The following is a 72,089-nucleotide window of genomic DNA, read 5'->3' on the forward strand; positions in this document are numbered from 1 at the left end:
TGGACATGGCTTCTCAGCATCTCTTTTTATTTTTTAATTGGAGCTGAGGGATTATGCTTGAGGAAGCTCAATTAAGACAACTTTGGCTTGCATAATTGCCTCAGCAGGTTAGTGACTCAGTGCCAAGCTCCATGAAAGTTTAAAAACACTTGGGATTTAATGGTAGAAATTGTCAATACAAAAGGTTTCACTGTACCACTTTCCTTTCAGGTTTTCTCAAAGCTGTGGGTGTCAAGGAGTCATTTAAAAAATAGAAATAAAGAATCCCAAGGAGTGTGTCTTGCTGTGTGTTGCAGAGCAAGGTTTTAGTATGGTCCAAGCACTTATAGAATGACTCAGCTTAGTCACTATATACTAGAAGCTTAAATACCCCAGTATTTTATATATTGTTACTGTGATTCTTTCTAATGAAATTAACCTCAAAGTTTCCTGTTCAAGAAGGCAGTGGCTCCATAACTGACAGATAGTGGTAAAATCCCATAATGTTATTACTAAAGCTTGTGCAGATTGAAATATGGATGTTGTTGCACATCTCTGAAACAGATTCAAACAAGTTTAATGATTCTGGATGTGTCTGTAGAATCTCTGTTTGACAAAGTCATATGCTCACATAAGCTAAATATTTTTTTTAGGGATAAACGTTTTTGGCAACACAGAAAATGTAAATACATATCCTAATATGAAGGAGTTGACTTGTAGGCTGAACGTAACACATGTCAGAGCTAGTAAATACGTGCCTGCCTGCTCTCAAGAGGCATGTATAATTTCACATGAATGTTACCACTTCCAATAACCAAACTACTTCCAATAACCAAAGTACTTTGTAGATACCTTCATGTTACTGCTTGCACTGTCCACGATAGCCATAACTTAAAACATTTTATGGACATGTAGTTATTCTCCCATTTCCTTGGGCATATTCTTCTGACTATAAACAATAATACCTCATGAATTGCTTATCTGTTGCTCTGAGAATTGGTACTTTCGTTTACTTCCTATCACCTTCAGGCAGGCTCTCCTGTATCTCGGCTCCATGTGTAAGCATGCCCATGTGGGTTGTGTAAGTAGACCCTTTATAGTACTTGGTAGGATGTAGATTTCTCATTTAGATTCTTGATTACAGCAGTTTGTCTTTGCACTGCTGTCCCCTGTACACCTGGCTGTTTTCACTTGTTAGAAGAAATTATTTTCCAGGTTAAGTCAACTCAGGTTACAGCTGTATTTCACAGTATGCTGTCTGACACTCTCTGTGCTGGAGGGAGAGAGTGGCTGAGGAATTGGGAGGGAAAGGATGATGAACAAAGCAAACAACTGAGCGGAGGAAGTGTCACATTACCTCTGCGGGATTTTCTAGAGGTAAAACCACAATGTTCCAGGGAAGTACAGAGGTATTTTCTAGAGGTAAAACCACAACTTTTGTTCTAGTAATGCTAGCTGGAGATGCAATTTTTGCCCAATCTTTAAATAAAAATCTGAGCAGTTGGATTCCTGGAAAAAGCAGAAACAATTTAAAAAACCCCGATTCTTATATTGTTCTACAATACAAACTGATGGAGTTGGTTTGTAAGAATCTTGAGATTTGTGGTAGCAGCCATGGTCCCCTGTTGTTGCAGGGCAGCATGCCCGAGGCAAGCCTAAACCAGTCCAGGAGCTCCTTACCGCTGTGTACCTCCCTCGCACATCCTTCGGGGTAGCCATGACAACCACCGCCTGGTCCTGGTGATCTTGTTAACTGCTCCGTGCATCTCCTCCGCTCAGCTGGTGGTCACTGCTTTCATTTTGGAAGGAGAGTTGTCTTGATTTTCTAAATCATTATTACTAGTTGTGCAGCCCCTCCCTCTTTGATATTATATAGTTTGATCTGATTGCCAAGAACAAATCATCTGGAGGAAAGCTGCCTCTGGCAATTGTCATGTTTACTAACTGGCAAAGCAGTAGTAGCTGAGTTTCACCAAACTTGTATCCTTTCATAATTAATCTGTCACAAACTTGATACAGTTTTGGTTGGGTTTGAGGGGAAGGAGGAAGCTCCCAGCTCCTACCTAGGTACAGAAATAGTAGGTTTTTTTCCTCTGACCAGCAAGACTTGTTCCCTAAGTAAATTCATCTATCACTTTATAAAATTGTTCTGCCAGACTTATGTCTGTTCCTGCAGATGTTCTTCTTTACGGGAGAGAATGTAATCAGTCCTGTTACCACACTTGCTTTACTTTCATACACTGATCAGAAGGAATCAGCAGTTTTTCTTGTTTGTGCTTCCCACACCTTTGGTGTTTAGCTTGCATGTAGCCAAGAGCAATCTTTAAGGCAACTAATCTTAGTTTAGTCTCAGTGTGCTGAGGTACTAAGGCAATATATTGTAGCTTTATTTTGTAGCTTTTTAAAACCATAAATGAGTTTCTTCATAAAACCCACAGTCTGTAAAGGTGTAAAAGACAAGGAAATTATAACCCCCTTTTTCAACCTGTCTGGCATGCACAAGGTACTAAAATGCAACCCTTAATTGAAATTTTTGGCACTTTCCTACACTGAGTCCAATTCTTGCTGTTTCAGAATTCACGGTACTTCATGTCTGTGAACTCAGTTTGAGTTTGTTGATATGATATCTCTCAAAGTATCTTGGTTTACAGAGGATGCTTGCCCCTTTTGCATTTTTCTGAAAGCATATGTAATGAACTGAATAGTTCAGAGTTTGTGGGTGTGAGGGGGAGATGTTGTTCTACTTCCTCTTAGTCATTCCAGCCTTATGCTTGGCGAAAGGCAAGAGCTGTAGTTAATCGGTCCTGTATTCTAGCCTAGGAATGTTTTGCTTCAAATGTTATTAACACTGGTGTTCCTTCTGCCCATGTACAGGAGTACATCTGTGCTGGCCACAGGGCAAACAAACAGGAATGCTGCCCTTAGACTGAGTTGCTTGTGACCTGTTATAGAAATGTGGTAGGCTGAATTTCAGGACTGATGAAATCTTTGCAGAAGGTTTTTGACATTTTAAATGAAAAAGTTTCCTGGGAATTGAACTAGTCATGACCTCAATGCAAGTACCTACTGAATGACATATAGCTGGAATCTTTTTTTTTTTAAGTGATGTGCAAAGAACTGACAAAAATAAGAAAAAATCAGAGGGAGGAGTGCCTTTCATTTAAGTTGTCTTCAAGAAACTCTCAAACCCTGTATAGAACAGCGTCCACAGGCAAAGGAAACCACCAGACAAAACATTTGTATCTGTGTACCCAGAGCAGAAACACCAGGAGAGTCACGTAGGAATGTCAAACCGAGTGGAGTTGGTGAAATAAGAAGCGTGTGTGTTAGAGAAGCCGATTTGCATTGAAATTGTGGTATAAGTCACCAAATAACACCTGCATGGGTATAACCATGCAATCATCTCTCATCTGGACGTACAGGTGTTTCTCGGGTTTTTGAAGCAATACTGCATTCTTTAGTGTTCTGTCACTGCTTTTTTCCCTGAGAAGAGTTGCAAGCAATAACAAAACTAATGCTCTGACAAAACTCTGTAGCAGACGATGATTTGTGATACACAGTTGTTTTTTCAGAGAGGCTATTGCAAGGAGAGTGTTTGCCTAGTTGCACTGATTCTTTGATTGCATGGTAGGAGAGGGTGGTGTTCATGCATCAATTAAGATAAAATAAAACTTAGATTCTGTCTGAGACTGGCCTTAAAGGAGAAATTAATATCTTTGGTCTTAACATCTGTGTGATTGAGGATTGAAAGTAATTTTAACAGCTTTTTTTTCATTCATATAGGTAGTGGATAAATTCAAAATATGTACACTTATATATAAAACTGATGGTTCTTTACTTTTAAGCATTGCTTAATGTGAACTTTGCTTCCTTTTCAGCTGCTACAGTATTATTTAACTAGATTTTGTTGATGCAGAACAGCAGTGACAGACTGTACAACTGATGACTCTGAGGAAGAGTCTAAAAAAAAATGACTAAAGTTTGAGATAGTCAAGGGAATTGTTTAACTTTCTGGACATACATTACATAATGTTCAGCTTCATTTCCTTGACTTTGAGTATGTTTGTGGATAGGGTAGAGTCAATTTTAAAAACGTTCTCCATACTGCTGTGGGAACAGAACAAGAGTGCCCTCGACCCTTACTGAAGAGGGATGCTGAGAACACGCTGCACTGTAAGAAGTGCTCAGCTGTTCGTTGGATCAAGACCTGCATGAAGAGTCATGAGGAAGCATAAAACCAAAAGTAATATAGCCTAAAGTAAGGCAGAATCAGAGAAGCAGTAACTGTTATGACTGGAATGATAATTAAGAGCTGGATTCCCAGTTGTCAGTAGAACAGTGTATGCTTGTACCAGAAGCACAAGAAGAATTGGTCTGAAGTATTCACCACAGATGTCTCGGATTAGATGGATAAGGATTGATTAGATATCTGTTCTGTTTTACAGCCTTCCCCCCACTGCCCATCACCCACAGATCTTCAGCTTGTTTTCAAACATCTTCCCTTACATTGCACTCTTATTCATACATTATGAGAGCCATAGTTTTGCAGATAACTTGAGAGCACTGCCAGCAAAAGAGCTGGTCACATCCTCTGCCCATTCCTGGGTGCTCATTCCTGCCTCCCTGGCTCTCTCCCTTTCCCCTGGATGTGTGTTTGGGAACTTCACTGTGAACTCTATTAGAAAACCTCTCTAGACTAAAAGTGATGTGGAAGGAGCAGGAGTGAAATCTAAATTGTTAGACTAATTCACACCTGCTGGGAACTTTAATTTTGCACAGTTTAACCTCTCACATTGCCATCAGTGGGGTTTAAGTATGTATTTGAAAACTAAGTTTAAGTTTGGTGCTTTGTTTTGTAAAAGCATTTCAGTATAAATTGTCTTTGTTCCCATCTATGTACTTACTCTATTTTCTGTCCAACTAAATAATTAAAAATATTATCACTTGATTATGAGGAGCTATTCCGGAGTGGTCAGGAAGAAAGACTTTGATTTGTATATAATTTGGTTTTATAGCATTGTCTGATAGCAGTAATTTCAATAGCATTCAAATAGTCTAACCTACATGTCAAGCACTTTAAGGTGTATAAATTTCCCTCTTCCTTTCCCCCTGAAATTATTTAAGCCTGTCTGGCAATAGCATGTATGACAAAGATCAGTGATGGACTGCTGAATAGCTGCCTTGGCAACTAAAAGGCTGGGGAAATTTCTTTTTTTTTGAAACTGAAGATTATCTTATGTCTTGTTATAACCTTGTCAGGTCTTGAGTGAGCTCAAACAGTTCTTGATACGGGAGGTGGGGGCGGGGAGAAGCTGAACTACCTGCATAACTGCATCTGCACTGAGCAACACAGTTCATTTACTTAGATTAGGATGTGAGATTTCCCAGATTTGCAGGTCAGTTTAAAAGCAACGATGATGTTTTGGGTTCATCCCCAACAAAAGGAAGATGAGCTTCTGCTTATTTTTTGAGTGCTGTTTTTGACAGTGCCACAGACCTCCTGCATGATGTGTTTATAAGCCTTTCTTTCCTTGTACGGCTTTTAGGATGAGAGACTAATACCTGGGCTCAGTCTAGCCCAGGGATGTGCTGAATCGAGTCTGATGTTATGTAACACTGGAAGAGAAGTGTGCTCTGTTTTTTTTTTAAATAAAATCTAGAATGCCCACTATCACAAGGAACACAGAGTTGTTTTCTATAACAGAAGCCTTAATATCCTTAAGTCAGTACTTAATAAATTATTAATTTAAATTTAAAAACAAATGGGCAGGTTAAAAAGAAATACTATTAAGAAAAACGGTTATTGGGGAAATTGGGTGGTATGTTGATAATATTTTGGACCATAGAAAGACTCTCTCAGTCTTTATGAAATAAATAGCAGTGGCCATGGCTCAGAGTGGAGTGTTTTCCATTGGGCAGCAGTTGAAGTGCTGGATGGTTTTATAAGTGTACTGGAATACGTAGTCATCAAGTAATAAGCACAATATGAAGCTGGTGCTTTAGGCTTATATGACTTATTCTGTGCCATTCTTAAATAAGATGAGAGTCTTTGGTGGAGGTTTTTGATATCTTGCTAAGAACTGGAGAAAGATCGATCAGGTAGGCCAGAGAGGTGAGGGGATGCCAGCATAGAGGAGGGCTTACCAGAAACTGAGAAATGAGGCATGTTTCTTAAATATAGGGAAACAATCATTAGAAAGGAGACATGGGGCAGGGGAGGAGCAAGGCTTTACCTACCGTATCACACTAAGAGCCTGTCTTCTTCCCCTGAAGCGTGTGTGATTGCTGCACTGGTTCATCTATTTAATTTTCTCAGTGCAAAAATAAACAAAAGGCTGATCTGTGGCTAGGGGACGGGAAGGATCTTAACTAGTGACTGCATCAGTTGCTGCCAAGGCACGTACATGTACCCTGTTGCTTTTTATATTTCCTCAGCTAGAAAATGTGAGTAATAATGCTTAAATTATGGATCGTTCAGTGTTGTGCGAGTTAATTAGATAATGCTACATAGTGCTTTGAAGATGAAATGCATAATATAAATGTTGTATAAAGCTCACTAAGGGTCTCTGTGTCAGGTATATAGAAACCCATGGTAACTGCAGACACAGGAGAGCTGGGAAGCATAAGGCAGAAGCACTTGGGCTGGCTGCATGCAAATTGACTTCAGTCGAGCAACAGAATAAATAGCACATTCACACAAATTTGTCCCATGCTGACAAGCCCTGCAGACTGGCACAACAACATGAAAACGCTTCTGGACTAAAGCTTTTAGTCTTGTGCTGTCTAACTTGCTGCTTCAGGAATCTTTGCTTTGTTACGTGTTAAGAGAGATTGCAAGCGGCAAAGAGAAGGAATAGTAATGGGGGGTCTGTTGTATTTCTGACCCAAGCCACTTGGCAGCAGTGGGTCAGATGCCAAGGTAGCATGAACTTTAAAGGAAAAAATGAGAGGATGGAGACAGACATACACTGCTCCAGGAGCTAAAATTTTAATACCGGTGGTTGTGTGATGAGCTAAACTGGGACAGAGTGAGAACTGTTGCTTACTGAAGCATTTTAGCAAAGCTTGGAGAGCGGATTAGTCAAAAGCATTAGTGCTAACCCTTTTTTCTGTTTAGTTTTACTCTCGTTTCCCCTGTTGGATCTTTCTCACTGGTGCGTACAGTAACTTTACCCTCTCAAGATCTCTGAGCAGGTGGTGTCTCTTAGCTAGCATAAGTACCCACCTTTTCACCATTATTTACTAACAAAAGGGATTTCATTTGGTAACTAAGGCATGATTTATTTTTCTTTCAAAGAATTTTTGGCTGCTTGCCATGTGTTTTGCAACTGAGCAACATCATGGTCCGTTTCGTTTGTTACCAGTGTCAGCAAAGCTCTCTTACAGTGCTTGAAATAGTTTTACCAGTTTGGGGCTTAGAATGACTTAGATAAGCTGCATCTTACTGGAAGGTCAGATGAAAGAAATGCGGATTTATGGGTCTCCTTGGTGAAAAAGTACAGAAATACAGACCAATTCCAGATCAGCATTGCTTAACAACGACAACAGCAAAATTAAAGTAAAAGTAGGAGAGGTGTTGCTATGTCTTTGAGGTCTTTTTCTGTAGAAACCATGTTTTGTTAATCTGTGGTTGAAAGATTTCAAAAATGGGTAGTTACATAATGAAGTAGGTTATTTTTTTTTTTTTAAATAGATCATTACTTCATTTGGAACAGTATACGTACTAGTGTCTCCTGCAAATAACTGAGTTGTGCGTTGAACTCTGACTAGTTTTTTTCCACACAGAATTAAGACTGAATAGTTTACTATTCCTTTTTTCTCTCAAGTTGAATCTTTTATTACTTAAACAAGGTTAACTTATTTTCTCTAAAATTTATCTTGCAGATCTTAGAATCTCAAGACATGTATTTCCTTGGACTGTTGTCTTTGCTTGTTTTGCAAAGCAAAGCCTTCAAGACAAATTTTCCTGATGAAACCATTGCTGAGCTTTCTGTGAATGTTTACAATCAGCTGCGAGCTGTGAGAGAAGATGAGAATATTCTTTTCTCTCCTCTGAGCATCGTGATAGCCATGGGAATGGTAGAGCTTGGAGCCCATGGAACCACTTTGAAAGAAATTCGACACTCCTTGGGTTTTGACAGCTTAAAAAATGGTAAGACTGTCTAGTTGTGTTTTACTATGGGGGGTTTTGTCTTAAAGAAACAGATGGCAATGCCTGAACGATGGAAGTGGCCCAGTCCTGTCCCTGGGTTATTAACCAGTAGGCTCCTTGGCACCCCGTTGCGTGGGGTGAAGCATGGTGGGCATATTCTGCGTGAGCTGAGGGATGCCAACGTACAATTCTGGCTCGGGCAGCTGAATCTGAAGCAATTGCAGTTAACTGCAGATCTTGGTTTCAGTCTGCAAAATAATCTTGCCTTTGCCTCTAGAGTTATAGGAAGACTTTTAGGAACATTCTTTTTAGGGATTATAATGAAACCTGAAAAGGAAAGCAGTAGTTTTTTTGCTTATAAGAAAGTATGAAAATCTTAGTAATTTAACTGGAAATGGTCTCTTTGACACAACTTGCTTGGTTCTTTCAGGTAGAACCTGTAGGTTCTTCACCCTAATTCTGTGGCATTAATGTTCTGTCAGCATTGCCTCATGTCACAGATATACAAGCTAATTTAGGAAATACACACATCTTGGCTGTTTCAGCCTGATACACCATGTGTTCCCATCAGCCCTTCTGAGAACAGGATTCATTCCTTTAGCAGAGAACAGCTCTGCCACACTGTCCTGTTGTAGGGTGGGATGAGCAAAGTCAAGCATCCGGCTGTAGTGCTGTGCTGGGGAGTGCAAGCACACCCTGCTAGTGCCAGCAGCTGTACCATGGCTGCGAACAGAGGGGATGAATGAATGGCAAAAAATTACTTTGAAGAGGCAATCTCTATGAATTTTGATATCAGAGTAATTTGTTTGACACCTGAATGAAATTTGTTACTTGTACAACATACTTAAGTCTTCAGTGAAAGGATTTTGGGAAGGAATTCCTGAATAGAGTGTTGAAGATGTGCGTAACAGACTACAGCATGTATTTAGTTCTACAGTTTGTCTCTTAAACATTGATAAATTATCCCTTAGCTGTAATTGAAGAACTTAAACAGTTGATTTGAGCTGGGCCATTCACTGTTCTTGCATATGAGTGGTAGTCAGTGAAAGTACTCCAGTGATTTCTGCTTGGAGTATATCACTGCATTCAATTTTTCAGTTGCTTTTTTAAAAAAAATTAGAAATTGCAGCTTCAGGTAAATGATGCAACAGTACAAGCTTCCTATCTTAAAGCAGACTACTTTAATCCTACTCAGGATTCCTCATTACCTAAGCAAATGATTCTATACTACCCCATGCAGGATCCTGGGGAATTCTAGGCCTGTTTTTTGAAGAGAGAAGTCTGCAGGGAAGCCCTTAACTTTAAAACTTGAAGGTCTTATTTCCTTAAACAGCTGGCTTTTGGGATGTATCGAAAATTCTGTTAAGGATTTGTGGTGGCAAGTTATACAAGTGTGACTAGTAAGAATAATTTTTTTTAATTACTCTTTTGATGTTGAAAAGATTAACATTGATAGCTTTGTGATGGGATCCAAATGTCTCGTTAATTATGCTAATTATAGATAGTAGGAAAAAATAAGCTCTAAATAATATGCTCAGCCTTACAGATTGTTCTTTCAAATCTAAAGGTGTATGTGTAGGTTTAGAAACAAGTTTATTTAAAAATTATAATTTTTTTGCATAAAATGTCTTTGTGAATTTGCAGCAGGAAAAGAACTTCGAATAACTTTTCTGAAACACTAAAGTTGTTTTTCTTTCAATAGGTGAAGAATTTACCTTCTTGAAGGACCTTTCTGATATGGCAACTACTGAGGAAAGCCATTATGTTCTGAATATTGCTAACTCTCTCTATGTGCAGAATGGATTTCATATCAGTGACAAGTTTCTGCAGTTGGTGAAAAAATACTTTAAAGCTGAAGTAGAGAATATAGATTTCAGCCAAAGTGCAGCTGTAGCTACCCACATCAATAAGTGGGTGGAGAATCATACAAATAGTAAGTCCACATGATTCTTCTATATACTTCCTGCAGTAAGTGTTTGTGTTTCCAAAGTTATACAGTGTTGTTGAATTGTTGCCTTAGTTTTTATCTGTTCTGTCTGAGATTAAAGTATTGCCTTCCATGAAAAGAATTCTAGTATCAACTCTGAAATTATGGGGTTTTTTTCCTTTGCAGAAATGATCTGTCTTAAGTAATATTAGCCATTGGTGATCATATAGTAGTATCTGAATATTTTTTTCCCCTGGTTTACTATATAAAAATTATCTGTTTATCGAAGGAGAATGTTTTGGTGGTAAGCATTTTAGTAGTATTTTAATACTGATTTTAGTATTAAATTTTTAAAAAATAGATGAGTACTATTGCTAACTGCAGAAAAGTTGTCTACCAAGGGGTTATTGACCTATGCTTTGGATGTGTGGAATATTACTGGCTCTCTGAGGAACTCAGAGTTACAAGGTACTGAGAAATAGAATACCAAGGAATACAAAAGATAGCTTTGAACCACAAAATCAGACCCTGTAATGTAATCTTTTCCAGTGTGAGGAAACTAGATAGCATGTTGAGAGGATAGTTGATTTTAGGAAGACTGTCAGCAGAGTTTCACAACAAAAATTTGCAGCAGGGGAGTAAGCACAAAACTACTGTTGTAAATATGCATATTCAGATCAGTGTGATGTAGTGCTCGCTTCGCTTGTGGAATCCCAAAGATGTGACACTTGCTGAATACATGCAGAGTCTCAAGGCATAGGAGTGAAGTGAGTCCCTCGTTGTAGGGATCAAAGCATATTCTCATTCTAGTTCATCTGGCACACTCTGAAAGTTGATCTTTTAAGAGTAACTGACAGGGGCCTTGCTCAAACATCAGTAGTACCATGGTAAAGCTGAAGGTATCGGAATCCCCTGTAAGGAATTAACACATCACCATGTAGTCTGAGCACTTAACAATCCATAATGCTTTATGGAAATGTATAGCACCAAAGTGGAAAAACACCTCATATAATACTTCTATTACATTTTGGAAATGATCTGGATTTTTTTTCCAAGGGAAAATGGCAGCTATTACATTCATAAAAAATTCTGTGCTTTATCTTATGCTACAGAAATAGAGGGAAGGGCAGTGATGCAGCAGATTGCAGAGTGTTTTCAGAGAAACGTGGTGTCTCTCTAAAGGGAAAGTAAAATTCTCTTTCTTTTAGAAAGAACAGCAAGTTCTCCTGCTTAACACCTGCCACGTGTGCTGACCAAGCTCCTAACTGTTGCCCTGGAAGGAGCTGTGCAGAGCTAACAAAGGCAGCTGTGGGTCTCTTAGCAGTAGGTTGCGATAGTAACAGTCCCTCAGTCCAGTCTCTGACCACTAGATCTCATCGTCTCCTGCCTGCCAGCTCTGACGGAGGAGGCTCATTTTCTCATTAGGAGAGGGGTACAAGACAGGCAGGTTTCCAATTCCAGTGTGTTAAGCATGATGGGAGGCTCAGAGGAGAAAACAACTGTCAGAGGTTTCTCTGGCCAGAAAATTTCTGAACATTACATTAGTGTATTTAACAAGATGTGGCTGAAAAATAGAAGGGAATATGATGTACCAAATAGAAATAGAAAATCTGGAAGTGTATTCCTTCTTAATTTCTCCTTTTTTCCAACCAGGGAGAGTGAGTATGGCAGTAACAGTCACATCTCATTGCTAAGAACCTTCTAGATAAAATGAAATACAAACAACAACCTAGAAGAAGTACTGCCCTATGATACACAAATTTCACACCAGTTAGTCAGTGTCATATGCTCCAGAAAGCAGAATTAATTTGTATTTTAAACCATGGATTAAGAAGTAATAATTAGACTGAGGAATGTGTTTATTTTAACACCTTGCATTGCAATGTTGGTTAAAAATAGAAGTGAGGGAGAAAGCTATCTGAAGTAGGCTGTAATTCTTCAAAAATAGTGACAAATCTGATCAGTGCACCAAATTTAACCAACTCAGAATTATTTTGCTGAAAAGCAAGCCATTTAAGATGAGCTAAAGCAGGTAACAGACTGTATTCTGATGTAAATGACTTATTTAGGAGTAGGAGCAAAGCAGCTGCCATGCTCAGCTGACATACCTCCCATGAATAGAGCAGATGCTAGATGTTTTTCTTCTCTTTTGTGTTTTAAGAGCTAATGTCAGTGGAACAAATGCTGTGAATTTATGTGGTTTTCTTATGATTAATCCTTACTTTGAAGTCAGTAGGACGTTACTGAAACTGAATGCTTCCTTCAGAATTGGCCCAGGTAGAGTTCCAATGGGTATACTTACACACTTTGAATTAAGCACCCATTTAAGTGCTTCTTTGGACTGGAGCCAAAGTTTGTAGAAGTTGTGACCTTAAGACGATAGTGCTGAGCTGTGTTACAGCACCAGTGTAAATATTCCTTACATGACCCCTTTTCCACTCGGTTTCATTGGGGGTTATATTTAAATAGTGATCAAGAAACAGTTGACTAACATGTACTTGATGGAAGGGTTTACGCACCTACACTGTGATTTAGGTTTACAAAACACTGGCAGTTTAATTTGAGATTTAATGAAACATCTGAATTGGAAATTATATGTTAACACAGCTTTTTATTTTCTTGCATTTTTCAAGCTGTCTTAAGTTTTGATTTAATGCTCAATTTGACATGCAGACTGACAGTTGGTTTTCTTCTCAGATATGATCAAAGATTTTGTGTCTTCAAGAGATTTTGGTGCTCTAACTCATTTGGCTCTCATCAACGCAGTCTATTTCAAAGGCAACTGGAAATCACAGTTCAGACCTGAAAACACAAGAACTTTTTCTTTCACTAAAGATGATGAAAGTGAAGTGCAGATTCCAATGATGTACCAGCAGGGAGAGTTTTACTATGGTGAGTTGGACTGTTGGCAATTTAAGGCTAGTAAGTCTTCCCTTACTAGGTTTGTGGTAGCAAGACTCACGTTTATTGTTTGTTTTTTCACCTAGAGTTTTAAATGTGGTGTTTGTCCAGTGAAGGGACTCTGCTTTTGATGTTGCCTTGTAATGTGTGTGCTTGTGTATTATAACTAGATAGCAACGTTTATAATGACCTTGATTACTTTTCTTACCTATGTGTTTGTTGCCACATGGTTAATTTTGGGATGTTTATCCATATATCTCATCTCTTTAAAAGAAACTCTTGACCTAGTCCTGATTCTCACTAAAATATTTTCCTTGTGCTGTGGTAAATATTCAAATGAATAATGTTTGCTCACTACTGTTCTAATAGCCTTAGAAAGGTAAAATAGACCTTCCTTGAAGAGCAGAACTACGGATCATTTTTCAACTTGAGCTTGAACTCCAAGTGAGTTCTACAGTGTCTAGCATTGGCAGTAGTTCACTCGGTCTCATCACTGAAAAATTATCTCTCCTGAATAAAAAAATCTTTGCTCATTTCCATGAAAGGTTTGGCAGCCTTAACAACATTTAGACTGCTCTCTGTCTAACCAGTGGGAGTTAGGTAATAGGTTCAGAAGTGTGATTATCTACAAACAGTGTGATCTCGTAAGCTTGTTTTCCTGAAGAAAACAGTTGTAAGCCTCAAACCCTATGCTGAAGAAACTAATATCGGTTATACAGAATAGAATAAACAAAATCATTTTTAGTTCCAGTATCTAGTAAATACCGCCTAGTATTAGCCTTCTGGTTTTCCCCTATCCCCAGTGAAGACATAAGAAAATAGAAAATACTTTTAATATGTTTTCTTATTGTTGATTTTCTTTTGTAGGAGAGTTCAGTGATGGCTCTAACGAAGCAGGCGGTATCTATCAAGTTTTGGAAATACCATACGAGGGAGATGAGATTAGCATGATGATCGTTCTCTCCAGACAGGAAGTTCCACTGGCCACATTGGAACCACTAGTCAAAGCCTCGTTGATTAATGAATGGGCTAATTCTGTAAAGAAGCAAAAAGTGGAAGTGTATTTACCAAGGTGAGAATATGCTCTCATGTTAGTAGAAGGGGAAAGACTGCATTCAAATTGATCTGAGTAGCAGAGTAGGTAAAACTTGAACCTCTTGATCAAGTCTGCAGTTATGTAGCACCCACGTGAAGTTTGCTCTGACAGGAAAGCCCAGGGGGTGTGCAGTGGTTGAGCAGCAGATGAGCACTGCATTTGCATCCCTTTCATACGTAAGCTCCAGAAAGGAGAACTGCCTCATCAGGAATATATCCACTCTGAACGATGCTCAGAGTATTGCACAACTCGTTATGGACGAGTTCCATTTAGACAGGAGCCATAGAAATGTTACAAGTCTGAATTAACAAAGGCTAAAATGTTTCCTTTAGGTCCTAATTAAATTTCTATCTGCTGCTAATTTAAAAAGTTCTAATGGTGTGTGTCTGTGTAGATACAAAGGGTCGAGTGTCGGGAGGTAATTCCAGTCAATTTGTGTCTTCTGTCTTTTTTTCTTAGTTGTAATAAGTGCTGGCTTCTTTTTCCTTAGAGGAGCAATAGAATAACAAGACATTACTACCAGAAGGGATGAAACTTCTGTTGATTCATTTGTAGACATAAGTTGTATGTGCTTAGTGGCATATTTGCTTACATATACCACTTTGTTATCGTTCCTAGAATTCTGTTTTATCTACCTTCAGATATTTTTCATGCTTGCCCTACACTTGACTTAGTTGTTTACTACCAAATGTCACTAATAATGTATAGTTGGATGATGTCCTTCAAGTGATTCATACTGATTTCATTGAAGTGTTTACATAACATGGCAGAACCTTGATGTGGATCACTCAATCTACTTCTGTGGCACTCTGCAGTGGGTATACAGCAGCAGAAAAAATAAACTGTAGTGAATCCTTTTAATCGTTAAAGTAGTTCTTAGTTTTCAGGGGCCTTCGAGATTTGAATTTGTTATATTTCACATGTAAGAGAAGGGCAAGAATCCCTGCAGTTTATCAAGTTCCTTTCCAAAGCAAAGACTTTCAAGAAGCTAACTGCAGCTGAGCACAATAAAACAAGGCTAGCCAGAATAAATCAGGTTGAGATGGACTGGTGCTGTCAGCATGCCCTGATTCCAACTTGAGATGGAATTCCAGTCAAAAGCTGTCACAATTGGAGTCAGCGTGGCGGGGGAACAGAAGTGTTTTGGGGCTATTTCTCTCTGTCCCATAGTAAGAGTTCCTTTCTTTTTTAAGTAGCATTTCCTTTCAAGAAGCAGGGAGAGCAGCAAAGAGCTGCATTGCAGGTTTTAAACAAATTGAACCTACTGTACACCATTCCTGTGATTTTGTTTGTTTTTCTCTTGGTGCTTCAGGTCCCAGGAGATTTAGTATTAACAGTCCACTAAGATGCATTTCTCCTAGGCTGTCTCTCTTGCAGGCTTGGGCAAACCTTACCTAGATGTTAATGAGAAGTAAAATATGAGTATTCTTGCATCCCTTAAGCCTTCCTTTTATAATTGAAGCGTTTCACAGCCTGTAGGTCAGGTGCTGAAGTCGGACATCTCTCAAAGTCTAGAGTGCAAGATCCACAACTGAAGTCTCTCCACCGATTATACAGGGAATCTGTGAAAACTCACTTCCAAATTTAAGAATTAGGTATCTAAAGTTAAATACATGAATGTCACTGAGAACATATTTGTTATGTTTATGATTTGAATTAAGTTTATAGAGGTAGTTTTGGGGTTTGTATGCTCTAAACCAACAGCAACTCCAGGATTCTCTGTAGCCAGGTTCTCAGATGTGAGTTTGAGACTTAGGTTTTGTGTGGTCATGAAATGTCCGTATTTATTCTGTCCTCAGGCTGGTTGCTGTGCCTGTCTCTCTTAGATAAGAACCTCAAAGAACTTGGTAAACACTTGTGAATTAAGGCTATACAAAAGTAAAACAGGTACAACCAGGTGCTGATTACCTTCAGTATTTTCAGACTATAACAGATAACTATCATGAGCTTGAAATTCCATATAGTAATACTGCAGTTTCTTACAAAAATTCCAAATATTAATTGCATACTCCCAAGGTGTTGGATTTCCATTAGGGATTCAGAGGTGATCTACAGGATTTTATCAATGCTCTAAATAAACACTTCATAAATATTTTATGCTCTGACTCAGAAAGGCATGTTATGAAATGTGGCCTGCGGGCTCTGTCTTCTGAGAAATTGAAAGCAGCAGTGGAATAAAATTAAATTTTTATATCCTGAAAGATGTTATCCAATTATAAGGTGAACATTTTTAAAAGTTATTGTTGTGGTTTAACCCCAGCCAGCAATTAAAGCACCATGCAGCCACTCACTCGCTCTTCCCCCCACTGGTGGGGCAGAGGAGAGAATCCCAGGGAAAAAAGGTAAAACTCATGGGTTGAGATAAAGACAGGTTAATAGGACAGAAAAGGAAGACAAAATAATAACAGAATATATAAAGTGATGCACAGTACAGTTGCTCACCACCTGCTGACTGATGCCTGGCCAGTCACCGAGCCATGGTGCCCCCTAGCCAACTGCCCCCAGTTTCTGTACTGGGCATGATGTCGTATGGTGTGGAAGAGCCCTTTGGGTCAGCTGTCCTGGCTGCATCCCCTCCCAGCCTCTGCTGGCAGGGCAGGATGAAAAGCTGAAAAATCCTTGACTTAATCGTTGCTATGCAGGTTTATACTAAAACATCGGTGTGTTACCAACATTATTCTCATCCTACATCTGAAACACAGCACTATACCAGCTACTAGGAAGAAAATTAACTTTATTCCAGCTGAAACCAGGACATTTACACATTTGTAATACGACCTGAATGACTAGCTGGAGCAGAGTTAATCACAACTTCCCAATTTCTGTCTGCATTATCTCTGTGCAAATGAAATTGTGTATTATTCCTCTTAATAGCAAAGGAGAGATTTGTACAGAATAGTTAAATTATACTTTCTCATTTTCATTTTCAAATCATTGTTTCCAGCTTAACCCAGACTAAAGTGATCAACATTTTAATCCACTTTTTGCATAGGAGTGAAACAGACCATGAATCTAATTTACAAAGCTGTCTTTCTAACATAAATTATTTGAAGAGCATAGGAGGAGCTAGTACCTAATAACAGTGCTACAGCCTGCAGATCTCCTCTTAAGGATTCTTCCAGTATGCCCAGCTCTCTATAATGATTTTCTTGCTTTTTTGTGCATTTAAAATACCTTTAACATACTTAGAAGGTGTTGAAATGGTAAGGGTTTTTTAGATGAAGGTTGTTTTCTCTCAAAAAAAGAAACCAAACCCAAACAAAGGAACATCAAACAAAAAGAAAAAACACAAACACTTTGCCTTTTTTTAATGTTTGAGTCCCCTTTCCATGAGGAATAGGCCAGTGCTGATAGTTCTTGAGATAGTCACGGAAAAGACATAAAACTGTCCCACTGAAATACATACTCAACCAACTTTTGCAGCCCTCTTTTTAGCCACGGGTAGAAGGACCTTGCCAGAGAAAAAAACATAACCTGCTTCGCTTCACCTTGTCAGAGCAGCTGGGGTTTTTCTGTTTTGCTGTTAGTGGGGGTTTTTTGTTGCTTGCTTGTTTGTTTTCAGGCTATTAAATCATGCAGGCTGGTTCTAGCACCTCAGGAAAACCTAGCTAAAATTCCAACCAAAAATGTTGGATTTGATATCGCCTGGCAGCTTTGTATTATAGGCTGCTTGCTGGGTTAAAATAGTGATTCAGATCCTGAAGGCCTGTCCTCCAAGCAAGAATATTGTTATTTGAAGCAATAGAGCCATTCCTTTGTTTGCTTTGTTCTGCAGAATTTAATGTATTAGAACCAATCTGAAAGCCTGATATTTCTTGCTTTGGCTCATTCAGAACTCTTAGTAATTTTAAAAATTATAGCCTTTGGGATGAATCAGACTAGGCTGTAGTTATACAACAGAAGTGAACTAGAAAGTGTACCCTAATCCTTCTTGATTCTGTGGATCAGGACTTCGAAAAGATTTCAATTCTAAGGACTTCATAAAAAAAAAATTCAGCATTTCAGAAGGGTTGCACAGCATCATAAAAGATGAAGCCATCTTTTTTTCTGTCTTCTGTAAAATAGAAGAAAGATGGCCTGGTATGGTACGTTTAAGTTAATGCTCTGTACAAAGCCTAAAGGTTCACATATATAACTAAGGAGGCTGTAGATTTTAATCTAATCATTAATCTAATGCTTGCATAAGTTTTAAATTCTATGAAAATATCATCATTCTCTGCTAAACTCTCTAGAGAACTACTTGTTAGCTTCTCAGTCTAATTCTACTTCCTAAGTTCTTTATTTCATGTGGGAGAAATCCAAAGATGGTGGAAATCAAGGGAAGTTCAACTAGTTCAGCTATTTGGACTGCATTTTACATGTAGGAAGCAGAGAGTCTTTAGAAATTAACATTGTAAAAATAAATACAGAACTAACTCACATCTTCACTTCTCGATTATGGCTAGCAGATGACAGGCAGAGTCACTATCCCTTATTAATATCTTTCTGCTCAGTGCTTTCTGAGGTGGTCTGGAGAAGCATATAACCATGAACATGTGTGTTGGTGAACCTTCTAGAATGGCTTAAGTAAAGAAGCTCTCCTCTGGGCCCGACAGACCGTTCTGGTTCTGGTCCTGTGGTGAAAATACCTCATCTTTTTTTCAGTGTCTGTTTCTCGGGTTTCCCTCTGTGGTTTTTAATGCTCCCAGTTGCAACTACTCCACGACTTCTGATACTGAAGGATTGAAATTGATTTTTCATTGCATTTTTAGCATTAGAAACACCAAAAAAAAAAAAAAAGACCATCTGGTTCATTACATGTGATGAACACTGTAAATAACCATGTGTCAGGGCTCATATCATATAGCTTGGTGTTTCCAAAGTCTGAAGGTACAGCAAATGCCTGGCTTGGGAAATGAGATTTAAATTCTCTCCTGTATCCTAGGTTGTCAGCTATGATTTTGAATACCTACATGACTGTCTATAAGGCATGCAAAGAAATCTGAATATGACTGGAGGATAACTCCTACTGAATGTTTACGTTGGATTACGTAGCCTGAAATTAAATTTCAAAAAGCACCCCTATTATTTTTTAAAAGAGACTAATTCCGATGTCAGCTAAAATATTTGAAATATCACTACTAACTTATCTGTAACTCTCACTGCTCTTCAGAGCATGTGAGAAAGGAGGGGAGATACTATTTTTAATGGTGGTTTAGGGTGGGTTTTTACCATATGACAAAGCTAAAAGGAGAGAAGGGAAGTAATTAGTTTTATTTTTGTAAGGGGATACTTTGGTATTTATAGAGCTGATGTATTTTTGGTCTACCATATTTTTGTCATAAAAGCAGGAACTCACTTCTGTAGATACTGTAGAGACCTTCACTCATCCACTTGCTCAGTATTTGCCTTTCCAGAGGTTTCAGTCAGGTATAGCCTCTATCCAGTAGTTAAGTGACTGCTACTATCCTTCGTGTAGGTATTTTTTATCAATATAACCAATCAACTTGTATGCATATTATGTTTTTAGATGCATATTCAGTGGAGGCTTTACAGGTTTGGGTTGGGGTTTTTCAAAAACATCCCCCAAACCTCTTGATTAGTATGCAAAAGCATCTTTCTTCATGCTTGCTTTTGGGGTCATAATTCATCACGTAGCAGATAAGTGTATTTTCTGTCCAGTGGTCCAGAGACTTAAACCCACCTGATTTCCATTTATGTATTACAGTGATTCTCTGCAGTTGGAAAAAAATTCACTTTTTTGCAGTTATTTTTTTTATTTGTGACCTCAAATTCTGCTTTTCATGCACACTTTTCTTGCTGCTGTCCTGATATTCCTTACTAGTTTGACATTGCTAGTTAATAGTTCCAGCACAGGTAAGACCCGTCACTAAGGACTGCAGTGGAATTGCAGAGTTGTTTCTGACTGAATGGCTCGCTGGAGAAACCCCATATATAAATGGAAACCACCTCATGGACTATGTATTTTGTGTTGTACAGTTATAACCAGTCACTGGCAGCATAATGTAAATCAGTAATAATTTGTTTGATCATTCTATAGAGAACCCATAACTCACCCATAACAGACACTTACAATTAGTCTCTTGTGGTTGTCTGTAGATTTCTGTTATTTTCCGGTCAGGGCTGCCATTCCTATTATTCTGATATATTTCTTTTTCTCCAGCTGTCCAGTCTGTTTCTGGACATACATAAAGGACTTGAGTCATTTTTTTTTCTCTTACTGACAACAGGCATAACTTTTATAATGTTTGCAAAGCGGTCTTTGTAAATGGAACAAGCTTTTGCCCAAAATCTTGCCCTTGGGATAAATCTCAATTTGTCCTTCCAGCATAGTAACATAGCCTAGAACACAGCTTTGCAAGCTAACCCTGAAATCCTGCCAGGTTATACTCACATGGGCACTTGTGCTAACAACTATTTGTTTTCCCTTTTCTTTACTCACAATCGAAACCCAATTAAAATTTTGCCACTAGAGTAATCAGAAGCTGAGTCAGAAATGTTTTATATTCATGTTCATAACTGCTGGCCTTTGCTCATAGTGTCTGCACAAAAATGGAGTGTCTTTCTTACTTTCCTACTCCTCCTTTGCCAACAGCTGTCTGTGAAGTTTGTGCTGTCCTTTGCCTTATTTGATATTCTATTCCAGTATGTGTACAGTTAAATTCAGTTTTTATAGTAAACCTTTTGTATAAAAAGTAAGCATTTACATTAGCTACTGCATAATTTTGCACTGAGGTTTTATGGTCAGGGACTGTGCATACTATTAGCATATTTTTGATTGCTTCTGCATTAGGAAAAAAAAATCCAGCTGTGAGAATAATTTGTTTGTAAGCATTTTTGTAGAAGGTGTCACTATATTATACTGCCAGTGCTGAGTCTCCTACTTTGTATTATTTAATTTGGTGTTTCAGTTGTCATTACCTAGAAATTTTAACGTTCTAATAACAATAAGTACTGCTTCTGTCTGGGCTTTTTGTAATTTTCTATTACATTCTCCAGGTTCACAGTGGAACAGGAAATCGATCTGAAAGAAGTCTGGAGAGGTCTGGGAGTTACAGAGCTGTTCAGCAGCAGTGCTGACCTCACTGCCATGTCCGGTAAGAGGTTCTTGTGTTGTTTCTCAGGGTATAGGAGAAGGTACTAAAATCACCTAAGGAGAGCCAAAAAGCTCTTCAGAGTGGTTTTATGGAACAAAAACCCCAAACCTGCTAAGCAATTTTTTGATCCTTTGTGATTTTTGCAATAATGTAAGAGTGTGCTCACTGTGGGAGCAGTGGGGCAGGGAAGAAATCCATCAGAGAGGGGGTGTGTGGGGTGGGGGACTTTTGACCTGGGAAAGTTCGCTTTGAGTAATTCAGAAGGGGGTCTCATTAGAAATGTAGTGAAAGTGTAATCCTCTGTAAGAGGCAGAACCACATGACAGCAATATATGGCTTCAGTGCCTTGATGTTGCCATCATCAGGGATGTGGGATTCGCACAACAAGGGGGTTGTCGTTTTTTGCCTCCTGAGGCTATTTGTTCAGAGCATTAAGAGCATTAAGCTGTTGTACAGTTAGTCATCTCCCCAGATACCTGCTGTATAGAAGCAGTGTAGGAAAGGAAGAATTCCGAGATAAAAGCAATTTAGTCACATATGCTGCTTACCTATTTCAATATGTTGTCAACGCTTTCTTTTCAGAACTTGAAATATCCAATACATCTAGAAATTCAGGTGGAAATTAGATATTTATGCTTTTAATACTTCCTAAAAGGTATTGAAGTGGCACAAAAGGTGGTGAGTCATTTTTGCCTGAGAAGTTGTTTCATTTTTTGTGTAACAAAAGTAGCCACACAAGCCCTGTATTTAGCATGGTCTATCTAGACCTGCATTTTGGCAAACCCAGTTATTCTCTATCTAGAAGCATGTGTCAGTGGTGCGATTGCTGACATTGTTCTTGTAACATGCTTATAACTGTTCCCTGTATGGGTTCTTTTGCTCTATGGGTTACTGCCTAAGCAGCCAGATAGATCCTTAAGTGATGCGAAATACCTGTTTTTAATTGTCTGCCTCTGGAAGCAATCACACCTGTGTGGCTTATTCAAAATAGCTGCAATGAAGGCAAATTTTTCTCTGAAATTTTACAGTAGAAATGTTTGCGATTTTCATATCCTTTCATATCCTTTTCACTTTTGCTAAGTTTGAAATACTTTTTATAGCGTATTCCACAGTTTTGATGCTTCCGCTTTTCTGGTGAAATTGTGGGAAAAGCTGGAGCTAATGTGAAAAGAATTTGAATAAAAGAAAAATCCTTTTTTAAAATACCATTTTCCTGAAGAAAAACACCTTCAATTTCTCTGCCACTCCAAAGAAAAGTAAGCTTTGCAATAAATTCTAGTCTCTCTCTATATAAAAATACTTACTTGAGGAGTACTAAGGAGAAGGGAAAAATACATGGGAGCTTGAACCACAAAGGCAGTGCTTGGCTCTTACTTAATTTCATGTAAAGTTCACCTATCGGGGACTAATTCTGTAGTTGAGAGGTCAGCAGAAAGATTGGAATGTGCTTGTGTTTTAATCCCATGCAACTAATTATTTGTTTAATATTTTTGACAATTGTACTGTACAAAATTTAAATGCCATGTTTTGCACGACTGAATTAACTCCTCTGCCATTTAAAGATTAACTTAACTATTGTAGAACAGTTTATAGAGAGAATTGTTAAGTTTTACTGTAACTTTCTTGCTTTTCACTTAAAAGTGCATGTGCTACCTGGTGATGAAAAGGTCGTTTGTAAGTTAAGAATAAAAAAGTTTTTGAAGTACTGTTTTTCATGAAAACTCTGCTTTTGATGCGATGGAGATGGAATTTTGAGTAATTAAAATACAGAATATGTTTCCTATCTCTAATTTCTCAATGTAAAATGGGGAGGGAGGAGGAAGGAGGGGGGAAAATCATGAAGATAAATGTTGAAGGCTTGCTTTTACAAATACCTGAATAGTATTTCAGGTAACAGGGAAGTTGAAGCTGGAAGTTTACACGCATCTCAGTGTCACCCCTCTGGAAAATTTGGCACTTCATGAAACCCTAAATGCAGATACTTGAGCAAAATGTTTGTCTGGACACTTTTAATTTAGGAAGATACAAATCATAAAAGAAATCTAAGGAGGATTTTTGAGAAATTCTGTTGCATTTAAAAATACTGTCCTCCCCCTCTCCTGTTGCTTTTGCTTTTGGATTATTGTCAAGGAAAGCCGTCTGCAATTTCAACAGCAGCCCTAATCCTGTAATCAGATCCAGGCACAGATTGTTGAGTTCAGTGAAATTCTATGTGGGTTTAGTGGATATAAATCAAACTGCAGGATTACAGACTTATTTTTCAATATTTGGAATTTTTTTGCTTTTTGCACTCAATCTGAAAAATGAAAATAAGAAGAGTCGGTTTTTACCTTCTGGGATGGCTGGTTTGTGAGCAACCAAAGAGAAAGTATTAAACCAAGTGCACATTTTAAATGTTACTCTCTTGCAGAAATTAAGTTCTTTGTCAATTAACACAGGGGAGTAGGAGGACATTGCTATTTGGCTGTCTAGTTGCATGTATTCATGCTCTGACTTTCAGCAAAAGACTGACAGGTTTTACTTGCATCTCTGAGTCCATCAAGTGTTTCAAAATAATCTTGAAACATCTTCTGGTATGTGGGATATTATAATTTACACAGTGCATAAACACGCCACTGGAGTATTTTGACACTACCTAGGACTTACCCTTGCACTAATTTCAATAGTAAAATTTCCCTTCTTTTTCAAATTATAATCATTTCTTACTGTTGTATCATGCCTTAAATGGCAACTGCTTTTAACCTCAAGGTGACCTGCATTTCAGTGAGCAGTGAAGTGATCTTAATGACTTACTTTCACAGTATAAAGTAGTTAGAAAGAGCATCAGTCCAGTAAATAGCTCTTCGATGTCTTGGCTGAAGCCGGTATAAATTTTCTGGGCCAATCTAAGCTAGAAAAGCCCATAAACCTCCATGCTTCTTCAAAATGAGACTTGCAGAGCAACCAGTTGGCAGCTATGAGTAGGAGTTTGCAAGCATATGGAGTGTAATGACAAATGAAGTGTGATACTAACAGAGTTATGTACATTAGAAGTAAGCTTCAGATTACTCCCACACATTAATGGTATCTAGGCTAGGGTCCTGCAGAAAGCTTAAAATTTGGTACCAAATCTCCATGGGACTTAGTTCTGAGATGCTGAAAATCAAATCATGTTGGTTTTTGTGAAAATCCAGGTTCATAGAAGTTACTAGAGAAAAATGACATGATAGTAGATAAACAAGTAAGCCCTAACTTATCCACAGTGAAAGCCATAAAGGAAAGATGTGTAATAAAGACAAGATGTGTATGATGTGAAGTATGGCAGCCAGTGATTTAACAATCACAAAACAGAACAAAGAGAAGACTGCCGCAACACACAGTGACAACATTATGCTTCCATATGAAAATAGATTCATTTACTTTAAGGAGGGATAAATGAGAGGAATGTGATGGTGGAATATAAAGAGTCTAGAGAATGTAAATTGGGATGTGGAATTCCCCTTTTCACCATCCAAGGACAAAGACATCCAATAAGTGAAAGACAAACAAATGGAAACCAAATAGAAAGTGCTTCTGTTATGGAAAACTTAACCGCAGAGATCTTTGCTGGCTGTTCCTTGAGGTCATGAGATTGGTAGGATTAAAAAAAATAATTGCTTCAGAGCAAGGAAAAATAGCTATACTACATCGAATAAAGGCATTCTATGTAGTCAGTGGATTAGAAATTTGGTTTAGGGTATAAGGCACACGCCGGGTGTGAGGGTGTTTTCTCATGGGTTGTGCTGTGGTTTTCATCTGTAAGGCTCCTTGTTTCCTGTTCTGACGTAACAATAATACTATAGCTGGCACAGTGTGCTAGACTCACGCTGGTCTCATCTGCAGTGACGCTTTTTGTCAACTTAACAAAACATTGTTGGGTTTGTTAATACTCAGATCCCCAAAACATTTACAAGTAGGCCTACTATTACACCTGATGGCAAATGTTAGCAATGTTTATGCTGTCTGAATTAGGGTCTATAAGCTCATCAGATAGAGACCAGTCTTCTGAGGTGCTAAATGTTCTGACCAGAAATATACCTTGGAGTATCAGAAGCACCGCCATCCTATGCAAACTAAAGCATTCAGGATGAAAATACTGAGTATTGCTGTGAATATTACAGGTCACAAGAGCAGGCTTAAGTGCTGTAATAAAAAAAAAATAAATAACCTGTGATCAAAATATGTGATTGGGCTAAGTGGGCATTTGTTTGTTATTAAACATAAAAATGGGTTTAAGATAAGGAACTCCAAAACATCATATTTCTATAAAGGCTGCAGTTAATGTTTTCTTTTGGTATGTGCCCTATATCTCAAATGCTCCATAGAGCTTTTAAATGGGCTCGAGCAAGGGTGGCAAAATACAGCTGCCTGGAAGGTAAAATTTGCAGAACTGAGCAATAAACATACTAAGAATCCGGTTGACTGACACATTTACTAATACAGCACAGACATAGCGAGATATGCACAGCAGGAATTACTGAGGTGCCTGGATCTGTCACCCTTTTTGCCTTGGGTATCTATCCATTGCCACCTATGTAAATGTGCTTGCACATCCAGTGTTTGTTCTAAAAGGTTTTTTGAAAACTTGAGCCTTAATGGGCCCATAATGGAATGGGAGCTTTAGGGGATGACTATTTAACACTTGATTGCAGTATTTAGTTAGCTTGTGATTTATTTTTTACAGGTAATGCTTGAGGCTTAAAGGTGATATTAGTGTTTGAACTCAACCACATTGTGTTTTCAAGTGGCCTTTCTGCTAACAGTGAAAGAGACAAAAGCTCTGAGTTACACTTAGTGTTCAAGCTAAGCAGATGCTGTGTATCCCTTGTTTTAAAGTAACACAGTAAAATCTTTATCCTATCTTTTAAGCTGGCATTACTGAAGGCTTGGAACTGAAACCTAGAACTCGGACAGTATTTAGCAATCTAGTATCCTACAGCATTCTCCTGCAAAACTGGCTGCTTGCAGCTTGGGTGGGCATACACTTCGCTGGGTAGAAAACTGGCTGGATGGCCAAGCCCAAAGAGTTGTGGTTGAATGGAGTTAAATCTGGTTGGTGGCCGGTCACGAGTGGTGTCCCCCAGGGCTTGGTTTTGGGGCCACTCCTGTTTAACATCCTTATTGATGATCTTGATGAGGAGATGGAGTGCACCCTCAGTAAGTTTTCAGACAACACCCAGTTGGGTGGCAGTGTTGATGTGCTCAAGGGTGGGGAGGCTCTGCAGAGAGACCTGGCCAGGCTGGAGCGATGGGCTGAGCCCAGCTGGAGGAGTTTCACTGAGGGCAAATGCCGGGGGCTGCCCTTGGGCCACAACAACCCCCAGGGGGGCTACAGGCCTGGGGAGGGGCGGCTGGAGAGCTGCCGGTCAGAGAGGGACTGGGGGGGTGAGAATGAGCCAGAGTGCGCCCAGAGGGCCAAGGAGGACAACGGCATCCTGGCTTGTGTCAGCACTGGCATGGCCAACAGGGAAGGGATCTGAGCCCTGGGCTCGGCACTGGGGAGGCCGCCCCTCGATTCGTGGGTTCAGTTTTGAGTCCCTCACCCCAAAAAGGCCATTGAATGACTCGAGCGTGGCCAGAGAAGGGCAACGGAGCTGGGGCAGGGTCTGGAGCACAGGTCTGCTGGGGAGCGGCTGGGGGAACTGGGGGGGTTCAGTCTGGAGAAGAGGAGGCTGAGGGGAGACCTCCTGGCCCTCGGCAACTCCCTGCCAGGAGGGGCAGAGAGGGGGGATGAGTCTCTTTAACCAAGTAATAAGTGATAGAACAAGAGGTAATGGCCTCAAGTTGCACCAGGGAAGGTTTAGACTGGCTCTGAGGAAGGATTTCTGTGCAGAAGGGGCTGTTGGGGGTTGGAATAGGCTGCCCAGGAGGGGTTGAAGAGTCGGGCTGAGCCAGCGCTGAGGGATCTGGGGGAGTTGGGAACAGTCAGGGTGAGGGTCATGGGTGGACCAGAGGAGCTTCAAGGGCTTTTCCAACCTAGACGATTCTCTGTGTCGGTATATGTGTTACTACACACAATTCCAAAGGGAATGATTTGGGGCTTTTGTTGTTGAGACTTAAGGTGAGCAGCTGAATTTAGGAAGTTTACTTCAGTTCTGAGTGTATGTAGCAGTAATGAGATCTGCTGGGGAGAGACACTTTAAACTGTTGTCTCTCGTGGGTTTGGCTGTCATTAGTATTAGAACTAGTGGCTGTTGTGAAAGCCAAAATAAATGGGTAACTATTAGGTGAATAGTCCCAAGCTTTCCCTCCTTAGTCAACCATCAGCTAGACTTTTGGTGTTGAAGATTTAGTGAAGGATCAGAAATACAAAACGGTGTAGCTGTCTCACTGGGGTGGTTAGATTAGTTTTTCATGGTTGTGTATCTCCCTGTTGAGAAAGCTTTTATTCCTTTCTTAACTGCCAGTTGTGCTCTGTCATTACTGTGGATTTTATGCAGGTACAATAAATGTATATCTAATCCTTGTTATGTCTTACTGATGAAACTTAGTCAAACAGATTAAATGGTGTCACATGTCTTGCTTCCTGCAAGGTGCTGAGTATTTCACTCGGTCTGATCGTTTAGCCACTGAAGAAAAATAATGAAACGTCCGCTGACTTAAGCAGGAGTAGCCTTGGACTGAAATTAAAATACTGACAAAGAAGGATGACAAACAGACAAGACTGAAAAAAAAACCCCAAGTTCCATGGTGATTTTTGCAATAAATATTTCTCTTTAGCTTCTTCTAAATATAATGACAGAAAGAAAGAAAATACCTAATTTTCCTGAAGGAAGCCTATATTGCAGCTAATGCAGAAGTGAAATTCTTCATCAGCATTTGTCATATAATGTCATAACCCCTTTTCCCAATAGTTGCGTTTAAAATCTTGTGTTCAAGGATTGTCTCTTACTCTGTCTGGTGTACTGGTGCTCTAGGTAGTGCCATCCTATTTTAATACACGTAGCGTGGGAGAGCACTAGAAATTTTAAGCAAGATAAATGGTGCTATTAAAAGTATTGGCAGAAGGTATTTTAATGCAACTCCTATGCACAAAGGTCTTATCCTTCCCTACTTGGTATAGGTGGATAATAGTGTTGGGGGGTTTGGCACTGTTTGTTTTGGGTTTTTTAAAATACTTCAATCTTACTGTAGAGCCACTTGAAATTCACGTTTCCTTTTCCTCTTCAGATAACAAGGAACTTTACCTTGCAAAGGCATTTCACAAGGCATTTCTAGAAGTTAATGAGGAAGGATCAGAAGCTGCTGCTGCCTCAGGTACCTGACTGAAAAGCAGAATTAAATCAAATGTCTGGTTATTCTGTGTTAGTTAATTTTTTAAAACTGACTTGCTGTAGAGCAAGGGAAGCTACATAGTATATAGCATGAGGACACAGCATAGCAAGTATGCTGCTTTTCAGAAGAGAATTCTAGAAAACGAAAAGTGTTAGCATTTTCTTAACATGGTATGTTTCACAAAGAATTTTGAACATTCTGTGGAAAACCTTTATTTTGTTTCTGATTGTCAGGAGGGCATCGACTTGAAATTATTTATTTTTCTTTTTTTAATGGAACTTAAGTATTCGTAATTTTTTATCTATCAATTGAGATGTTCAAAGGCATTTGATCCAGAATAGTTAGAAGTTGAGAGTTGTTGCAATTCCATTTTACTAAGCTTGTATACAGAGATGCAAGATGGGAAGAACTAAATGCAAAAATGTAGCTGTCCCCTATTAATGGTAGGAGGCCAGCATTGATTTATTTGGTTATTACATCCTTTTCTTGAAAATAAGTTGCGTTAGTTCCCTATATGTACTGTTAGGTGATTTCTGATTGTCTGTACTTGCACCAGCCTTTGAAGAAAGGAAGAATTACTTCTCTGGTCATGAATATCTGTAACTTGTAACATGGACAGAGATTAATGGCATGCATGAGTCTTTATAAAGAGTGCAGTGAAAATGTAAAAGTACATGAAACACTGGGAAACAATGTCCTGGAGAAATCCACGCATCTCCAAACAAATATAACAAGAAGTCAAATTCTGCCTGATTCCCAGTTAATTTTACTTTCAACCTCTGAATTATTTAAAGGCTGGAGCTAAAAGCTGCAAGATCAGCCAGTTTAGTTGCATATTCCGTAATTATTAAGGGTTACCTTTTACTATCAACTGCAGGCTTGGAGCTGTTTAAAACAGGTCAGCAGTGCTGTCTACCGTAATGCATTTTCTTTCTACAACTGAGTGGGAGTCATAACTCCTCTTAAGGTTTTGGATCTTAAAATTTATAAGCTGCTCCCTCAGCCTGGGAAATTGTGCCACTCTCCATTGTTAATCATTCTCAAAGCATAAACAGTCATTCATTGACTCTCTAGGTCTCTTCCATTTTCAGTGAGATTTTTTTCATGCTGTTTCCCGGTGACGCTTAGTGCTGAGAATGCAGGACTTTGGTGTCTGTTCATGAACTTCACAAGTATCTTTCATAAAGAGGAGGGGATTATGCAGTGATATTTAACAAGTTGCCTATGTTCTTTTTCCTTTAGGAATGATAGCCATTAGCAGAATGGCAGTGCTGTATCCCCAGGTTATAGTTGACCATCCCTTTTTCTTTCTGGTCAGAAACAGAAGAACAGGTGAGAATATTGCAGACTCTTCCACATTTTTTTCAAGAAAATTGCATATTTTGATCAATGACCTGGCCTCATAAAATAAATTTTCCCTAATTTGTCTTAAAATACCTAATATTGAAAGACTCACCTTTTCTATGTCCCCTTAATGTTTTTCCAAGGAAGACATGAAAATCTTACATAATCTTGAAAAATATTCATGATTACATGATCAAAAACCCCAGGGAAGAAAAACTCACCATTTTTCTTCAGAGAGCACAGTGTTACTGCCCTGAATATCCATAATCATTGCATTCTGTAAGAGCTTGGCTGCAGTAAGACCAGTGAGATATGTTCCTGGTACCAAATGATTTGCATAATGGACAGATATTACAGCTATGAATAATTCTGTTGTGCTCTTGAAGTGTTCTGTGGCAGGCGAGGGATGAGAACAGCACTCACTAGCAAAACGGGCAATGATGAATAAGTAATTCTTTAGTTTCATAGTTGTAATTTGTCTTAACGATGTGGATGTGACTGGATCGCAAACCATTACCGTGCACCCAGAAACTGTCATGGCTCTGTGTGTTGTAGTATCTTACATGTTCTACAAGCATACTCCAGTAGATTTGGTTTGATGGGTTGTTTTCTGTATTTGAGATCCCCATCATAGGTATCAATGTTTATTAAACGATTTAGATTGCAGTAATACAGCATAGCTAGGTAGGGACACTCATGCACAAGGCATGATACCAACTCTTGGGGGGGAGTTTTGACCAAAACTAAATTGAGTTTCCTTGCTGTTGTAGACATATAATTAGGCAAAAATGTATCTGAAGGAGGGTATCTGCTCATTTCCCTACTCAATATACAAAAAAAAAAAAAAAATCCCCCAAAAGTTTAAATCAGAACAGAGTAAAACTGGCTAGCTTTGGGTCAGTTGTTAATGTTGCATGGGCCTTGCTGTTGCGTGTAGAAAGAGGAATTGCCAACAACTGTAGTTAAATCCCAAAAGCTCCTTACTAATCTAGAAATCTAAGATTAGAAACATTTTGGAAAAAAAATTGTGATGATTGCGCTTCTCAAGAATACCCTGGGTGCTCATGATTGATTACTCTGTTTAAACAGGTTAGATAGAAATGTATAAAAATAGGAAAGATGTAAATAGTGATTAAATAGTGTAGGGGAGCGGTGTTCGCATAGAGAGTTCCTTGTTGTGGGTTGCATGCTCTAATGTGGAGTAAATCTGTGAACTCAAAGTATCTAACTACTAATAACCATTAACTGATTGGTGTGGAGCTTCTGGAGCTCACTTTTAATTTTGAGGAATGTTGTCCAGCAGCTCAGGCATAAGAGGGTCAGAAGTGATCACAAAGGTTACTCTCATTAGGTGTTCACACTTCAGTTTTAAGGTTAGCTGCCACCTTTGGAGTCCCCCAGCCTAGAAACCAGTCCTGCACCATAGGCACTTGGCACCAGTGGCAGTACTTCATAGACCTTCATCAGAACCTTTGAAATGAAAGCGAACCTTTGTGTTGATTTCTAGTGGGTTTTCCATCAAGCCTTTCAGAATAAGTGGAGGGGCTCTGAAATGCAGAAGATTTCACAGTTCTTGTCTGTACTGTATCAGTTCTGAATACAAAGAGGTCCCCTTCTCTAGGGCTGTTGATCCATTGCCTTTCATGGGTACCAAGCTCTCTGAGACATATGTTCCTATAAAAATTGTGCACCACATGCCCTAAAATTTATTACCAGTATCTGTCATCTTACAACCTCAACTTTTCTTTCAGTTCTGACATCTTTCCTTTCCTTCCTCCCTTCCCACTTTTTTCCACAGGTACTGTGTTATTCATGGGAAGGGTAATGCACCCTGAAGCAATGAATACAAGTGGCCATGACTTTGAAGAGCTTTAACTGCCACCAGCTACCAAAAAGAGGAGATAAGCACATAAAGTTTGAAGTTAATATATTTAAGGTTTGCTGTGTTTTTCCCCCAAGATACTGTTTAAATGCTTTTGGATCTAACTGTGTGCAAGTCAGTTCCCAGAGGAAAGCTTACAGTATTAAAGTAATGGTTCTGTTTCTGTCATTGTGATTGCTGTGTCCTTAAAATAAAGTTGTGTACATGTCAACAACTGTTTCTTGTTCTAGTGAATTGTAAAGCGAAAAATTGCAAACCCGTTATGCGTAATTTTTTTTTTTACAGTCCAAAGACTGATTTGATCAATGAGACGGGAGCAGAATGTGTGCAGCTCTGAATAATGCAAATGGCAAACCTTGATGATAATTTATATTGAAGAACTACATCTGGAAAATGTGATCTCTTCCTGTAAAAGTAGTAAACAGACTGCAATACGCTGTCTCATCAAAGTTAATGGAACAAATTAAGCCTAGTGGATTTTATTCTATAAAATAACTGTGGTAGACTTTGTGTGAACTCTCCCACATGTGATTCTAAAATGTTGCTTTTATGAATGCTCCTGCATGTGACTCTGCAATTCACCTTCCCTAAGTGTTGATGCCAATAAAATTTGATCGCATGAATATTTGAGACTAGTCAGTGTAGAATAGCTATGTATGTGGTTGAAGTAAAATAGCTGAATAGTCATGTCATTCGTGTGGACATATTTTTCTCCCCCAGAGTAGTTGTTCTAAGCTTTGCAGTATCTCACTTCAAGGGATCTAGAATGATCTTTCTCAAAGTAAAAAAACAAGCAGAAAAAAAAAAACAAAACCAAGCAACCTACCCTTAAAATTAAGTGTCTAAAAATGTTCTATTCATAAATAAATGTCTAAAGGAACAATATAATCCTTTTTATTCCCTTTTATTGAAAGTAAACAGATAGAGGAGAATGACACATACCACAAGTAAATATTAGGAGGGGAATTAGCTGCTGTTTCCATTTGCAAGCGGAGAAGTACCAGTTGTCACCGGAGAGGCATATAATTATTTCCTCCCTCATTGTGCAAAATATAAAAGGAACCGAAGTTATTAAAAAGGTAAGAGAGTAGGAGAAGAGAGGGGAGGCGCTCCTTTGAAACAGATCATAAATACAAACTTTTGGATAATAAGTGGCTTTCTTCTCAGTCAATAGGAGTTTTGTCTTTTGATTTCTGTAGAAACAAATGCATATTGGCTGAACTTTAGTTATAGGCTTCTCTGGCATACATTCCTTTCAAAACAGCATAGATATTGCTCTCAAAGTTATTCATGGAAGGAGAATTTCCAGAATCTGACACATTGTTTACTTCTTTTATACTGCTGGTGCAAATCATGCAGATCAAACTGCAAAGTGATGGATGTTCTCTGTGGGGGCTGGTTATGCTTCCCCAGAGAAAGGGCATTTGAACACATTTCTAGCCCAGCCTCCTTGGATTGTGTAGATCTGTTGCACAGAAGAAAATAGAGCTCCTTAGTGTACTGCTGTTGCTTATTACCCTTAATATATTATAGTCTGGACTTGGTGGGACAGGTTTTGTACTCAAATTTAGACAAAAATTGCAGTTTTTAGTTCTGTATAACTAAAAGTGTTGTTCTTGGGAGAGGAAAAAAAGGGAGTGCTTCTAAGAAGGAGCAGAGGCTAATGTTACCAAGATCTAGAACTAGTCTCTGCAGATAAAACCAGCTCCTTTGACATGGGGTCACAGGAGGGCTGGTTCTTCATGTTTAAATGATTCTATGAATATCACCTAATGTCTGTAATAGCGACCCATATGCTAAGGATCTCTTGTGGTTTTAACCTTCTTGGAGCCTGATTTTTAAACTATTGCATTTTTTCAGGCTAATTTTTGAGGTGCTCGGTCTGATTTGGAAAGACATGATTGAAGGTTGTCATCTGCTTTCTCATGTTTATTTTCAGTCCATCAAAAGTTCTTCCTCACGAATTTTGTGTTTTCTTTTCATTAGTTCCTTGCAGCATAGATGCTTCTTACTAAGGGAAGGACTGAAGATAGATTTGAACTAAAGCCATGGAATTCTAGAAGGACAGCTGCCAGTCAGAAATATTTGTTGAGGATATCAGGCAAGTGCAGACTTCCTTAGCAGTTAAACTGAGCATAGGTATAAGTGGAATGATGTGGAATTACATATTCCCCATCTGATTCTGAGGATTGCTTAAATGGGCATATAGGAAAACCAGAAACAGAAATGCAAGCACTAGTTATTTCACTTGATACTCTCCTAGTCCTTACAGATACAAAATAGCCAGTTCATGTTTCTTGAAAATTGAGAATTGTCTGGTTTTCAACAACATGAATTGATGTATTACCAAATTATGCAAAGATGTTATTTGTAGACCACAATGAGAACAGCTCTCAAACAATACTGCTTTTCAGTAGTGATAATATCTCAAATATTGTTACCAATTTATTGAGGAATATGAATACTATTCCGTTGTGGTTTTTATCTAGATTTTATACAATGTTTCTTTCAAAGATGCTATTGCTTTTTTTGAGACAAAACTAGCAAAATGATTTTTTCTTTTTGCCTGAATTTCTTTTGGTAAGGGGAATTTGTCACTAGTGGCTCATATGTGAGTTTAGGTATGTAGTCTTAAAAAAAAAAAAAATTGAAAATTGTATTTTGTGTTGGAGGCTATATCAGAAAATAAATTACTGAAACTTCTATAATTGTGCTGTGTAAGTGACCCATGATGTGACACTTGTCTGCTGAGATCTTTCTGTGATGCAGATGGAGTTTAAGTCTGAGATGCAGCTGCCTAATGCTGTCATCTTCTCTCTTGTGTACATGTTCTGGAGCCCAGGTGGAAATGCTCTTCAGAGCTGCAGCTGGAAGGAGTACTTTCCCTACAGATCTTTCAGTGGTGGTCCTACCACTGGAGACTCACTTAGTTAACTAATAGAATCCCACCTGTACATGATTGAGCACCAAACAGTTTTTCTAGATTTGTGCTACATTCAAGCAAAAATTTGTCGTTGGATGAATTAGAATGTTTTTGTTGCTGTTCCAAGCACTGATTTTCACTGTTCTTCCCCGAGCCTTGATGATGGCAAAGCAAACTCTGTTGTGTTCGTTTCTGTAAATCAAGTACATGATATTCCTCAGACAAACAAGGTCTTAGTGTTATGCTTGGAAACAGACAAACAAAAATTGTAGTCAAGGTTACTTTTTGTTTTTCAATGATGGACAAAAGAAGACACCACAAGATGTCACTCTATCCTAAGAAGCTGGGAAGCATTCTCCCCTTGACAGCGATCCTCTGGCACTGCTGGAAAGCCGAAGAGCCTGAATGGTGCTCAAGCGTGTGTAGGTCTTGGGAAAATCAAGGAGAGTGGCTTGACTTTGAGAGTGTAATGAGACCCAGGTGCCTGAGATTCATAAATGGGGATGGCAGGAACAAACCCTCAGAAAAAACCTGGTTTGTGTTGCAAACTTTTCTCTGATTCTTGATAACAGGTTGCTGGATTAAGTTCATTGCTCGTAGGGGGATTTTTGCCCAGTTCACAAACTGCATGATTGTACTGTGCACTTGGTATGGGGTGAATAAAAGAAAAAGATTGTTCTTTCAACCCATCTCCGTGAACAGCAGCAGAGCTGTACTGTGGTTACTTCAGAGTAACCAGAGTCAGTGCTGCAATAGGACACATTTTCATAACTACAAGAGAGAAATATCGATGGTTGAAGTCATTGATACACTGGCCCTGTTGTTCTTTTGTTTACCATTATTTTCTCCCTCCCTTGCTGCCTTACGTACAGTCACTAGTATTTCTACACGAGCAGATTCCCAGTGTGTTGTCCCCTTGTGCAGTGAGGTGACACCACTGTCGGGTATTCTCTCTTCATGGAGAGAAGGAAATATTGAATCCTATGTGGATTTTCTAAAAAAGACAAGGCATGCTCCAAAACTGGTGTTTACAAGCTAATTCTTGAGTTGTTTCTGTCCCTTTTAATGGGCAATCTTTGCTTTTATCCCCACAGTAGAAAATGGAAATACATGGATTAAGAGATGGATGATTTACCCACAAAACCCGGTGCTAGGGAGGAGGAAAACTACCTTACTAACTCAGTACCAGCAAGAAGTGGGTTGACTTCCCTTGCGACCTACTCTGCATCTACTGACATAGCTGATGAGAAATTGTAGATTAATTTAGCTTGTAAAGCTGTCTGCAGCCCCCAAGGATTTTGGATCAAGCTGCAGTAGTTACAGGGGTCCGGACAGAATGAAGGCTCTGCCTGCTTACTGGGGACCTTTGGTAATTGGTTCAGTAGCTTGTCTTTGGCTTCCAACTGGCATAAGTTAAGGGCTATAAAACAAAGTTACAAATGAGAAACTATTCGCAATACACAGACAGATTTGGTGCTGTAAAACTCATGAACAATGCTACCTCTTACCCCCATCTACCAGAGCTTCTCAAATGCTGTGCTCTTTTTATACTACTGCTCTTAAAACAACATCCACATGAATGTCTTTCATTTCACAGCACTAATTAGAAGCCTGAGTCACGGACCAATTGCTCTAGGCATTAGGCAAACTGAATAAAAAGATAGACAAAACTCATGTAATAAAATGCAGTTTAAATTGCAGTTTACAGACAGTAGCACAGCGCAATAGTCACGGCTGTAAGGCTAATGAAGGATATCAGACTTATTCACAGTTGCTCTGGCAGGCAGGTAAATGGAGAAAGGTGGTGAAGATAAATGTATTATCCAAACAGTAGATGACTCTCAGCTCCATTTGCTATTTTAGAAATTGTTCAGACTTTTTCAAAGCACCTTACAAATATGGCCTCCAAACTCTGTTAATGGCTCTGCCTGGAAGTTGGGCAGCTAATTATTCTCAGGTAGGTGCAACTCCAAGCCAAGCACAGCAAAGCTCAAAACGTTGGCAGCTGTTCCTAAAAAGCGTGGTATGCAAAAGTCTTGCCGGCACTCTTTCAACTGTGATCAAATAGTTTGAAAGTTTCATTTCTTAATGATGTGTTTGCAACACTGTGTTCTGGAAACTAACCTGGCAGATAGTGGTAGTAAAATTCTAGGTCTACTAGGACCTGGCTGAGGAAAATGATGGAAATTGTTCCTGCAGCTAGAGAATGTAGCCCGTTGCCTCCGGTTTTATATTTTCAGCCCCACTGAACCACAGTATGAATGAAGTTTCAGACACGACCCATGCTTTGCTGATGATGAGTTGTTTTACTATCTGTTTCTCATAAACACGCATCTTCTCTTCCCTAAGGGTCATCTTTTGGATAAAGTGAGGGAAGAATTCCTACAGAAAAAAAATTATTCTCTATTTGTGTTGAAGTGCTTTTAAGTAAGGAAAAAAAACCCACCACATATGGAGGAAATCTGTATTGTGTTGAAATCATGTCTTTTATGCTCTCGTTAAGGTATTGGAATTGACCGTAGAAAAATTGCTTTTTCTTTAAGAACAATTAATTTAGATGGCCTTCAACCATTCCTTCAAGTATTCTAATGCTACTGAAAGAGTTTAGATCCAATCATAGTTTAACGTTTTTACTCTATTTACATGTATTTGTTAAGAGTCACGTTTTAAAGCCAAGCAACTTGCAGTGGTAAGTGTGTGATAGCACTGCTTGAACAGAATGAAAGAAATATGTCAAAACCTGCTAAAAAATTGAAGACATTATGAAGTCCATCTTACCCTGAGACCTGTAAGGATCATGGTTTGGACAATGCCACATACCAGCAGTCACCAACAGTCCAATGCAAAAAACCCTGTTTATTTAAGGTTTTTGTCATTGTTAATATACTTTTAGATGGCATATTTCTAAAGGTAACAGCCAGAAAGCTGGCGTAGTTTGACACAGGAATTAATAAAATTTCTCAAGCTTATTGCAAGAGAAATACTGGTCTTAAAATTCATTGGCTCTCCTGGGAAACATTCTCTTTGAGTCAGGCTGCAGCTTGGAATTGCCAGCATATAGTGACAGTCTGTCGTTTTCCAGGAGCAGGACCATATAAAAGTCTCCTGCTGCCTCTGAACAGAGGATATGTCTTCATCAGCTGAGCTGCTGTTAAAGCCCTCAGTGACACCCACAGAGAGGTAAAAGAGACCAATTCTAGTGTTGCTCCTGCCTGTTTTATGTCTCCATTATTCCTCTACAGAATTTTCTCCTTGGTCTAAACAAAAAAAAGAATCAATGTGCTGCAGTTTATAAATTCACTTCAGATATTTTTTGAACAGAAATTATTTGTGGATTGTCACAATATTTCGGAGCTAGTCTTACTGCTACATAGGGTGCAGGTTGAACAGGCTAACCTTGAGCTTTTTTAATTCATTTATTTTCCAGTGTTCCAAGTTGAATGTGTATACATCTATGGAACAAAGTGTTCTGAGGAGGTGATCTCTTGATTACTGACCTTTTGAATCATAACACATGTGGGACAGGCGGCTTGGAACCATCAGTAAAATAGCTTGCCTTGTATCAGGCGTTTACAAAAGCCAAGGACGTTACCAGTTCTTCCTCTTCACTATCACAATTACAACAAGGTAGGTGTGAGCCATTCTAAGGGCGAAGGTGCAGAAATGAGGGAATACCTAGCTCCATAAACTTAAATGTTTAAATGAAGCAAACAAACAAGTAGTGTCCAAAACACCCATAACAAAGAGCATCATCAGAAAAAGCTAAATTTAATCAGAGTCATCTGGAGCCTGTTCCAAATCCCTTTGTAGTGCATCAAAAAAAAAAAAAAGATTGCCATTAGTTTCAGTCAGTTTTGGACTATGTGCAGATTTCTCTCAGGCTGTGCCCTGAAGCATGAGAACAAAGAACCAGGTGATTAGTAAGAACTCAACTTTTGCCTAATTTGCAAAAATTATTTCAGGCAATTTACCTGAAAATATGAAACGGACTTTTAAACACAGTGCTTCTACAGAAAAAATGTCAAGACTATAAGCATACAAGACGTAGAATTTATCAAGTTGTATTTTGTGTGTGTACACATGTTCATGCACTCCTTTAAATGTGAACATACAATGAGAATAACAAATGCTGCTACTATTTTACTATTATGTTTCACTAAGTGAGCAAAATCGAACCTATGTATCTCTTCATGAAGCCATATAATCAGTACAGAATAATGAAGCTACTCTGTGCCTCTTGTTTTAGAGGCTGGAGGACTTTGGTGCAGGATACCTATAATGGAATAAAAGGGTTGTTTGTCCTTCTCCCTTTCTCAGTAACTCTTTAGGGAGCCTAGCTTGGCCACGTTCCTGTCTTCAGCTCCCTGAAGTTAAATAAGATGAATTCAGGCCTCTTGAAACTATGGGCAGCATGTTCCTCTACCTACAACCATTGCACAGAGAATTCACGTGGTAAATATACAGGTGAAGGTAGAGAATCCTGGGGAAATGAACAGGTTTATAAAACGATGGGCAGTGGCAAAGCTCACCAGCCACCGTTGACATGGAGGGCCCTGGAGAGGAGCCACGACTCCCAGTTGAGCTGGCAGAACTCATTTCCTTATATGCTGCTTCCTTGTTACTTCGCATGTATTTTCTAGATACAGCAACTTGTTAGTAGATTTATTGGCAGTACACTAAGAAGTATCTTTAAGACAAGTTAATTCAGGCTCTAATAGCCTTGATAACACCTGCTTAAAATATGCTTCCTCTATGAACGACAAGAGTACAGGGATTATATTATGATAGTTCCATGACAAGTGACTTCCAAAAAGGAATGTAAAAGGCTATTTTTCAGAAGGGCCATTAACCATCTGGCAGCCCATTTCCCACCCTTCATTGTAAGCATGATAAGCTGAAGAGTGTTTAAGGAAAAGGCAAATTGAAGTTTTTGCTGTTTCCCCAAGAAATGCATATGGATTACTCCACAGACGAAGGTTTTGAAATGGAAAACAGGTTTTAGAGTTGTATCTCCTTCAGTGCTGTAAAGCCCAGCTTATTTTTTAGAGTTTCTGTGCAAAGCCTTTTTTTTTAAAAAAAAAAAAGAAAAAAAAAGGTGCTTGGAGATGATTCATTTTGCAGGTATGTTCACATTCAGCACAGACACATGGAAGACACAGTCTCGAAATAAACTAAGGGATATCTATGACAGTGTTGTGCTTTTGTGTGTCATGCCATTGTAAGTATGGCAGTAATGCTGCTGGTGACTTAAGCTGCTGCAGCACTATCAAAACCTGCACAGACTCGGTTTTCCCCAACACTGTTGGTAGAACAGTATAAAATCCCAGTCTTTACTCCTGTCCTCAATCTCCCAACTTACCTAGAACCTTGCAGGTTAAGATTTTGTTTCATGTGGAAGAAGGCTATTGTGCAGGAAAATTATATTTTACTGCCTTGTCAGCTAAGATCTGGGATCCGAAGAGCGATGGTGGTTCTGCTGTCAGGCTGGTGCTCCTTTTGGCTCCCCCTCCACTCCTGTGCCTGTACTCACTGACTAGTGTGTGACACAGGCGAGTGGTTTGCATGCCTGTCTTCCCTTTCCGCAGTGGAGGGCATGCAGAGGGATGGTGGTTTGAATCACGGGGGTTTTTTGCTCCAGTGCACCACGGCTGAAGCACTGTCGGGGCACACACTGGACACAACTGGTCTCTGGTCCACCCATTCCACTGTAGGCCAAGTGTCTCATTCCGATGAAACTGGCATTGCTGGAACAGAGTCGGTAACCCTCATGCTGAGTGACCAACAAATACAGTTGGTCTAATGCCCTTGGGGCAGGGAAGGAAGAACCCTGCTAGTTTGGCACGGGGTTAAGGTCCCTGCCCTTTTAAACTCTCCTGATGTCTTTCTGAGGCTGAAAATGGGAACAGCATGATGCTGTAAATTGCTGGTCATAAACCAAGATGAAGACTGATGTGCAGCTACACTCTGTGTCCCAAGCTACTGTCCAAATCACTGACTCGCCTTGTTAGGCCAAAGTGTCAATGGATTTATGTGGAAGAAAAATCCAGTGAACAATCAAAGCGTTTAAAAACAAGCCAACAAATATAAAGCATTTGGGAGCAGCAGCTGATGTTCCCTCGGAGATGTTAACACATGATTTCTATAATCGTAAAAATATATTTAATTCTGTTTATTTAAACCAGTCTGTGTTTTGCTGTGAGCATTAATCATCTGGTGTCACACAATAGCACACCAAATGTCACACAGTGAATCACATCTCCTGCAACACTGTTATGAATATTCTGGATGTACTCCACAGCTGTAGAAAGAAGTACTTCATGCCTTGCTAGCCGTAGAACAAACACACTCTTGCAGCTTCATTTTGTATTCAGTAGCTCTACAAAACAGCAGAGGCAGCATGCGAAATGAGGAGGAATACTACTGAAGCTCAGCTGCTGCTGTTTCACAATTTGACTGCAAAACCTATGAGGTCTGAAAGCAGATATTAAAGTACAAGTATGAGCAGAAATCTTAAACTACCTCAATCAAGAGAATTCCACCTGGTCACTTAGTTTTTCAATATGTTTTGTTTGCCTGAAGAAGCAACAGCACATAATGTTTTCTGCTGAAGACAAGGCACCCATCTTTCCCCAGTGTGAGTCAAGGAGAAAAGAAAATTCCTATCCCAACTGCTGGGATACAGCATGGAGCTGGCAGAGCAAAACAAAATGGAGCAGCTGAAAGACGGGTATAGCTTATGTTTGAGACTAGTTCAGTGGCCTGGCAGGTCTGTGACTGGATAATATAGTGACATAAAGTAGTTGAACAGCACCTTCATAACCCCACCTTAGGCCAGCAGTGACTTTAGACTCATCAAAGTCCAAAGATCAGGATGGATCTGAATAATACGGGTTTTAATCTTTCTTTTTTTCTTAGAGAAAAGCTGCTGCTTCTATCACCTCATCTCGGTTAAAACAAAAATATAAGGGGGGGGAGTGAACTCATGAAAAATTAAAGGTTTGTCTTCAGAGGGGATTTTGGATGGAAACAGCTAAAGCAGAGAGAGGCACTGGATGAAGTAATTCTTTTTCAAGCCAGTGGATTGTCTTTACTGGGCCCTGCTTGAAACTAATCAGTTGGCAGGAAAGACTAATGCATATTGGTGGTGCACTCCCCTTATCAGTGATTACAAACACATGCTCTGGGATGTCCCACCAAAAGATTTGGTGTCCTGCAGTACCAGAGCTTAAGTGGAAAGACAGTATTGTGGTGAGAAAGGGGAAGGTGCATCCAGCTGAAGATACTTTAAGGTCGTCTTGTCTTTTGAATATATATGAGTCAAGAATCCCTTCTCTACTGAAGTCAGTAGACCTAATTTAAAATAGATATTTATATCTGTGCCTTGTGAATGCAAACTGCTTGTTACTCAGACATCCCCAGTTGGTGAGGCTAGCACTCACACCTGCTTAGCAGCAGGTACAGATACTTAGCTGAGGGACAAAGCAATGGAAAACCAGTGCCAAGAATGCTTAAACACCCCCAGTGCTGCTGAAAGGAGAACGTCGTGTAGCCCTCGGGACTCATATACTGTGGTACAGCAAATGTAGTCTCTGACTTTGACCAGAAACACATTTTCATTACATTTAATTTCTTTTGGCAGGACATACCATTTTCTAACTTGAAATGCAGAAATTGTGGACAGCTACAGTGCGTCTGTCTCCTTCCTTTAAAAAAAGCACTGGAGAGAAACAAGGCTGTTTCTCCTTTCTCGTAACACAAGGCTGCCATTTTTTCAAGCTGAAAGCAAGTGGGAGAAAATTATTTGGATTTCCTGACAAAAGCTGCATGAACACAACACCTTTAATAAAAATAGATGGTTCTCCTCATAATGCTTCTCCTTTTCCCCATGGTCATGGAAGCCCTGCTTTCTGTTTTCAGCTAGAGAACATCTTTTTTATCCTTGCAGACAGTGAATAACAAGGCATTCATTTGAACTACATCTTTTTTGGCAATAAGGCTTGGGGAAAGAATAGGAATAAAAAAATCAGAGATGTCAGAAACAAGTTCTGCCTGTAAATACACGTTCGTAGTTCTCAGTTCCTTCTTTCAATGCAGTGGGGGCAGGTGTTTCTGAATTTTAAACAACCAAATTATGTTAATCTTTCAACACTATTCCCTTTGCATGCTTTCCTGTTCTTTCACTCCTTTCTTAGCATATGTAGAGCTGGGTAGTTTTTACCATCTTGGCCCAGCAATGGAGTAATATCAACCCGAAGTGTAGTTCAGTAAAAGGTATTGCGTCACTGAAACAAAAGTAAGAATGGATAGACATTTGAAAGAGAATAGATATGTTTCAAAGCACGTGTACTGAAATTCAGTGGTCTTTGATGAAATTTTCATCTGTACAAGAACACTTACACTCTCTGTTCCCCTGCCTGTCTTTGCACATTAGTTACATATGTAAACATGCACATGTGTGTCCACACACACACACGAATATGTGCATGAACAAATATGCATGTCTGTTTACAGATATGTCGGAGGCTGCCCTTGGGCCACAACAACTCCTGGCAGTGCTACAGCCTTGGGGAGGAGTGGCTAGAGAGCTGCCAGTCAGAGAGGGACCTGGGGGGGTGGGTTGGTTGATTGATTGATTGATTGATTGACAATGAGCCAGCAGTGTGCCCAGAGGGCTGAGGAAGGCAATGGCATCCTGGCTGGTGTCAGCACTGGCGTGGCCAGCAGGGACAGGGAAGGGATCTGAGCCCTGGGCTCGGCACTGGGGAGGCCGCCCCTCGATTCCTGGGTTCAGTGTTGGGCCCCTCACCCCAAAAAGGCCATTGAATGACTCGAGCGTGGCCAGAGAAGGGCAACGGAGCTGGGGCAGGGTCTGGAGCACAGGTCTGCTGGGGAGCGGCTGGGGGAACTGGGGGGTTCAGTCTGGAGCAGAGGAGGCTGAGGGGAGACCTCCTGGCCCTCGGCAACTCCCTGCCAGGAGGGGCAGAGAGGGAGGATGAGTCTCTGGAGCCAAGGCCCCAGCGCCAGGCCCCGAGGAATGGCCTCAAGCTGCCCAGGGCAGGGTCAGGCTGGCTCTGAGGAAGGATTTCTGTGCAGAAGGGGCTGTTGGGCGTTGGAATGGGCTGCCCAGGGCAGGGGGGAATCCCCGGGATCCCTGGAGGGGTTGAAGAGTCGGGCTGAGCCAGCGCTGAGGGGTCTGGGGGAGTTGGGGACGGTCAGGGGGAGGTTTGTGGTTGGACTGGAGGAGCTTTAAGGGCTTTTTCAAGCGAGGTGTTTCTGTGATTCTGTGAAACATGCATGTAAAATGGTTTTGCTGTGCAGGTGGGGTTTGCTGTATTGTGTGTGCATGGATTCAACTAAATGTATTTCAGTATATGAATGAAACAGATGTACGTGTGAGGTACAGGAAGGTACTGGGGAGAAAGAGAGGGAAAGGTGCAAAGGATTTCAGGCAAAAGGAAAGGCTGCCCAGTATAAAATATCTGAGAACCACTGGTATTGATAATGGCAGACTGAATGAGTCAAATGCATTATGAGTAGTTTTCCTATTCCATAGTTAAAGAGATTATGCCTATTTATCTTAAATATCTAACATATGACAACTCTGTAAAGCCAGTTTAATAATGGAGTGCTCTAGTGACTCCTAAGTATTCCCATATTTGCAAGATCTGAGTTTCAGGAAGGCACAGGGTTTTGATGGATGAAGTGAAACAATTTTTTCAAGATAATTCAGGTAATCAGTTCACCACCAAAAAAAAAAAGGAAACATAACTCTTTAGCAGTTGGCAGCAGTTACATAAATAAATACAGCAATTTATGGAAATATGGTGGCATCTGCAATGATGAAAGTTAGACAGGAGACAAACGAGTGATACCGCTTCAAATGACACAGTGTAAAAGGAAGCCTACAAGGCTGCAGCAGGAAATTGTTTATCAAAATTAATTTAGAATGATTTTCATATGATTAAAATTACCTGATGAGACTTGTGTTCAATAAGTTAGGAAGTACTTAATGAATGTTGTATTCCATCAGGAATTATTAACAATTAACATATGAAAAGATGAAACACGAGATTCATAAGAAAGATGTGGATGGAGGCAAATAAGACTGCCCTCATAGCGGAGTTTTCATCTCTGGGTGTCTTCATCAAATGTCTGATCTTGTTTGTTTTGGCATAATATGTTTCGAATTTTAAGAATTAGACAGAAATGTCATTTGGACAAGTGAAGACTGACAGAAAGCTCATTAAAATGGATGGCAGTTTGCCTATCAATTTCAATGAGCTCTAAACCATGACCTCTGTAAAAAAACGCTCAGTTCAATCTCTTGTGAAAAATCTGGCAGATATCTGGCAGATACCTGGCAGATAAGTTTTGGTTTTTTCTTATGTTCACGTACAAGTTTGATTCTGCTCCAGCTGATTTCAATGGCAGTACTCTTAAGGGCTAAAAGGTTAAGCATAAGCTTATGTGCATCTGTGGATTAGGGATGCAATAATTTTGTTCAATATAAAAAGCAGTGTTTTAAGGTGAAAGCAGAAATACATCTCATCTCAGTGAGACATATAAAGGGGGAAATCATTATTAAACATCAATCAACAGGAGTTCTGCGTGCCACCAACCTCACTTGGGATATGATTTTGTTTTCGATTTCATACCTGCACAGATAAGTTGCTCGGTGCAAGAGAAGGCAAGTTATGGCCATTAATTTTTTTGAGAAGAAACTTCTGAGACAAAAAAATCTCAAAACATTACTTATACATGATCTTTCTTTAGTGTCAGAAAAAGTCTACTTTATCCAGAAATTGTTGACCTACATTTTATTATAAAAGTCAGATTTGATACTGAAATAAGTTTCTCCTAAACCAAATAGAAATGCCATTCTTCATCCCATAAACATCTCTTTTTATGTCTTGATCCAAAGACCTTAAAGTCAATGGAAAGACTCAGTCTTCGGTGCCAGATATTATGACTTGCAAGCCCATTGTTTTTCCAGAAGAAAGAAAAAAGTTTCAGTACTTGTTGCTTGGTTACAGCCCCTCCAGCCCTCTTGGAATTCCTGGGTTTATAACACCTTAGAAAACCAGACATATATAGTTTGCACTTCAATTATTTATGCGCTTAGTTGTTGATTCCTTTTTGTCTGGTAACCCTGATGAAATCTTTCACTAGCTCTGCTCTTCTTCTATCCAGGCTGTATTCTGTTGTGCTTGGCTTTTCCCTGTGAATGCTCTCCAAGTCCTACCAGTGGGAGTCAAATAGTTGACTGGAATCCTGAATAGGCAGGACAAAAAGAAATTTGTTGCCTAGGCAACTCAGCAAAATAACCAGTTAGTTTATGCAAGTGTGCCTGCTTATCTGCCTAAACACAGATGAGTATATGTGTTTCATATTGCATTCCTTTTCTAGTGCTTCCTATGAGTATCCATGCAGCTAATGAATTATTCAAAGAAATTCTGTCTCTCTGATTCATCCAACAGGAATCCATGAATTCCTGGATATAGCCAAACCAGGTAAAATCAATATAGAAATTAACTTTCTGCTATCACTCTGTTGTGGTGAAGTTTCTAGATCTGATTTGACTGGTGGCATCAACCTAATGGTTTGATATCACCAATAAGTATCAAACTAACAGTAGGTAAAGTAAGAATTTTACATAAAGAACATGAAATTACATCCACAAACTGATTTTTACAAACTGCTCTATCCCCGAATCAGAAAAATGTTATAATGGAGAAGTCATTTAAGTATTCTTTAACGATGATTAACACAATGTCGGATCAGAATGACTCAACCATTTAAACGCGTAGACTTTAAAGCCAGATTGTTCATCTAGTCTGATCTTAATGAAGTCAGTCTCTGTGAATCCTGTATGAATGCTGACCCTATTCACATTAACAGAATTTTTGCTGTTGACTACCACAGCGCCAGGATTTCATGGTCTGAGCATTTCAGTTATTTCTATATAAAAGGGGGAGGGATAATATTATTTCCTTTCTCCTACTCTTTGTCTGCTCTGTTCAATTAGACTACAAACTCTCCGGAGCAAACTCAGTACAACAGGGCCTCTTGTGGCCTACAGCGGTCATAATAATTGGAATTGTTTCCATCATTAATCAGATCTCAGGATGAGATGTATTCTGCCCAGTTCATGCATATTTCATATACCTGTAGGACATGTGGGGAAGCATCCGATCGGTGGAATGTAGATGGGAGAGACACGTGGTTGAGACTGATACCCACCCTGTATTATCCCTGCTCGGCCCTTTCAAAGACAAAATTACTGATCAAAATTGGATAAAGTAGAAAAAAAACCCAACTATTTCTTTATTGCAGGGAACATGCTGCTCATTTTCTTAGCAGAAGCACATTTTTATGGGAAGGTTGTAAATCTGAAAAATAGTGTTTATAATGGAAAGACCAACACCATTTTAAATATGTAATTTCACTGAAATAGCACATAGATAATTTTTCCTATGCTTTATGAGGAATACATTTGCCATAGAAGATCTGAAGCCCACTAGACTGTGATGTAGACCAATACCTTTCATTTTATATAGAGAGGAGAAATGGCAAGTAGAAAGGCCCCAAATTACAGTCTTGTTTAGTTTAGAAACTTTTTTGGTAGCTAAAGAAAAGATATGCTCAAGTTACTTGATGAAACTCATGGTCCTCCGCTCACCCTGTAATAATCTCTGTTTATTCCACCCAAAGTTTCTGAGAAACGCATGTGGAATGAGGACTTTGTTAAATTTCAGATAATGATCTGACAATTCAGCATTTGGAACTAGAAAATACCTTTGCATAGGAGCTGAAATTTTCTGATAAAAATTATGCTCCTGTGCTTTACTGGCACAGTGAAGTTTGCCAGCAGAATTTCTAAGAGAATGTTTTAGAGACTTCAGTCACTGTTGGAGAAAGAACATGCCTTGCTATACAGAAAGATTTTATAATGACCAGCCTTTACAATGATCAAGCAGAGAAAAGAAAAATCTGAAGGAAAGGGAGGATAGGGAATAATTTTTCTGTGAAGAAATTGAAAGGTAGGAAGTCTGAACCACAGAGGTTTGTGACTATATGGTATTTCCAGTTGAATATCGCTGGGCAGAGGGCTTTACTCTGTCCTTTTTTCCACATTGATCTTGATCTATTTATCCCCTCTTCTTTCAGCATGGAGCCTAGGAGCTCAATTGAAGGAGGAACTATGCTTGTGATGTGGGAGATGCAGATCAATAGGGCATGACTGACCGCTTTATTACAACCTTGCACAGCACAGCACTGAAACTTGGTTCCTGTAACTACTGTTGGACTTTAAAAGCCATCTGTAAGCTTCAGCAGGAACTAGCCAGAGCCCCTAACAATACTGGGCTGCTGCAGTTCCATCAGTGGCACGCTGCCAGTGTCTACACTCTGTCTGAGTGAACCGAATGAGCATTATATCAAACACATTTTGAAGTGAATAGCTTCACTATTCTATAGCTTTAACCTATAGCTTTAATGTTTTAAGAAAAATATAATATAAAAATAGACACAAAACTGACCTGTCAGTTCCCACCAAGAGAAGAGTCTCTTGTTTTCATTCTCAGATGCACACTTGAAGCAGGAAACCTGGAAGATTGTTTATAAAATGGCTGAGCACGTTCAAATGAGGCAAGGACATTCAACAGAGCGAAGAGATGCTCAGGAAGAACTTTCATGAACATTACATAAAATATGAGGCTCTTTAAGTATCAATTTTCTTTTCATCCAGAGTTCTTGGATAAATTAATAAAGCATTTAACAGCCATTAATTAAGCAGGGGACATTTTAAGCAAAGAAAAGATAAACTTCAAGTGGGCAAAACTGTGACAGCAATTCAGAAAAGTGAAGTCGCTGGAGTGAGCACACCAGAGATTCATCCGGATGATCACGTATCTTGCTACAGGTATCACCAACCTATATTTAGCCACCTTCTGGAAAGACGGTTCACTGATACCAGCTAGATCAGCACAGGAATTTGTTTGATGTGCTTAAGAGATTGGTAACAATAGCTCCTAACGTGACTGCGTTGCGAGGTGACAGTGTTTCCTTGGAGACAGTGAATCCATACAGCCCCAGCCAGGATCCTTGCAGGTTACCTCTCCAGAGGATGTAGAACTACCTCTCTATGCAGGGACAAAGATGGGAAGATAAGCTTTGGCTGTAGACAAATAGCCTTACGCAAGATGTGAGGATTTTATGAAACAACAAGACATGTCTGAAAGGTAGGAGGGTGAAAGAAGAGAAGTAACTGTACTCATTGCACAGCTGGCTTGACATGCTTTGACAACGAAGATAGTGTTACAGGATTAAGTATCTTTTTAAAATGTACCAACCTGTATTGCTGATGGAGATTGTTGTGCAGTGAAAACAGGAAGAAAAAAAATTTTTTTTTATATCATTGGCTGATTACTGAAAGACTAAAGGTATCTCAACAAAAATGTGTAATTTGTTGTAAAAATGCCTGAAAGGCACATTGATTGAGATGTGGAATTTGTATCATTGCAAGTTAGATCCATGAAGAGCTGCACGGAATGTTAGTTAATATGCTAGGAATGTATAATTATGGTGATAAGACTTAATTATGTTAATTATGTCTTTCGGGGGGGGCAATTTTATGATGCATAAAGCAAGATAATTGATGATACAGCTAACAGCAAGGATGCATTGTAACCAGAACTTACAGGTGTGTTTATCACTAAATTATGCTCAAACTGGTTCAAAATATTGCATAATGGCTCATAAAACTTCTATAAAAAAAGTAATTGAAAGGTAATAGAGCATGGAAACACTACGTCCAAGTCCTCTACTATTTTAAGTTCAGAGAGTTTTCATAACAAATGTTTGCATACAAGCAACAGCTGCTACAGATCAGTAAATTGTGTGCATTCCGAACAAAGCACAGCCTGAATTCCGAGTTTGCTGTCTTCTAAATACCTATACAAATTGAGTTTGTAAGTTAACCCTGCGGTTCATTTATGTTGATCATTTTTGGCATGTGCAATTGCCTGAGACAACATAAATAACTGAGTGTTTGTATCATGCGCGCAAACAGCTATTTGTGCAAGTGGTCTGGACAGATCCATAACCAGCTCTCTTAGAGCCTGTGCAAAACCACCAGCTCTGACCTAGATATGAGATCTCCTCTCTTTGGGAGGGTTTATTGCCATTTTCTTCGTTTGTTTGCATTTTTTTTCTTAAGGATGATCTTAAAATACATGAGATTTGGTTTTTGTAGAATGGTTCACTTCTATAGTAGCAAGAGCATGGAGCACTTTGCTGTTAAATACCAATCTGACCAGACTTCCACAGGAGCATGGGCCGTTCCGTCATCTATGTTCTGTGATTTGGTGGGATGTGAAGTGAGCACCGTAGGAGTTCTGACTCTGAATATGCGGAGGTGGTATTAATAGCCCTACTGGTTGTTCCCAAATCTTTTATCAGGGGCATTTCACATCTACAGGGAAAGCACCCATGGGTCAGTGAAAGCTAAGCCTGCTCAAGGTTGCTTGTTCATGAAAAGTAGCTGGGGATAAGAATACTGGAAGCTAGACCAGACTCCAAAACTGCTCACAACACTGGGACAAAAGCCTTTCAAATCCCAGTCACAAGAGTTTGTTTATAGCCTTCTTTATCCTTACTCCCACTGAGATCCATTTGTTTTTTTCTGTGAGGGAAAGCTGAACCTCTGCTGTAGAGTCTAGGATATTTGTTTATAGAGGCTGACAGCTATATCAGAAGAAAGGAGTCTTTTCACAGAATCACAGAATCATTCAGGTTGGGATAATCGAGTCCAACCCTCAGCCCTATTCTGCAAAGTTCTCCCCTACACCACATCCCCCAACATCTCATCTAAACGACCCTTAAACGCACCCAGGGATGGGGACTGCCCCACCTCCCTGCATCTCCACCTGGCACAAGGGTGCTTTGGGTAATTCTGTTTTCTTTTGCCTGACAGTCTTTTCTTAACAGCCAAATATCTAAAATAATGTACAGGAGAAATGTTTTTCTCTCAGAATATCTTTCACTGGTGTAGTTTCAGAAGTAGCTCAGCTATAGCTCTTCAAAGTATTTCATGGACTTTTAATATATTCTACCCATAAAGTCAGCTAGGCTCAAAGGTACTTGCACTGCAGTTAGGAAATCTGCAGCATTTTGTTGCCTATAAAAACGTTGCCAAGATGTCAGTGGGAGGAGAAGCAGACCCGTTTCACGGACACACTGACTGACACTGACATCTTGATAAAGTGTGAGTTTTGTCAGTGAACTCTATAGAAGTGCCTGATTTTCCAAGATATGGCCTGATACCCCATAAATCATGTTTTGAAAAATACAGTAGCTGCTCTGTACTCATTCCTTCCAGTTTACAAAATATTTCAGCCACTTAATTCCCCACTGGGACTTCCACTGAGGAAAATGCATAAAACACATTGGGTTAATCATGAGTGCCCCCACGCTCCCTGTTACCTCTACTCAGCTCATACGCAACACTCTAGATTTCAAGGTGCTAGCAAAGGATTGCTTTCTACAATTTCTTTAATTATTTAGATGAAATGGCTATTTTATATATTTCAATGAATGATTTTTATATATTTCAGTGATGCATGGAACAGATTTCCCTGAGCTTTTTTGAAGTGATCAGAAGTCCTGCTATTTCAGAGCATGCTTTAGGCACTTCAAGTGGGATCCTCCTCATCACGCTTCAGATGTCCTGAAGTGGTGTCCACTCTCAGGAAAGCCTGTGGGCTCCTCATGCAGTCGGTGTGGGCTGGGGTTCACTCCAGATGAAAATAACAGGCATGGAGGGCGGGTTGAGTAAGTGAGTGTGTGGACATGCCGCCTTGTCTCCACTGACTGTAGAGGGAGCCAGGAACATTTGCTAAGTCTGGTTTTGCAGGCTGACAACCCCAGCTAGGTGGGAAAAAAATCATACTTTAACCAGATGGAGCTTTTAGATGTTTAATGTTGACTTGAGTATTCTGAAATTTTGTAGATGGATTTGATATCAGTGGCAAAGCTTAAACTATGGTACCAACAACCAGACTGAGGGCCAGCCTCAGAATTTAGAAGTTGGTCACACACAGAGTTCTTCCCCCTTACCATTTTAAGTTTCCTTTCCAATCCCCTTTTATAGCATTCTTAAAATATAGTCAAGTATCTTTGCTTAAAACACATCATAGATTATTCCCCCCACACACACCCCAAGAAGAGAGAGAGAGTGGAGGTATGCTATTGCCACAGAGGGTTTCCATTAGTGAAATTAATTCCCCTCTCATAAGAATTTAGGTCTATGATTTATGATAACCACCAATTTCTCACTGCAGGCAAAGTGAGAGGAAATGACTCAGCCTGGACAGACATCATGAATCTAATTTTTTTCCCCCTAATGCTTGACATAATCTAGTGTGCTGCTCCCAGAGGTGTCATTGGAGATTCATATCCAGCCGAAGGGCCTCACAATCAAGGCAGAAAATGTTGTTACTTTCATGTATTCTGTGATCTGTAATTGTTTGGAATTGCGTCCTGCCTCATTCATTACCATTTCTTTTTTATCAATTTTGCAGCAAAATAGTAAGGAAAACAAAGCAAGGGAGAGAAAAGTGGTGCTGCACTTGCTCCTTCAGAAAAATCTTCTGTGACATAATGATAGGGTCCAGCTGGTGCTTATTAAATACAGTTTTGAGATGAAAAATGTTTCCTTCTTTCACTCTTTCCAATAGAAATCTCACTACCCACCTGATTGGAGAAGTCTTATCTATCACATATTGATTCTGGAACTTTATGTTTTATTTTCTATTACCAATACAGAATTTTGTGAGTGGGTTTCTGCCAAAAGATCAGAATAGATATCATGGTAAATGGTTCAGCTAAAATGTTTTATCCCACGTTTCAAGGGATTAGAAGTGTATATTCATGTCTCAGCAGAGGAGGTAGTTTCTAGATGGGAAGAAGGTTATGAAAAGTCTTGCAGTTATAAATAGTCATTTGAATCCATCCTAACAAATTGCTTTCCAAAACTGAAAAGCATTACCAACCTTTTCTCTTAAATATAATAGAATTTCTACATATTTCTCTGGTATGACCTCATTTAACATACAAAGAAGCAGAACGAAAACAAATAGCAAGATAGGGCTAAGCAAGAGTTCCCAGAATTTTATTTTTTTTTTTTAATTGACCAAATGTAAACCCTCTTTTCACAGGGTTGCTGTGTGTGTGAATGCCTGCTGATCTGTAGCAGCACACACACATGAAAATGGGCTGACCTCTAAAAATGTCTAAGTATATAGCAGTTATTTCCAGAAATGCTGATCTTGCTCAGCTTCCTTTAAGTCATCTACGGTTTATTGTAGCTGATTTGATCCTATTAAAAAAAAAAAAAAAAAAAAAAAAAACAAACCACACCACCATAAAGCATGAAGGAAGGAGCACTTTCGTATATCAGTACTGTTCTGTGCGATACGTATGCGCTTCCAGGCAAACACCAGGAACGATGTAATACTGGCTTTTGCTGATGTTTAAAAAAGACAAAACAATCCTAGTAAGGTCAACAGTATATGTCTCTTCAGGATTATTAGCCAATAATATGTAATCATAAGTTTTAACTGATGTTCTATTTAGCTTGTCTGTTACACTCAATATGAAACTTTCATTACCATCCTCACTAGACCATTTTAAAACTGCATTTTTATTCTCCATTTCTGCTCCTGACTATAATTGTTTTAATGATGCTTACTGACAGCTGATACTTTCTGGCAAGCTCTCACCAAGCTTGTACAGTAAAAGTCAAATTATAGTGCTGTATGCACACGCTTACTAAATTAAAATATTTTTTTTTAAAGTATTCCATGGTAAATTTCTAAATTGCAGCTGCCTGTCTGCAAATTATTCAGTCTCTCTGAAGCACAATTGGAGAAACTGTATCATTTGGGGTGTAGAAAATGTACTTTTGAAATTGTTCTTAGGCAATGAACTACCAGAGCACACAAGCACATGACTTCAAGACTCTATCGAATAAACTTCAACTCTTCTCTGGAGCCTCGATATTCTACTGAAACATACTCAAGGGATTAAAATAAATATGCAGTAGAGGTACCTTTTCATACACCCTGGATCCACAAAAGCAGGGCTATAGAGGGTAGAAGGGGACATAGCATGCTCTTGAACAAGTTCAGTTCTTCCTTTTCTCCAAGACCAATTATTTCTAACAAACTGCCAGTAAGTTCCTCTGTCTAATGTTTGGACACATCTGTGAAATCCTCATACGTGTAAGTAAACTGTACTTAGGCAAAAGGTCCCATTGAGGGACTAGAGGGGATTTCCTACGGTTTGACCTCAGGATCATGTGGCTATTGTCTGGTGGTAAATCCTACTCCTTGCTACTCTGTTTTTTCTGTTATAAACCAGTTTGCATTTCTCTGAACAGAATCGATTACTGGTTTAACATTTCCTCTCCAGTTCCTCAGGTCTGACTACCAGCAATCAGAAATTCTGGAAACCCTATTCCTCCTGCCGCTCCGTCCTAAGTGATACACACGCTATTGCACCAGTCTTCTCACAGAACAGAGGAATCGCCAGGCAGAACTGTGATTCTGGGCTGCTTTCCCCAGTAAGTGTTTGGTTTATAGGTCTGCTTACAAGTTGGTAGAAAAGAGACACTGACAAAGAGTAACTAAGGCAGAAATCTCTTCCTCAGCTTTGAAGCTGATTACGTTTTGTCTCCTTTCATTTTCCAAAGCTAGGTCAGATTATAAATAAGATTATATGATATGGTGTCAGCTGTGGCATGGGATTTGACTCAGCCTTTAAGCACACCGCACAGAACTGGAGGCAATGGGCAAGTATAAGTCCTGAAGAGGTTGTGTATGTTTGCTATAAAATGACATAACCAGGAGTGCTCTAAGAGGTGACAATACAGATATTCTGCGAGATCTCTCGCTGATATTTTAACCTATTTGTGGAAGTAAACCAGAATGGGCTGTGGTACCCTGCACCTAAACTGTGAATTCCCACAGCATTTATCAGCTTCTGGAGGTGGCTCCACCTGCAGGGGATGAGTCAGAGGTGTCTGCTCCATCTCTCCCCCTTCAAATCCACCATCAAGGCTTCCAGAAATGCAGGAAGTTCAAGCAAATGCCCAGCTGCATTGCCCTGAGAGGTTCCCCCGTGGTAGGCAGTCGTGGTGCTGTGTCCATTGGGCAGGACACAAATCACACCTCCTCCACAGACTACAGACAGAGTTAGAGACTTTGGTCCTCGCTCCCTCCTGGGAGATCTGGAAATTATGAAACATGTTGTAGTGAAAAAGCAAAATGGGCAGAAACCTCATATTCTCAACGGCAGTGGTAGGTTTTCTGTATGAAGATTTAGTGCCTCAGTAGCATTCAGGATATATTGTACGTAAGCTTGTCCAGAAATGAGTTTACATATGTATGCATACACAATGCATGCCATTGTATCCTCACTTCCACACATCATTTTGCTATTCACCAGATGGCATTAAGGCAGAAAACATTGTAAGCATGTATGAATGTTATTTCTACTGTAATAAGGCCAGAAATATGAGAAAATACAATGCCAGAAACTGACAAACCTTAACCAATTCTTTTATATCTTTTTTTTTTTTTTTTTTTTTTAAGCTTCCTTCTGATTCCTTCAAGTATCTTGGCTGGTGTGACATAGAAGAACATGATGTTCGAGGAAATCAGCTTCATTGTCCCCGAGTGAGAGAAGGTAAAGATCAAAAAGACATATTCATGTTTAAGCCTTAACTCTATTTACTCAAACCATATGTCCTTAAATGTTATGAGCTTAAATAATGGAGTCTGCCTTTGTTTTGAAAAGGGGCAGGATTTCATCCCATATTGTACATGCTTACTTTTTTTAATCACTAGGAAAATACCCTTCATAATTCTGAAAATGGGAAACAAAAGCCAGAACTGTAATTTGAAAATTTTTAGTATTAATGTGCTGTCAATTACTGCTCTCTGAAGTTCATTAACATGTAAATACTATTCAGAATGCAATAACAATATGCCCAACAAGAAACCAAGAGTGAAATCCAGTCCTGCAAACAGTGGCACATATATTTTATTTTAAGACTGAGTTGGCCCAGTTGCAATCTACAGACACTCAAGAATGGAAGATGGGTTTTAAAATCCAGTGTTTGCATGTTTGGTTCTAAACAGTGGAAAAATTCCACACTGTCTCTTCTTTAGTAAGGAATTTAAAGATATCCATAGCTCTAAACATTTCAGTAGACCTTAAGGCTTTAAGTCTTCAGCATGTGTCGTTCTTAATACAAATGAGGTTTTGAATGTGACTAATGACCAGTGGCAGTTGTTGTCAGTGGTCTGGAAGTTACAAACATATCCCTTTCTCAGGACAATTAAAGGCTAAGTACATAACCGCTATATAAATTCATAGCATGTGAAAGAACATATAGAAACAGTACGTTAGAACTCAGATGCTTATGCTCAACCATTTAGAAAAAGCTTTTATTCTGAGCTGTAGAAGAAACTTCATTTACTAACCATGTACCAAATCATCACGACCTTAGATTGCTTGCTGAATTATGAGCCCAGAAATGGTAGAAAAATCTTCACATTAATTTACATCTTAGTAGCCTGCAAACCTACACACCTATAATATTATATATATTTCTCCATTTCAGATACCTTCCCAGCCATATATATAATCTTTCAGCAAGTTACTAAGTGCCAGTTCCACATCACATCCACTATTATAAATCTTTTTTTTCTGACCAGGGCCCTCAGAAGAAGAGCTGTTTTTCAGAGGAGAAGAACATACTTTGAAAAAAAGAAAACAAGTAACTGACACAGAAAAGTGGCAAAGGAAGCTGCAAGAGAACTGGGAAAACTGTGCTGTAAAAGTTTCTCATTAACATTTTGTACAGTAGTGGTAAATAAGCCAAATAATAATGTGCTGGCTGCTCATTGCAGTTAGCAGTTTTTAAGCTCTGGTTGGCACCATGACACTGTAAAACAGAAGGTTTTTTTTACAAGCTGGAACACTGGAATATGCTGTTATTTGGGTTGTGACCCAAAAGAGTAAGCTCTTGTGTTGTGACAGGGCTTTGTTAGTGCTCAGGCATATAAGAATGAGTGACATTCTTTGCCTGCTTAGTGCCGTCTTCAAAAATTGATAATACACGAATAGCTAGAAAATGGAATATTTTCATTTCAGCTCTATCACTCCTTCCTCATACCAGCCTGAGCAGTTCTATTGGCTAGAGGTACTGTATTATTGCTGGTCTGATCAGTGGTAAGTTACAACCTCCCTAAAATCAAGGAGGAAGCCGGGTAGTATCCTCATCTAACACAGACCCAGCACTCTGGGTCACGCCTCTCCTTATGCATAAACACACCATACAGACTGGAGATTATTGGTATCTGGCTGCTGCACAGCACTATTGTTCCAGGTGAGTTTAGAAGCCAAACCAATAAACCACAGTCAGTCCTGCTTTCTCCACCCAGAGCACACACACTGTCATCCCTCTGGACAGTGAGGTTCACATGCTTAAGTGATGGTTTCTTTCTTCTTTACTTTGAAAGAATCGCACAGTGCACCACTATGATTCTAAGGTGAATTTGGCAACTGACACCACCAATTGTATAAGAGCAGCATAATAAAACAGATTCGCCTTTTAACTAATTCTGACATTGAAAAGATTTAATGATACAGTTATTTTAGAAAGCAAGAAACAAAGAGAAAAGTTTTTTGTCTTATTTTTCCCTTCCCAGGAGTTGAACCTTTCATTTCAGGACCTGGGTGATCTTTACCAGGTGGAAAACTTCAAAAGGATTCTCCAAAAACTGATTCGGGTGGAAAAACTTTGGTTGGTGGACAATTCTTTGACAGATCTAAGTGCCATAAGGTTGCCAAGGTATACAAAATGCCCTGTTTCTGTTTTTATGTAATATCATAGAAATAAAAATTTTATTTAAGTAATAGCTGGAGCAGACTCTTGAGAACTTGAGAACTGCCAAAATATTATATTTTGGGGAGTATTATATTCAGAATCCATCAGTATATTGCTATTCTGAGTTCATGTCATCCCCAAATTGAAAATATCCTGCAAGGAGATCAGATGATTTCCCCTTTATTCCTGGTGAATAATTAACCAGTCTTGTCAAGTTCAGTGGTATTTGTTCTGAAAGAGAAATTTGTTCAACACTGAAGGAATCTATATGAAGAGATGGTGGAACATAACCCAAGCAGAGCGGCCAAGCGTGACCATGACAACTATAGTTTTACAATCAATTTATTGCTAGTGTTGTCGTATGTCCAGATATATGGAAAGTTGTAATACTGAGAACAGGAAAAATGATGTATCCATTGTACAATATAAAGAAATCTGAGAGTATAAAGTGAACAGATATGATCTCGCCATCGATGAGTAGGCAAAAATAGCACAAATGAAAAACCAGTGTGAAAGCAGGTCTTGAGAAATCAGCTTCTTGTATTTCTCATTGGAAGCCTCGAGTGGCCATGATTTCAACCACGTGAAGAGCCATCCCTGTGTTGACTTACAGGTATATGCTATTACAGAGGTGATCAGTGATGTCATATGCTCTGTTCTTTACAGATGCAGAGAACTAAATGTCAACAGAAACCACTTTACATCCTTCAAACAGCTGCCAAAGGTACCTCAGATTCAGCATTTATCACTTGCGGAAAATAACATTCTGACACTAAGTGGAATATCAGACTTCAGACATACTCCACTTGAATCCCTTATACTCAAGAGGAATCCCTGTGAGTTTCAAGAAAGATACAGACAACTGTAAGTCTTGCCATCTCACAGCCAACCAAAGTCCATCGACACAAAGACATGTTTGTGAGAGGGTTCAGAAGGAATAGAATCTCAAATACAATAAGCATATAATAAACAAATACAATAAAAACAACCTTTTTATTTTCCTATAGTCTCAACTGTCATAAATGCTCAGGAACATGGACTGATGAGGCAGTGTCTGATAACAGCCACAGAATATTCAGAAACTGCCTAGGAGGCTTTCTAATCACATGACTGGCAGTTCTTGAGCTGAACTAAGTCCATGGATCAAGTTTAGAGACAGTGAGTAGGGCAGATAAATTAGATTCCCTTTTATTAATAGGAACTACCTATTATTCAAACTCTCTTCAGTCTTATTGCATCCTTCGTGTATTCTGAAAAGAGTTGAAATTGCATTACATGTCAGAGATGGAATCAGAAGGATGTGTTGAAAAATTGGAGCTAAAGGAAAAGCGAGTTACCTTCATTTGGTTTTTCTGGGTTCTCTCCTCTCTCCGTGGCAGCACTGTGGATGTTACACTGCCTTGAACACCCCACTCGGTGTAGGTACATGTTGCAGGCAGTGCAGTGTAGTGTAGACTTAACAGAGCTGCCTTGGGCACTGGAAATAAAAATCCAAATCTGAGATAGAGAGTTCAGGGGAAGATAATCTAAGTCTCATGCATGTTTTGACACTTACACCCCTAACATACTCTTTCCCAGTTGCTTTGACTCCAAAACCATATTGCCATGAAAAAAATTGCACACAGGTTGGAAAGTTGGAAGCGTGTTCCTTCTGAACTCTTCAGAAATCTGCATGGTTGCATGTTTTTTCCCCATTACAGAGTCACATCAGCCATCTACAGCATTGATATTTTTGAGATAAACCTTACAGCATGTGTCTAAAAAGTCATCTCTTCCTGGGAAGGGAAAAATAATAGAAGTTCAAAAGAAAGTCTTTAACGAAAACCTTTAATAGAAACCTTTAACAAAAGCACAAAAAGCTTTGCAGGGAGCAGTTTCTTCATCACAGAAGGATAAAAAGTTGAGTTGCATTTCTCTCAATCTGAATCTTTGCTCTTCAGCAGTCTAGGAAATTCAGTCTAGGTTAACACTGTGTCCTCTCTTTTGCGTTAGACAACTGGTTTGATTCTATAGAAATGTAGATGCTTATAGATACTTGTAGTTCTTTACTGAGTCTAGGATATAAAACTTGTGCAACAGAGTGAAAACTGAATATTTTTAATTAGCTTTTTATCAGATAAATTCTGCAACAAATGACAAATGACAAAAACATTTCCAGCAATAGAAATCTATTCTGGATAAGTTTGAAGCTGCTATTTGTTTTTTCTCGCTGTCTATTTTGTTCTCAACATTTCGCAAGGTGATTTATCTCAATTTCTGTTTTTCTTTTGTCTCTCTTTAAGTGTATTCTCCAGTTTGCCAACTTTGAAAATGCTGGATGGCATCCCAAAACTGCCAGAGGACTGTTCAACCCCAGATATCAGGGGTTTTGTCAAAATGTGTACTATACTCTAGCGCTGTATTTTTGTAGGATCCCAGACATGCTAGAGTCACCTCACTTAAAAGGTACAATAAATCTTGTATATGGAAGTTACTGTATTTTGTTATCAAAGAGATATGGAAGCAGAAATATAATTATTTTGAATGCATTTGTGATACTGCAGACTTCAAGTAAGTATTGATTAGTGTCATGTAAATAAGACATAATGTGTATGCTGAGTGTCATGAGTTTGTTGTATTAAAAATATTGGGTGACTTTCTTGTCTAGGAACTCTGTGTAGACAACAATTCACAATTATTGACTCCCACTGCATTTACTTAAAATATGTCCAAGTTCAGACCACATGTCCGTTATTGGAAATGGAACGTGGATTAACATCCAGGATGAAGGAGAGAAGAAAAAAAAAAACCAAACACAAAATTAAAGAACAGGCTATGCAGTTCTCCCCTTTATGTCCCACTACTGTCCTAGTATTCTTTAATGTACTTTGTAGATGGGAAACACAGACCCATCCCAATCATTTTTCCACGTCAAAATTTTTAAAAATAATGAAAAAAATCCTTGCTTGGGAATTTGGTATGGCTAAGAGCATTGGGGAGGTAAATCACGACAGAGGAAAGAAATCTTTCGACTTGTTGCTGGTGTTGTTTAGGAATGTTTTGTTTCTTAATAGAGGTTCCTCAAACCAGAGCCACAATGAGGGAAAAGAGCTGTGGAAGCTGAAAAGGGATTTGTAAGGACTCCCCAGGATATCTGAATACAATTATTTTGAGAAGTATCTGTCCTTGTCTTTGATTCATTTGCTGTTCAATTTTAGTTTTCCAGGCAGCTCATACTGACTCACAAATAGCTGTGCCACTAATGGTTCAGGAAAAGAATGACAGAGTCCTGGAAAATGAAGACAATTAACAGAATTGCCTAATTTCAGAGACAGTCAATAAATTCTCTGCTGTGCATTGGCTGCAGGCTCGGTTTGGTTCAGTTACAGGGGGAGGAGTAATGACTGCTCAGCCCTGTCGAGCTCTGCAGTGCAATGACTTAGCAGCAGAAAGGTCGCAGCAGCTCTGTATAATGTCTCTATTGGATTCAGGCAAGAGAAATGACCACCCTGAAAAGCTTCCAGGCTCTCCCTTAAGACTGTTCCTACATTTCCCGCAGCCTAGCAGTCAAAACGGTTGATCAAAATACTGCATGAGCTACATCACAGGATTTGGAATGTATAACAGTTATCTAGCTCAGAGTATTTTCAACTGCTGTGAAAGGAAAAAGACAATGGGCCACTGCAAAGAGGTGTCAGGTTGAGGGCTCACACTTAGGAAATACTCTTGCAGTTCACAGAAGCTGGCCAGTTCCTTCCCAGTATTGCCATGCTCACAGGGTTTGATAACTAGATCCAGGCGTTGTAGTCCGCCCCGGCAATGGGAACAGACCACACTACCACAAACCCCTCCATAAACATACACAGCATCCAGAGGGTGCAGTTCAACACAGCAACAAGCTCCTACAGATTCGGAGAGAGATGACGTTGTTTACACAGAAACAACAAGGCAACCAGAGCTTTGAAACAGGAAAAGCAGAACACTGTGTGCTGTACAGCGTGGCAAAGTGGGCCAGAGGAGCCGGAATCTTTCACGCGGGGAAGATAACAGAAAACCTGAGAGCTTTCTGAGGAATGAGGCTAGTAGTCAGCCTCAGATCTAGTATTTAGTCTACCCAGATACCGTATGATACAGTATCCAACATAAAGCCCCCACTGTGGGTTTGGGAACGGAAAGGGTAAAAACAAAGGATGAAATTTATTATTCTTAACTGAGGGTGCATGTGAGAAAACACCATCTCCTCAGAAGCAAGGCAGAGAGAAAAAGCAGAGAGGAGACAGAGCCTGTAGTACCACCCTCACTGCCCCGGGCAGAGACAGCCAGCAGTGAGCAGCTCGCTGGGACTGCTGAGCCTGGAGACGGGAAAGGGAAACGGTCTTTTCCTGAGGTATCAGACACTAAGGAGCATTCAAATCAGCCACGTTCGCGTTACATTAAAAAGCACTTGAGGACTAGGCTCTCTTCCCAGAATTTGGCATTAGAAAATGAGACTGAGATGGGAAATCACTCCAGTCCCATGGGTTGACATTTCAGTTACAAGCTCCTACCACCCACTTCTTGCACATGAAATTAGGAGCTGGTCGAGTCTCTCCTAGGATCACACTCAGAGACTTTGCTCTTCAGACCTGAGTCCTGGGTCAGCCACAAGAAAGAGGCACAGACAGTGATTTAGTCTTTCCAGACAGGAAGCTGGTTCTACTCTCATAATTTTTCCTTTCATTGTTTTAATGCTCTGGCTTTGGAATCCCAGAGAAATATGAGGTAATACCTAGGGACCCTTACGGATTTTATTTAAAGTGCATCCAGGAGCAAGAATGTACTGGTGAGATGTTTGAGTCACTTTGCTGCAGTGAGATTTAACTGAGATGTTCACTATTAGCAATGTCACATGGGGAACAGGGAAAAAAGAGCAATTAGGTTCCAGCTGGTTGACTGGGCAGCAGCCACAGACCCAGGAAGCACACTGGCTACATTGCAACATTACCAGTCAACTAGAAATCCCACCAGCAGGAACCTTCTGAAACTGGCCTGAAGTTCATGCCAAATCAGGCGTAAATTAATACACATTTTGGGTTCTCAATTAGACTATTACTATCTAACTTCCTTTTCCTGCCAAATTTACACTCAGCTTCACTCAAGAAAAAAATGGACCTGCAGCAAATTACTCTCGAGTTTTACTCCCTTGCTTTTCCACAGTTACATTACAGAGTGGCCTAATCTAAACCTAATCTATGACTTCAAGAAAATCTGGAAGGAATGAAACAGAAATATAGCCTTTATTTTGCTAGAGCTTTTGAGATTTCATCTATTGTGATTTCACTCTGAAATTAAAATAATAGCTGCCACCTGTGAGCTCCGTATCAAAGTATCATGACATCAATTTCCAATTATTCACAAAGATTCCTTTGAACTTGACGTTTCATGAAAATTTAACAAAGTGTTCCCAAAGTCTTGCCTCACATCGTGGGACAAGTTCCAGGGGTGACAGACTTCAGAACTGAGTTCCCAAGTCTCATTTTAACTGTCTCTTTATTTCTCGTTATGTCTAAATTTCTCAATACAAAATAAAAAGCAAGCAATATCAAATCAAAAGACAGATTCTTTAAATGAACAGAGAGAAGACAAGACTTTTAATTAATTAATTTTTAATCCATTTATCATAGTCCCAGGAACTCCAGAGAAGGGTTTAAAAAATCTCTAAGTATTACAGTACATGGGTCATGGAAGCAAAGTTGTAATGAAGAAGAAATCATCAACCACTGATGAGCATTTCAAAGAAAACTGTTTGCTCATACACACATTAACCTTGTAGAACGTGAAGCACAAACACCCTATGTTTATATTGGTCAGAATTATTTAAATCACTCAGGAAATAAAGACTTTGAGCCATTATCCTGCTCCAGGACCGTGCGTTGCAGCACCAGTACTAGGTGTGAACACAGCGAAGAGGAAAGCAGTGGCTTTCCTTGCAAAAGGAGACCTTGCAAAAATGTCTCATGCTGTGAGAGTGCATCAGAGGCAAATCAGAGCTGATCAGTTAAGGCTGTAATTCATCATCATGTATGTTAATGCTCAAGCCCAAATTTATACACCTCTATGGAGTAAATAACATCGATGATTCCCAAGTTTAGCCTGTGCTGGAGCACAAAACGGTTATAAGGACATCCCAAGTGACTTCCTGAGGTCCTTGTCAACTCTCAGGTCTCTGTACCTGTAAGAACTGTGCCTGACACGCTTTGCAATGCGTTGTGGGGAAGGATCTGGGTGAGGTGGTGGGTCGCGGTGCTTGCTGCATCGCCATAAACCACGGAGGAGCAGGCACTGAGGGCTGCACATGGTGCTGCATGGCAGGCTCTGCTTCGGCTGTGGCTAAACACGGTCTAGCTCTTCCTCCAGGGACTGACTTGCATGTCCCTGTGGCCAGGAAGGGGATTAGTTTTCTCGTGTCTGGCTTCTGTTCCTGGTATCTGTGTATCAGTGATGCCAGCGCAGCGGTGCTTTCAGCACTTGCGTATTCCCTCACCGAACACGAGTGACTACCAAAACCCTTCTAGCATTAAATTCAACAGCGAAACTTCCAGCGACTTCAAAGCTGCAGAGACACAGCTTTATTCTTCTGTGTGGAAGGAAGCAAACTCCTCACAGATCAGGGATCGGGTTACCAAAAAGGGCATTATGAGGCTGTTAACCTTTGAGAAGCAGAACACTCTCCCCTTTCCCTGGAGAACCTCTTTTTGAAGATCAGAGTATATTCATTTGTTTTACCATTTCCTTCCTGACTGATTAAAATCAAATACTTTCTGGCCTATGTAAGGCAGCTTTCGATCACTGCCACTTAAATTTTGCCATTCAATAAAGAACCTTCAGCATTTCTTACGATTTCCTTGCTCTCAGCACTGAAAGAAAAAATGAATTTAGAGAATACAGTGACTGATGTTTTGATCTATTTGGATACATGTATGAGACATGCAGAGGCACGCTGGCAGGAAGCATGGGTGGAAATAAGCTATTAAGATGTCCCAGAGCATTCATTTTTCATTTGCAATCTATCATCCAGGATACATTTGCTTTGGAATTGCCAGGTACCATGCTACATTATGTAATTGAAAGCACTGAAGATAAGGAAAGGCGGCCATTGGCAACATATGCTTTGGATAAAAGCAGCTATAAGAATAAACCTAACGACCATAACAGGGACGAGACAAGCGTGGACAGTAACAAATTGGGAATGACCAGAAAGTTCATGAACAGTCAACCTACAGGAAATGGTCCAGTCAGCCTTGGGGAGTGAAATCCAAAGCCAATTTTTTTTTTTCTTTTTCATACTGATCATTTTATTTTTACTATGTGTTAATATGATATATTCCCCATTTCTACTCTACATACAGTCTATTTTCTTGCTACAATTACTCTTTATGCCCTGAGCACTGAGCTGGTTTGAGGATGGTCCTGTTAAGAGGCATGGATGATGAAGTCAGATGTGTCTTTGATGCAATTTTAATTTTATGTGTTAAAACTTACAAAGTTCCATTTTTCTGAACTCAAGGAAACTCAAACAAGGGACTGCATCTGTGCTCAGGGCTCCAACCCCTTTTTCAGTCAGTACTTAGCTCTCACCTTTTCTCAGCATTACATGTCTTTGAGCTTTACTTTCCTGGGTTCTAACTTGCTTCTTTTTCCATCTTAGCTCAGTCACACTCTTGTGGCTGCAAAGACCTGCCACATGTTGAGCTACAGCTTCCCACCAGCCCAAAACTCTAGCCCAGGGTGTTGCTTGGGCTGCTGCAGAGCTTTCTTTGCCTCCCAGACCCAGCTGTTCTCTCCTTGCTCGTGTCTCTGGTCCTGCCCTGCAGGTTCGCCCAGTTGCACCTTCAGGTCCACCACTGCATTTGGTATGTTTGGCATCACGCAGGCAAAACAAAATTGGCGGTGGAGCAAGAAGTTCTGTGGGTTTAAATAAGTCAAATGACATCCATTCTGTATGAGCTATCCCTATTTAGCTTTAAAAAGCAGAATTCTTCATGAGGACAGATCTCTAAATCAGGGTACATTATAGAGGAACGTGTTCAGCTTGGAGGACGTTTGAAATCAGCAGTGTCTAAAAGACAAAGAATAAGGAGCTTAGACTACTGCATTTCTTCACTCAGCTTAAGGTTTTACCACTGGTTCTAACTTGAAGTATTGGCAGTCTCTTTTCCTCTGCTATTTTTTTTTTTTTTATCTTCCTTTAAACATTACAACTGTGATTATAAAATCACAGCTTAAGTTCAGAAAAGTAGATATATGCCTGTAGAGAAAATGGAATATAATGTTAATTCTACAGAGGGAAGTGCTCAAAGTGCTTATCATGTCCCATGCCACAAAGATTAGATTAAAATGTCCTAAGATTTTACTGTGACAATATCACACTCAAGCACTCTGAACCAAAAACCTCACAGAGTGCCTAATTATTATATTCGGTGCCTAATACTTGTCAGCTTGAAGGTGCTAGAATAAATCCAGGACAAATTTCTCTGCAGATATAATCCCATTTATTCTAGCTGGGTTTATTTACACCACAGATATCTGCCAGTTATTAATTAGTCATATTTAAGGCCGTAATTAAATCTGACCTAAATCTACCTTTAAATCCTGGATCTTCACATCCCGATTCATTGCAACACCTGGATGCCCAAAGTCATTTGGGTGCTGGATGCAGGATAACGTCAGCACAGCACACATGAGCTTGAGGGGGGCCACAAGGCAGCAGTTTGTGTGATGAGAAGTGTCCGAGTTCAAGCATAATTGTGTGGGGCTGCAAAGTCCTGCACGGCACTGTCTAGGGCATATCCCAACATATACGTATATCCTTCCTACAATGAGTATTTCAAGAGAATAAAAAGGAATTTCTTTTTTAACCAACACAGCTGGAAACTCGTTATAAATTATTACAGCTCCGAGCCTGCACTGCTGTGAAGTTGTGCCAGTCCTCCCAGCCCAGACATCTGGGAACTGCTGCCCCAAGGAGGGGCAGAGGCAGGTTTTGTGCCTGGACAGCCTGGGCAGGAGAGGGCTGGTGAGAGGGTTTGTGCTGGAGAGAAACCAGCTGGGCTGTGGGGATCCAGCGGAGGGGCAGACGGCCAAGGGCTGCACGGATCGGGAAGAGAGCAAGGGCCAGCAATGTGGTGTTACAACAAAGACAAAGGGGCACATTTCAGCAGGAGCTTTACAAGTTAATGCCTCAGTGGCCTAGAAGATGTACTGCAGTGCCTTCATTGTGACAGATTCAGTGCACAGTCATCTTCGGGTTTAGAACTGTAAACATGGCTGGAAAGGTAATGTCTATTTACCAGAAGAAAAAGTCCAGATGAGTAATAAAAGCTCCAGATATCCCAAACATCTACATTCACAGCAAAATATAATGTGACATAATAAACGTGTGTACGTATTTAATGTCAAGCAGCTTCAAAATATGTGCAAGCTAGACAAGGCAGCTCGTAGTGCAAGGGAAGGACCAGGGTTTGGGAGCTGTGGGGTTGTTTGCTCCGTAAATGTATGCGAGGAGAAAACAAAAATCTCAGTTTCTGTTTCTAATTACGAACATCTGTGTACAAATGAAAGCCATTTCTCCCTCTATAAGCATATGTCCTCCATGTGCCTGCTTCCTCTGAAGGACAGGAATCCAGTATGGATGCTGTAAGGCCCATCATTAAGCGAGCTGGACTGCTGATGTGCTCATATTCCAGTGGCTACTGGTTTTCCTGTTGCTCCCTTTCTTCCTTCCTCTGCCTGTAAATTAAAAAACATGCTGCCCTCCAGGCAGCTATCTCCAGATATAAGGCAGCCCTCCTGACATGGGAAGGGGTTTTCCTAGGCTCTCTGGGAAGCTGAGGACAGAGGTCAACAGTCTCCTGCAAAGTAGAATGGGTGATAGTTGTATAAATAAAGCCCAGATACGAAGCACAGCCAGCTACAGCCAGTGGACCAGGACATCTGTGGGTTCTGCCTAACAAGGTACAGCTTGGTGAGCTGAACTTTGGAGTCTCCAAAGGAAGAGTAGATGAAGGGCTAGCATGTGCGTGGAGCGGCTGGGAAGGGGAGATCATTGAGATTGGATTTGTGTGGTGTAAGTGTTTGCCCCTCATGACTTACTGTGATTTGCTCCTCTAGCCTCAGCAGGTTTGCAGAAGCCTCCATTCTTGTAATAGTCTGAGGACAACCAGCAACCTGGGAGTGGAAACAAATAAGGAGACAATACGCTCCTAAACAAGGTGAGCTAATTATTACACACTTTTTTGTAGGCCATAAAGCTTGGGTTATTAATCCCTGAGTGTGGCTTTGCTGGAGAAAAGCAGCTGGTAAATGCAAGTTTCTTGAAAGAATATATATTGCTGAAGGTTAACACTCTCCTTGCATTTACCTACTTTCCAAGAGTGCTGCGTGCTTTCTGGAACGGGACAGCATGTTGAACACCCTCTCTGGCTCTGCGCTGTAAATCACGGTGCATTTCTTGCTATGCAAGTGGCACATCTTTTGTTCTCTCTGCTGCGACTTTAAATCTGTCAGAAGCAGGCTGCTGCAGTGTTCCCTTTCAATCCCTGTTCCTTTTTGTTTCTGAATACAAACTGACTTTGGAGTGAGCGATATTTGTGCTTGGGAAGTATGCTGTGGTAAAGAGGAATATTTGTGAAGCCATCTACCAGAGGAGAGTCGTGCCTCCTGGGACTAACTAATGGAAATTCTTGTGCTGATGATGTATGATACCTGAATGTCTTCTTTCAAAGCGCTGCAAGGACTGGAGTTCCCTTAGGACTGGTTTGAATTCATCCTTCCTTCTCCAGCCTTCCTGTGTTATTTTAATTAAGTTGTAATTCATCTCTTTCTTTAAAATAAATTATTTTTCTAATTTAGTTGGAGACACATGCTTTAATTTGAGATAGGGCTATACGGATCGTATGCTATTTGCCATAGAGCCAAGGTGTAAACTTTCAAAGAAAATGAATAGGTTTTCTCAGATATGCTTAGCTCTTGTCCTTTTCTAGAGATAGGTGAAGGGCAAGTCTGCCTGTCACCAGCTGGTACGTGGTTCATTCCTGAATCACGGGGCTTTGCAACGCCGTTAGAACTGATTTTAGTACCCATTATAGAATCTCCTTTTATCCATTTCAGTGTATAATCCTGTTTTAACAAAGCCCATTGATTGGAAGAGAAGATATTCACAGAATTAGTGGCTTATCTGTTAGGTAGATGCCTGTACGAGCACTAAAAATTGTCACAGCAATTAATATTGGCTTGGGCAAAATGCTATGACTTGAACTATCCAACAATAAGAACTGTAGAGAGCAGAGCAGACACCGAACCCTGGCCAATAAACGGAATGCAACTGCCAAAATTTAAAATTAAGTAGAAAATAAAAGGGGATTTTTTTCAGTGGAATGAACTACAGCCAAAAGAAACACAGATTTCATAGAGAAACAGAACTTTTTGACAACAATAATCAGCTGTAAGAGCTGTTGCTCGCTCTTTCTCAAGCCATTCTGGGTCTCCCAGTTGTTGAGTTTTTGCTAAAAGTGTGGTCTGTTGTGTCCCGCATGCCCAAAAGAGCCTACCTGAGGTAGCTGGCTTTAGGCCTTGGGCTTAAAGTGCTTTTGTTCCTCTTTGTGCTGATCTTTTGGGTTGTGCAAATTATTCTTCAAAGCCTCCTGCATGCCTCAAAGAATTCTGTTTCATAAGGATAAAATCCCTTTATTATGGTGCTTGTTAAAATTAGCTAGATGTTCATTTTACAGGTCTCTCTTTAGACTCACAATTCTGTGCAGATATTCAGCTCCCAAAAATACTGTAGAGCTGAGCACATTCAGCTCCTCAAAGCACCCCCACGTATCTATCCCACACTGTTTCTGTTGTGCATTGTTTAACCTTTTCTTCCTACAAAATGATGAAATTTAATTTCCCCCCAGTAATTTCCACTTCAGATGAAGTCATATCAGTATCTCCATTAATCAGTTTGGGGGGGGGGGTGTTTAGCCAGTGGCCCTTGTTGCTCCATGTTTGCCCTCGGCCTGTAATCAAGCATCTTTTTTTCTTGCCACAGGCAGCTGGGCTTGAATTCCTGCCTCACAGGTGTATCTTGTTGCTGGAATGCATTGTAGTGCTCAGACCGGGCAACTCACTGGTAATGCTCGTGGTAGAAAAGTTGTGATGAACGTCACACCACAGGATAGTTCAGGTTGGAATGAACTCTCTGGACATCGTCTGGTCCAGCCTCACCCAGGTAAGGGAAGATTCTCTACCCAAAAGTCTTCTTTGCCCAGATGGTAGCACAGACTGAGGGGTTTTATGAATGTTTGAGATTCAGTACTAGTTACACCTGGGATCTCTGTTTTTATATAATCTCTGTATTAATGAGCGTACTGGAAATAAACTGTACAGCGCACAGCACTAAGCTGTGATTTGCAAGCAGTAGTTAAGCAGTAATGTCGAAGTAATGATATACTCTGTTTTGCTTGGATATCGGTTGACAAGCTGAAAGGGTCTTTAGACAATAGGTATTTACCCAGAATTTTTCCTAGATGCAATAATGTCCAGTATAGCTTTTTCATCAACTCAGCTGCCAGTGGGGATCGGAATGTTATATATGGGGAAAAATAGTTCTCATAATCTGTTTTTGAGGGCTTTTGTTGTGAAGTTTTTATTGTATAATGGAGAGTCCAGACTGCTTTAATATTATACAATTTCTTAGCTAATTCAGCTGTCCTAATCCTTTCACAATGAAGCAAATATTTTTTCCTTTCTTGAGAGATACCAGAAAACCCACTTAAAACACAAAGCAAAGCTAAACCAAAAAAAAAAATAAATCTTGTGAAATTAAATTGAATGCAGTAATACTGAGAAGGCATTTCAAAGAGAGTGAAGCTTATACAGAAAGGTAACTCTAGCCAGCAACCGCTGTCTGCAATAATGGTTTTAAAATATTTCCATGTTTTTTCATGCTCTTTTCTTTGACCTTTAGTTCAAGGCCATCTGTGCTGAGCGGCTGACTTTTCTTAGTCCCTTGAGTGGCTGGTGAAGATAGGCTTCAGTATACATAATGAGGAACCAAACCTGTTGGAAGTGTACATTTGTAAACCTTCCCCCTTCCAGATGAAGTATGATAAAACTAATTTAGCCCTTGAAGGAACGAGTCTATTAGCCCTTTGATAGCTAATTCCTGATAATTTATTGTGCTGTATGAGTTGAGAAAACAGATTCAAATGCCTTTTGGAGGGTAGTAATAAATCATTATTAGGAAAAAAAAAACAAACCACACTATGGGGAAGGAAAATAGTTGAAAGATTGGGTAGAGAAAGAGATGGGTCTGCCTGACATGGGTTGTGTAAAGGGGTTGGCAGCTTGAAGGGGGCAGCTGAAGGCAAGTGCAGTATCTGGGGAGAGGATAAGGTGAAGAACTTGGCTTGAGGGAAAATACACTCTGGTTTTAGGCTGGTTTGTCATCTCAAGGTTTCTCAAGTTCATGCTTTTCACTCTCAGACAAAAAGGCCTGTTTTAATGTCCTTGTGTGAAGAAGTAGAGGGCAATGGTTAAATCTGAGTCTGTTTTTTTTCTGAAACCTCAGGGATTTATGTAACTTATTTGATTTTTATCTATTGTTCCCATAGACCTTTATCTCTAGATATGGCCACAAAGTGTTGATTTGTGTGGATCCCCTGTTGGCTTTTCTCGTTGAATCTGGAGGATGGCACTGTGCTCCCTAAGTGAGCAGCCAGCATCAAAACAAGTTATTTGTATGGTAATCCAAAAAAGAGATAACTTACTGGCACATGCTAGGTTTCTGGCATACAAGGGTAGGTAAATGTTCTGCCAGGAAGCTAAAGGAGCAGCAAAGCTACTCACGTTTGCAGGACACCTTGCATATTAACATATATTTTTCTCAAATTCAGCCATCCTACCAGTTCAGTGAGCATAGTAGAGTCACTGAAGCCCATGTCTCTAAAATATGCATCTCTTCCTCTTGTAATGTATTTTGTAGCACCACAATTGCTGCCAATCTTATTTGATGGCTGCCATGTGTTAGCAATTTTCCCAACATAAAAGCAGCTAGCTAACGCTGCATCTTTCTGCTTTGGTTAGGCCCTGGACCGGGACACAAATTTCAGGGCATGTGGGAGCCCTGCTCCCATTTCAATTTGCAGCCCTGTCATAGATTTTCCTGTTTGTTCTCAGGCAGGCTGCTTTCCCTCTTGGCACCTCCCCCTTTAAAGCGGGGAGATAACATTATTGGGGAATAACTCATCTGTTTGAAGCATAAGGTCGTTAGCGAGCAGAACACACAAAACCAAAGCCCACAGTTGCAAGAGGCTCGACCAACAGATGCTGCATTTGCTCCAGCACCTTCCTCCCTGCAGCTTTCAGTGGGGTCAGCCCTGTGGGGTGGAGAGGCTTTCTGCCATCTCACAGTCTGTTGGGGACCAGACACCATAAGGGCATATCCCTGCCTCTGGCCAACGTTCCAGCCCCGGGTTCCTTGTTGAAGGATGATGTTGCTCGTGCTGGGAGAGGAGCTGCTGCCCCAAGGAGAGGGAC

The 72,089-nt window shown here is 39.8% G+C and overlaps 2 protein-coding genes across 2 annotated transcripts; both read left to right on the plus strand.

Annotated features, from left to right (window-relative positions):
• The first annotated feature begins 7,863 nt into the window (after positions 1–7,863).
• SERPINI1 (serpin family I member 1) lies at positions 7,864–32,488 on the plus strand. Its single transcript, XM_026854694.1, has 8 exons — positions 7,864–8,131; positions 9,834–10,064; positions 12,756–12,950; positions 13,827–14,031; positions 21,055–21,152; positions 28,341–28,427; positions 29,688–29,777; positions 31,588–32,488. The coding sequence occupies exons 1-8, from the start codon at positions 7,882–7,884 to the stop codon at positions 31,662–31,664; spliced, it is 1,233 nt and encodes a 410-aa protein (XP_026710495.1). The 5' UTR covers positions 7,864–7,881; the 3' UTR covers positions 31,665–32,488.
• A 15,631-nt stretch (positions 32,489–48,119) lies between these two features.
• Positions 48,120–61,095, plus strand: LOC113483274. The gene is made up of 7 exons (XM_026854695.1): positions 48,120–48,834; positions 54,065–54,215; positions 55,246–55,339; positions 56,374–56,492; positions 57,370–57,512; positions 58,215–58,412; positions 59,831–61,095. Exons 1-7 carry the CDS (start codon positions 48,809–48,811, stop codon positions 59,940–59,942), a joined length of 843 nt encoding a protein of 280 aa, XP_026710496.1. The 5' UTR covers positions 48,120–48,808; the 3' UTR covers positions 59,943–61,095.
• The last annotated feature ends 10,994 nt before the right edge of the window (positions 61,096–72,089 follow it).

The sequence above is a fragment of the Athene cunicularia genome (genome assembly GCF_003259725.1).
Source record: "Athene cunicularia isolate RWA chromosome 9 unlocalized genomic scaffold, athCun1 chr9_part1, whole genome shotgun sequence".
Lineage (NCBI taxonomy): Eukaryota > Metazoa > Chordata > Aves > Strigiformes > Strigidae > Athene > Athene cunicularia.

Excerpts from the sequence above, each read along its gene's own strand:
- SERPINI1 (XM_026854694.1), top strand. The coding sequence starts at position 7,882 with ATGTATTTCCTTGGACTGTTGTCTTTGCTTGTTTTGCAAAGCAAAGCC. Across the intron at positions 8,132-9,833 it reads TTTTGACAGCTTAAAAAATG|GTGAAGAATTTACCTTCTTG; the intron begins GTAAGACTGTCT and ends TTCTTTCAATAG. Across the intron at positions 12,951-13,826 it reads GCAGGGAGAGTTTTACTATG|GAGAGTTCAGTGATGGCTCT; the intron begins GTGAGTTGGACT and ends TTTCTTTTGTAG.
- LOC113483274 (XM_026854695.1), top strand. The coding sequence starts at position 48,809 with ATGAAACAACAAGACATGTCTGAAAG. Across the intron at positions 55,340-56,373 it reads TTGTCCCCGAGTGAGAGAAG|GGCCCTCAGAAGAAGAGCTG; the intron begins GTAAAGATCAAA and ends TTTTCTGACCAG. Across the intron at positions 58,413-59,830 it reads CAAGAAAGATACAGACAACT|TGTATTCTCCAGTTTGCCAA; the intron begins GTAAGTCTTGCC and ends TCTCTCTTTAAG.